The following is a 72,089-nucleotide window of genomic DNA, read 5'->3' as shown; positions in this document are numbered from 1 at the left end:
CTCAAATTGTGATGTAGTAGCCTAATCAGCACCTGAGAACTTTGTAGAAATGCAAATTCTTTTATTTTTTTTTTGAAGATTTTATTTATTCATGATAGACAGAGTGAGGCAAAGAAACAGGCAGAGGGAGAAGCAGGCTCCATGCTGGGAGCCCGATTCAGGACTCGATCCCAGGTCCCCAGGATCACACCCTGGACCAAAGGCAGGCGCTAAACCACTGAGCCACCCAGGGATCCCCAAAATGCAAATTCTTGAGCCTTATCACAGATCTAGTGAAGCAGAATCTCGGGGGGGGGGGGGGGGGGCAGCAATCTACTTATAATAAGCCCTGCTTGAAATTAACTGAGCACACGCTGAGGTGATGCAGGTGATTCCAATGGATGGTAAAGTTTAAGAACCACATAGCCAATGACCACTGAATCTGAAGAGCCAACTGCTCCCATCCCGATCTGATTACACAGTCCAGCAGCAGAATGTGTCCTACCAAATACCATACCAAAGTTCCTTTTAGTTAATATTAACAAGTAGACATCGTAGATTTGCCAACACTTGATTTACAGACACTGATTGTGACCAAAACAGGTACACATGATACCCAGAAGTATCCAGCTGATAGACCATCCTCTTTATGAGCTTATTCTTTGCTACACAAATCCCTTTCTAACCACGTTTTCTCTCAAGGGAAAAAACTAATAAGTTGATCTTTCCCTAATTACTTCTCTTACACATGGGCTTTATTTTAATATAACTAGGGGTTCCATTTACCTAGAGAGCTGACAGTGATGCGCTGAAATTAGTCTTTGTCGAGATCTCTGCTCTACCTCCATCAGCGTCCTTGGTTTTCCCTACTCTTAAAGTCCCAAGAAGGCAGAAACAAGGTACTTTCCATCTTCTGTATCTTACTGATTCTGTGATTTATTTGGGCACATCTGGCCAAAATTTCTCCCTGGTTATATTTTTATTTGCATTAACTCATCTTAATATTAAAATATTTCCACTTTTCATCCTCTTTCCTAAAGCTTTCTATCAAATCCAACTTTGACTTCTAATTTTCAAACTTTACCTGTTTTCATTTTTAGTAATTCTCTGTCAGCTAACACTAGTCTAATGCTCTCCTTTTATACAAAAGTTTCCCCTTTCCTTCAATAACCCCTACACACAATCCTGTATCCTGAACCAGTGCTAGAGGACACTGAGATGTTTTATGATTCGTGTTATCACCTACTTTTTGGTTGATAGGTTTCTTCTCTTGGAAATGTTGACATGATCAATTACATTCCAGCTGGACCCTGAAGCCCTTCCTATTTCTGGCCTTAAAAGTGTACTACCTTTTTTAAAAATATATTTTATTTATTTATTCATGAGAGACACAGAGAGAGAAAGGCAGAGAAAGACCCAGGCAGAGGGAGGAGAAGCAAGCTCCATGCAAGGAGTCTGATTTGGGACTTGATCCTGGGACTCCGGGATCACACCCTGAGCTGAAGACAGATCCTCAACCACTGAGCTTCCCAGGCATCCCAAAAGTGTACTATCTTTAAGATGCCATTGCTATTATCTAATCTCAACATTGGTGGTAACTTTTATTACTTGACTCTGTTTTCCAAGAGCTTCTCTGGTATATCTGTATCTCCTTTTCATTCTTATTTTTTCTCTTCACATTTAAAATAATATAAAAGTCTATGTTGATAATGTTGCTCATGTGGTTCTATATGTTCTAAAGTGTCTTCTGAATCATCAAGAAAAACTGCTGTTCTCTATGATTTTGGACTTGGTATATTTGAATATACTGTGATTTAAAAAACTGGCAGTCCAGCTCCTCTAAATAAGAAGACTATATCAAAAGGAATATTTAGTTAATGAAAGAAATCCATTCCTGAGCCATAAAAATGACTACTCTTGTGGTAATTATGATGTCATATAACACCAAAATTTGTTTATTAATTTTGTCAAATAGTATCATTTCTGGTATCTGTTATAAATAATCAAAACTTTATGAAACTAGGTAGTAACAAATGCATTTGGTAGCTTTTGAAAAACAGAGACTCTGCCCTGCTCTCTGCTTGCCCAGCAATAGCTCACAAGAGGAACTCAGTGGGAGGAAGGAAGAAGGAATCTCAGTCCTGCCAAGATAAACATTTGTTCATTTATTAAACAAGTATTCATTGATATTTTCTTAGTACTTAGAATTCCATCTCTCATAGTGTGGTCAAGAGCCAGTATCACCAGGAGGGAGAGAGAGAGATTAAGGACACTGGCTTAAAAAAATAAAATTAGTCATAGTCTTATGAATATTCTGTTTTTCCTAAAATGTATGACTAAGGAGTGGCCCCATGGTGACACAGATAAAAGAGGTGTCCTGGATTTCTTTGCAGGCACACATCTAGTGCACTAGAATCAGGGGACTATGAACCAGCCCAGAACACAGTCAAAATTCTGTTTCAAATAGGATATTTTGTTTAACCACTTCAGTAAGAGTTCTGGCTCAAAGTATGAAAAGATGAAGAAAGGAAAAATAATTCACTTAGATAATGGCCAAGAGGTCTGGGCCCCTCATCATAATTCAGATCAATGTCAAGAATCATGAAATCTCAGTTGGAAAGTTTCTCATGGAACTTTTATTCCAATTCTGCCTACAGCCCAGATCTCTTCTAACCCATCCCAGAGGAGTAGTCACCGGGCCTTTGCCTGAGCCCCCCAAACATTTTTTGACTGTTTTAAGTAACCCATCCATTCCAAGCACTTATTATTACTGTAGAGTTCCTCCCTGTAATGAGCTGACATTTGCCTTCCTGAAAGTTCCACCTGATGATTCCAACTGTTACTTATAGCCCACCCAAGTCAAATATCTCCTACACAGAGATATGTCATATTCCTCCTGGATTTTTCCTTTAAGCTAAACCAAACTTTATGGACATACCATCTCATGTTGATGTATAAAAATTCTTTTTTGAGTTAATTAAAACATCTGTCACCTCACATATTTACCTTTTGTGAGGGGGGAAACATTTAAATTCTTCATTCATAGCAAATTTTAATAATAGAAGTGTTATCAAGTATAGTCATATGTTATACATTAGATCCTCAGGCCTTACCCATAACTGAAAATTTGTATACTTTTACTAGCCTCTCCTAATCTGCCCCATCCTCCACCATGAAACCACTTTTCTATTTCTATAAGTTTGACTTTTTTTTTTAAGAATTTACATATAAATGATACCATAGAGTATTTGTCTTTCTCTGTCTAGCCCATTTTATACCATACACAAAAATCAACTCAGAGTGGGTTAAAATACTTGAATGTAAGACCTGAAACTATAAAACTCCTAGAAGAAACCATAGAGGTTAAGCTCCTTGAAAATGGTTTTGGAAATGATTTTTTGAATGTGACACCAAAGGCAAAATAAATAAGTGGGACTATATTAAATTAAAGGGCTTCTGCACAGTAAAGGAAACCACAAATAAAATGGAAAAGCAATTTAGGTAATAGGAGAAAATATTGACAAACCAAATATCTAATAATAGGTTAGTACTAAAAATATATAAGGAAATCATATAACTCAATAACAAAGAAACATATGACCCAATTAAAAAATGGACAAATGGATCAAATTGACGTTTTTCCAAAGAAGACAGGCCAACAGGTGTATAAAAAAGTGCTCGACATCACTAATTATCAGGGAAATACAAATCAAAACTAAAATGAAGTATCCCCTCACATCTGTGAGGATGGCTCTTACCAAAAAGACAAGTGATAACAAATTCTGGCAGGGATTTAGAGAAAAAAAAAAGACAACCCCTGTACATCACTGATAGGAATGTAAACTGGTACAGCCGTAGGCGTTTCTTTAGATATTAAAAATAGAACTACTATATAATCCAGCAAACCCACTTCTGGGTATATATTCAAAGTAAATGAAACCATTATCTCAAAGCGATATCTGAACTCCCCTGTTCATTACAGCATTATTCACAATAGTGAAGGTATGGAAACAACCTAAGTGTCAGTCAAAGGGTAAATGGATAAAGAAAATGTAATATAGATATATTACAATGTAATTTCTATTGTGTGTGATATGTGTGCATACGTGTGTGTGTGTATATATATATATCCTTATGTACATATACAGCCTTAAAAAATAAGGAAGTCCTGTCATTTGCAACATCACGAATGAACCTGGATGGTGTTATGCTAAGTGATACAAAATCGTTTTTAATGTGAGGTGCTCCAACTGGAACTCAATACCCATTTCATAATTTTAACCAGCTAACAGTACAGTGAGAGTATCACTTTCCTTCAATGCCACTCTATTTCCACTACTCTTTCGTTTCATGTGTATTATTTACCCTCCTGCACTATTACCATCCTGCATTATTTATCCCCTCCAAGTCTCAATTTCCACATTTATATGATATGATACTGACCTTCAAGGAACTGCGATGAGCATTAGCACATAATTCTAAGCAGGTAGAAAGTGCTCAGTAAAAGTCAGCTATTCCTATTAATCATTAAACATTTAGGGCAAAGAAAGGATGATTTTTCTCATTGCAGACAATCTAACATTGTCTCCAGCCTTTTAATAAACTCAATTTGAAGATGGAGAATGAAGTATCAGTAATGGTAATGAGAGAAGTTTGTCGAGTTAGAAGGTGAAGCCTTTGATGAGTATATTAGTTAGCTAATTATGCATAAGAAATTACTCCAAAATTAGCTTCTGAAAACAACAGACATTTATCAGAATTTTTGGGGTTAAGAAATCCAGGTGCAGCTTAGAGGATTTGCTACAAGCCCACTCACATAGTTGTTGGCAGGACTCAGTCCTTGCTCATTTTGGAGAGAGACATCACGTTATAGTCACATACCTGAGCCTCTCCCCAGGCATCTCACAACATGGTAGTTGGCTTTTCTCAGAGCAAGCGGACAGGATGGAAGCCACAGTCTTTTTGTAACCAAATCTCATAAAGATCACTTCCACTGTTTTCTACTTGTTAGAAATGAATCAATAAGTTTTGCTGGTACTCAATGCAAGGGTTGGAGGGACTTACCAAAAGCATGAATTGTAGAGACAAGGACCATCAGGGGCCATTGTAGAGGCCACCTACCACAGTGAGGTTATGCCATCTTGTTAAGAAGAGTTTGGGGGAGAGAAGTGTGTGGAAGCGAGCGCGCGCGCACACACACACACACACACACACTAGCTCCCTGTTCCTAGAGTCCCAGCTTTGGGTGTTGAGAAAGGTGGGAACCATCACTGATAAACTACTATAAAATGTCTGAGTGGGAAAGGATCTTAGACCTTATATAAGTCAGTTCCCTCCCTCTGGAAAACCAAAATCCAGAGGTGTGACGTGGCCTGAACCCAAGGCTGACTTCTGATCACTGCTTTCTCATTAGAGTTAACTTTCCATCTCTTCCTGGGCGAAGGTATTCGTTTTCACAGAAGTAGTAGCATTTGTTTTCTCTTCCCAAATTAGCAAATCCCATTTACCATTGAATTTCCAGGCCAGTGCCTATAAAAAAGGCAGATGTCTTTGGCTGTTTCCTGATCATCTTTAACCATCTTTGTTCTTACTTGGATGAGAAAGTGGAACAAGAATCTGCCATTACAGAGAAATCAGGAAAGTTTCATTCCCAGCAGTGTACATAAAGCACTATTTCCCTAAAATAGCACGGAAGAGTGTAAAATTAAGCTGGAACCAGAGCATCATTTTACAAGAACCCATGTTCACAGTAGCAACATATGAAAGTCTTGCAGTTTATAAAAGGGATATCTTCCTTCAGTCTGAACATCTTGATTCATGAAATAGTCCAATTTAATTTCGCCATCAACTATCCTTTAACCCAGGTGCATGGTTAACCGAGGGGTCAATTGATCAAAGAATAACTGACTGGCTAAAAAGTCACTCTTGGGTTTGGCTGATGGAAAATGAACTGTTGCCTTCTTTCCTCTGTGTGTTAAGCGCAATACAAATTATTCATGATACTGCTGGAAGGTACAGTGAGTTAATAAATCATAAGAATGGCTCAATGCTCGTTGCTCATATCCATGAAATCGGACTTGCTGCAGTTGATGGGGGGCTAGAGAGAATCAAGAGGCCTTAATACTGCGAGCAGAATCTTCCAGATCTATGGTGGTTTTTACTCTGACACCTGATGTTTCCTTTTCTACTATAACTCTGCCAGTGTGTTCTCTGTTGTAAAGAGAGAGATGGTTAAATCTAAAGCAAAATGGGCTTACTGTCAGCCAGTCAAGCACACACACACAATCCTAGAGAATGTTCAGCCAGTCCCATCGCTTCTCATCCAGTGAAAAATCCCTAACCATGACAAGTCCGTGGGTGACATTTCTAGACAGCTTGGTATGTCTTCAAGTGTCACCTCTTGGTACTGGATCTTGCCTTTCCTCCAGTGAGTTATGTGACTTCCAAGTCATTCTGTGTCTTCTCTGGTGCCCCTTAATGGATAGATGGGGAGGGGTCAATTCATATCCTCAGTGTAGAAAGGAGAATGTGAAGCCCTCAGATAAAGTATCTAAACGACAAGTAGCACTTTTCAGCTCTAATGACTAAGCCTCAGCCAGCACCTCTTCTGCAATGGATTTTGCTAAGAATATTTACCTCTTTTCACGCATTGTGTTGTATTCTAAGGGCTCACTTGTCTCCATGGTCTTGTAAGTGACAGTGTCCCTTTGGGGATAAACAGAAGGAATAAAAATCTCTCTGAGACTTAAGGCTGCTGAATCACTTACACTTTGATGAGCTTTGTTCAGCATGAGAGAGGTCAGGGAACTGGGCAGGGTCTAAGATCGAGGGGGAGAGAAAGGGGAAAAGGAATAGAAGCAGCTGTCTCCCAACCTCTAGTCTCAACATTCCTTCCCCAGCCATTGCCTCTACAAACAAAGAGGAAAATAAAGAAAATTAGAGTACTATCTTCCCAAAGGCTGAAATGGAATTAAAAATGACATCCTCATTAAGAAAAAAATTAATCTCAAGTTCTTCAAATAACCAGAACACTGCCTCCTCTCATTCCCAGTTTTAAGGGGAATGAGTACTAAGAAAAAGAGGAAATTATACTCACTGCAGAAAATTATCTGTGCATATCCAAGAGTAATAGGTAAATTCTGGGTGAAAAGAGAATTGTATGAGAAAAAAAGACGAGGACTCTGGGGAACAAGGACAGCTTTCTCCAAGAAAGCCTTTGAAGTGGTCTTCAAGGATAAATGAAAAATTATCTATTCAGAGTCTCTGGACATAAAGAATATGGACTAAACTAAGGACTTATTATAATTTTCCTTAAATTTTCCTTAACCACTTAAGGCCATTCCTAGCCAATTTGGTGAATTAAACTGATGAGGAAAATTTCTATTCTTCAAATGCTACATTACAATAACATTGAGGGACACCTGGGTGGCTCAACAACTGAGTGTCTGCCTTTGGCTCAGGGTGTGATCCCCGAGTCCTGGGATCGAGTCCCGCATCGGCTGCCTGCAAGGAGCCTGCTTCTCCCTCTACCTATGTCTCTGCCTCTCTCTGTGTGTCTCTCATAAATAAAGAAATAAAATCTTAAAAAAAAAAAAAAAAGAAAGAAAGAACAAACTAGAAGTTAGAGGTGTGAGAGTAAGCCTGATCCAGACAGCTCACTGAGTTACCAGATTAGGCCATAGTGTCTTCCGTGGGACTCTAGCACCCTGAGAGGGGGGATTCCAGCTCCAGTCTCTTTGTATGCTTGGATCTAGAACTAAGCTACCTGAACAAAACTGAGGCTCACGGCATGGGTGGCTGTTCAGGAATGTCAAATAGGAATATTCTGTCTACTGACTGAAAGACGGTAGAAGGAATCTTCCCATCCTTGGGAGCATGTGAATGGGAAAAGAGTCATCATCAGTGTTGGAAGCCAGGTTTGTTCCCTATGCAGGTGAAAGATCTCAATTCATATTACCTGTAAGGTGCAGGCATTCAAGGGCAGTAAATTAGCATGAAACAGTCTGGAGCTGGTGACATCTCATTGGGCCCCTGGTGGAACTTCACTATAGAGACAACTCAACAAAGGATACTTCCCAAACTCAAATCATACAGACCTTCATAGAGAAAAACCACTGCTGAAGTAAAGTTCATACTCAAGAGTTACATACCACAGGAAAAAAGAGGTATCAATGCAGCAAATGGGAGAATTTGGGATAAAGAATTCCCAATAAGGAAATTTTTTGTGAAAGACTCCTAAATAAAAATTTTCAAAATGTTTAAAGAGATAAATCAAGAAATAGAACAGAACCATAAGGCAGGAAAAGAACAGTTTGAAAAGTGCACTTTGAAATCAGGGCAAAGTTAAACAGGAAGGTTTAACCAGAGAAATAGAAGTACTAGGAGATAGTATATTTATTTTATTTATTTTAAGGAATTGGTGTTTGCAAATGTGGGGGCTGACTTAGTAAGTTCAAAGTCCATAGGAAAGGCAATAAGCATGGGAAGATGGAGCGCAGCCTGGAACCCATGGGTTTGGGATGAAGCCATTGCCCAAGTAAAATTTTCTCTTTATGTCTCTCCCTTCCTCATTCTTCCTCTTCCTCCTCCTCCTCCCTCCCTCCGTCCATCTCTCCACCTCCTCATGCAGTTCTTTATGTGTGTATAAAGAACCTCCTCTTGGGAAGAGGATGGAAATAATAACTTCACACTTAAATATATACTAAAATGTTAAAGCATATAAGTGAGTTTCCCTAAACCTCAGCTTCATTAGCATCATAGAAAATCTACCTCTTAAATCTCAAGAAAAAATAACAATATTGTAACAGTGGCTCCCTCTTTGGAGTGAGACTGGAAATCACATGAAGGAGATGTACATTTTCTCATACCTGGGGGAAAGCAGAAGTAAAGGCAACCACTAAAAGAATATGAAAAGTGTGCATAACTTTCAAAGCAGGAGAGAGGAAAAAAGAGAAAGAATGAAGAAAACTCAATGAAGAATGAATCAGCGTAGACCATTCATTGATTCATACATTTGCTCACTCAGCAGAGTTTTATTGAGTACCAGTTAGATGCCAGACACTGTCCCTGTTCACATTCACAGTGGAATATTCAGGAAGTGCCTGTCTTCCTAATACAGAAAAACTTAAAAATAATTACCTTCTAGTTTGTAAATGTCTCAGTCTCTCTTGTAATCTAGTAAATGTACAATATTTTCAATAGTTGACCTATTCTCTAAACCCATAGGCTATTCTGGCTCTCTCCTTCCCAAGACTCTCATTTGTTCCAGGATTTGGCTGCGTAAAATAAAAATGAGCCATAGGGACTCACGGTCAATAGCTACCATGAGGCAATGTATTTCTTCAACTCAAGCATAACTTCTCGAGCTTGTCTCTTCAGAATCACTGATTGCTTCTTCTTCTTTTAGTGGGAGGGTTTAAATTCCAAAATTTAAAACATGAGAAACTGATATTAAAACTTAGAAAATATTTGATTCAAGTACTTTTTCCCATTTCCTGAAAGGATATAATATGAAAGAATTATGGGATTTTGAAGCTGGAACAAACACAAGCGATTGCTTTCACTAACCTCATTTAGAGATGAGAAAGTGAGGCTCAGAGAGGTTTGCATAAGATTACAGAAGAGGCCAGCCTGGCTACCAAGTCTCTAGCTACTAATCCATGAAGAAAGCAAAGAAGCCTCACTTAAGGACCCCTCCCCCCCAAATCCACTCAGGTATCTACTACTTTCTACTCATTGTTATAGATGCTGAGCAAATAAATAAACGGTCCCTATTCTCTTGGCATCTATAGTGCTGATGAAAGATGTGTGCTGCGGTGTTTGCACAAAGTAATATGCTCGCTTGAGTTCTACATTTACTTTTATTATTTGCTTTAAGATTGCAAGTGAAGTGATTCATGGAGATCTCTAAACAGCTTCACTTGCTCAGGGTTTTTCAAAGACACCAAATGAAGTATGCTCTAAACTTAGAGGCTGAGCTTAGAGAGGGTCCAAATGATCCTACAGATAACCAGGAAAATGCTGGCCTAACCTGAGGAACAGCAAATACTTTTCCTTCCTTATGCTCCAGACCAACACTGCATGCTCTATTGAAAAGTATTTTGGAAGGGAAACCAAGACATACCAAGATATACAGGCTATGGGCTTTTTTTAACACCCAAAATATTGTTTTTCCTACCTGTGTACCTTAGCACTAGATTGTCAGAAGGGTGAAAAGAGATTATAAATGAGGAAGCAGAGGTTGGGTGGTTTTTTGTTTTGTTGGGAGAAGTCAATCCACCTCACCTCATTTCCCTTACCTGTAAATTGACGGTGTTGGACTAGAAAACAAAAATGCCCTCAGGAGCATGGCAGACTATAGAAATGAACATAAAGGGGGCAACCTTGGTGTTAAATAATAGAATTTGTTGGAGTTCATGGCCAAACTGGGGAATGCAAGCCGGTAAAAAGAACACAAGTCAAACAAAACAAAACAACACCCTGGGGCAGCCAAACTGTGGTCCACAGATGACACACTGTAACAAGTCATGAGAGGTACAGCCTTGAGCATGTATGAGCACAGGTATTCAAGTTGCAGATGGAGAGGACTCTTCCACCAGATACCTCACCACCCCCCACCCAGGACAATCAAGTAGCTCAAGTACAAAAGTTTGGAGAGGCAGTGGGAGTGGAGTGGGGGTGAGAGGTAGGGAAACAGTGCAGGGAAGAGCCCATGGTGGAGAGGAGAAGGATCTTGAGGATTGATGGCTTAAAGCAGACAACTGGTAATAGCTAATCCATTCAACCAACGCACAGCCAGAAGCCCATGCTTTCTCGGGAACAGAAGTACACTCTAGGGCAGCCTCTGTGGCTCAGGGGTTTAGCGCCGCCTGCAGCCTGGGGTGTGATCCTGGAGATCCGGGATCGAGTCTCACATCAGGCTTCCTGTATGGAGCCTGCTTCTCCCTCTGCCTGTGTCTCTGCCCCCCTCTCTCTGTCTCTATGAATAAATAAAATCTTAAAAAAAAAAAAAAAGGAAGAAGAAGAAGTACACTCTAAGGAGATCCTTGAGAGATACAGCACGCCCATGGATCCCCAGTCTTCTGACCTTACCCAATTTTCTTGCATCACCAGTTCTTCCACAGAGGGTTTCCTTCTCCTTTTGCAGAATGTTTCTGAAGATGGCATGCTGTCTACTCTTTTGCAAATGGACTTTGCCACTACTCCCATCAAGAGGTTGAGTCTTCAATTTCTCCTCCTTTTGAATCTGGGGTGACTCTGACTTTCTTTGACCAATTGAGCACAGCAGAAATGATGGTAGATGACTTCTAGGCTGAGGCCTAGAGGCCTCTTTAAGGCTTTGCAACTTGCATTTGCACCTTTTTCAAAGCCCAAAGGTGCCACCAAAAGAAGCCAGGGCTATCGTACTGGAAAGACAGGGGGAGGAGAGCTGACAGCTCCAGCTAATAGTCAGAACCTAGGCCCCCATGAGTGAATGGGGCCATCTTGGACATTCTGTCCTACCTAAACCTCCGCTGCATATAGCCACGTATTTGACCCCAGAGGGAGCAGAAGCCCAGCTGAGCCCCACCAACATAGCACTAGGGAACCAAAACAGGGACACAAAGTTATGGTCATTTGGATACCACAAGTGCTCTTAGGTCAAATCTTTGACTTTACAGCAGTCAAGCCCTGAGGGGACATCCCAAACTGGAACTTGTTTTCCAGAGAATCTGTCTTCAGTGGCTCCCGTGTGGTTCCTCCAATTTGGATGAGGTTTGCCTCAGAATTTGAGAGCTGTAAAACAGTACAAATATCATCAAGTTTGATTTCTTTGTTTAAAAGACTCTGAGACCAGAGAGGTTAACAAGCTGGCTCAGGGTCACACAGCTGTCGAGTGGCTAAGCTAGGACTTGAATTCAAGGTTCAGGGGTTTTAATCCAATCTACTGCTCTTTACAATAAAACATACTGTCCCAACTACTTCACAAAAAGATTTTTATCACATCAAAATTATAAATAAACTACCAGGCAAAATAATAGTCTCAGAAAGAATGGTTGTAAATATCTTGCAGTCTGATAGGCAAAATGTAGTGTACAATGGTATTGAAAGCACAGGCTTTGGGGTCAGAAGATCCAGGTCAAAGTCCTGAGTCTTCCACATATTTCCTGTGTGACCTTTCTGAGCCTATTTCTCATCTGTGAAGCAACCCAGGGCTGTATACACAGAAGTGCTTTACAACTGCTAAAAGCACTGTACAGATATTAATAGGAACTATTAATAGGAAAGCAGCCTGTACTTCTGACTTTACACTATTTCCTTAGACTCCCAAGAGAATTTTCTGAGAGTTGACTTTGGAGTTGAAATTTGCCTCCACTGTGAAAATCAGACTAGAAATTATTCAAAAGAAAGCATAAGCTTATCCCCCTTGCCTGGAAACCTTCTCCTAGACTCCCACAGGAAGTGATATGACTGCTGAGGGCTGACTTGGGGGTGAGAGTGGGAGGTAACAATCAAGGAGGCCTGAGTCCACTCCATACCAGCTCCATACCTCACCACTCCCCGACTTGCTCTTGAAGTAGTGTTGACCCCTAATCACCCTGAGTAATGGCATTAGACAAGAACCAAAGCATGATTCCAGGCTGTGGGGCACAGTTTCCAAGCCTTCAGCACGTGTGCTGCCTTCAGACCTTACAAGCACATAAGGAACACCTATCACTCCCTCAGGGCCATGAATATAAATAAAGACCTGTGTCCCAAAAGGGTGCCTAGGCCTGCCTTTGCCCCAGGCACTGGGAAACATCAAGTTTCCCCAGGAAAGAGTGCTTGATCTGCACCTTGACAATCACCCTTTCCACCGTAGGGTAACATTCCAATCTTGTTAGGGGTGGGGGATGAGACCTGCTAATTTATCCAAGGGAAAATACATGATGTCCACTTGCAAATCAATGCCCTGCCCCACCTCAGTCTATTTTCTACAGCCACTCTTATTTTTATTTCCCAACTGTGCACATTCTCTGTGCCCTGGCAACCTGACACGTTTTGTGTGAATTAAGATATTGCTTCACTTTGCTCACCCTGCTCGAGATTCAGCCCATGGAAAATATAAATTTGCAAATCAGGATCAGAAGCAGTGATGTACCATCGATGTTGTGTGCGTGTGAGAGAGGCGAAAGGGGTCTGGCGGCAGAAGGAGATGTGCCAGGAATACATGAGGCTGAAAACTTAGCTTGAGAATGCGTCACAGCCTGGAATCAAAAAGGGAGGCCTCAGGAGGGAGTGGGAGTGCCCCCCCCCCCCCCGAAATGCTGCAGGGGCAGGGATGCTTAATTTTAGGAAAGACAGGAGAAAGGACTCATTTGATAGAAAAGTGAGGTTAGTGTTAGAGAGCAGTGAAAGACAAGACAGGCCAGGCAAGGTTGGAGAAGACTGAGAGTGGTCAAGATGGCCAGGTGCAGTGTGGGTGATTTGTGTACCAGGCTTGTCGGTTTCCCTATCAATAGCCCCTTTCCTTCATCTTCCAACCTACATAATAACCAAATTGCCTAGTTTATAGTCTCATCAGAATGCAAGCTCTGCAGGGCATGGATTTTTTTGCATGTTTTTTTTAGTAATGTATCTCCAGCTCCTAGATCAGTAGGTGCCTAAGAAATATTTGTTGAATGAATGAATGGATTCAATAGCATATAACAGGTTGAAAGGGAAAAGAGAAGACAGTGTGTTTTTATTTCATTGATAGAGCTGTAACTTTGCTGTGGAAACAAACCGAAGGACAACAAAATACAATTTCCTCTAGTGGTAGCTGGGTTTGGAGTGCAAGAATGTCTTGGATGATGGATACAAATTGCTGTAAAAACTTGAAAGGCTTAAGAGGCACTATGATTTCCAGATCTTCACTTCTGCATCTCCCCCCAATAATTATGTAAAGTCAAATTCCTATGATAAATTTCTCATCCTATAATTCTCATAGGGAAAATTTATTGATACCAGAAGCAGTTCCAGGAGAACAGAAGGGTGAGGATGGGAATCTGGCATTGGTTCTCTGATTGGTTAGACTTAAGGCATTAATGGCCATGTTTCCACTGGTAAAAGGTACACAAGCAATATGGCACAAAGTGACAAACATGTTATTTAAAGTACTGTGTATAATCACCAGGAGTCGAGTCCCTATGGAAGGTAAAGGCTTTTGGATGACCAAGTAGTTGCTGATATAGAATATGTTAGTGGAAATATAGTATAAGGACTATGGGGTTGGTTGCTTCTAAGTGAGCTGGAGAACTTGGAGAAAAAAAACCTGAAGGCTTAGGGCTTTGCATTTCCAACCAAAGGTCTGCATAAGTTATCAGAAAGCCTCTATGACTGCTCTGAAAGAAACCATATCTCCATCCATAGCCACAGGGTGGCGATTTCTGAAAACCAAGCCTCAGGTCTAATTCTGCAGATAAGGTGACTTCCTACAAAATAAAGTATATGCAGTAAAGCAGAAGTGAATATACAGTGCCACCTCCTCACAGCAAGCATGCTTCTGTTTAGGAATAAAGGGGTGGAAGTGGGAGTAGCTCTTCTTACTATTAGATTTACTATATAGCCCAGTTGAGGAGTTTGGGCTCCTTATACTAATGCTGCAACCTTGAACTGGTTGTATAACATCCTGCCTGAGGGAGACATGATTCCACCAGTAAACACAGTGTTTCATTGAATTAGAAGCTGGGATTTCCCTCTAGTCAATTTGGGCTCTTTGTGATAATGAACCAACAGTCTCTTCTGAGAGGCTGATTTTTGTTGACTCTGTCAGCTGGTCTTCCTTACCACCTGGCTTCTAGTTGACTCCAACCAATGGGAGGCACTGGCCGAAGATTCACAGGGTAGGAGGAAGGAGAGATTGAAGTATTTATTCACCTGACTCCCTCACTGCTGGGTCATGGGTTGGCTGACCTCTGTATTCCTCTACCAAAGACCACAGTCCCATCAGATGGATCTCTTGTATAGCTATAAACCCCTCTGAGTTCTAGAATTTGACACTTCAAACCCAGGCTTCCTGCTGTTGTTAGATGCTTAGTGCTTAACCCTACCCCCACCTGTGTAAATAGTTTATTGAGTCACCTCAGGGAAATATGTGGGCCATCCTACCAGCTCCCTGACCAATGCCAGAGAGTTGTGATCTCAGTCTCATTCTGGTCACCTTTTTAAATTTTCTTATCAGCTTTTGTAATTATTAAGTTGATTGCCTTGGTCTTTTTTTTTTTTTTAAGATTAATTTATTTATTCCAGAGAGAGAGAGAAAGTGAAAGCATTTTGGGGGATCAGAGGGAGAGAGAAAGAGAGAGACAAGCAGACTCCCCATTGAGTGTAGAGTCCAACATGGTGCTCTCAGGACCCATGAGATCACTACCTGAGCTGAAACCAAGAGTTGGATGTTTAAATGACTGAGCCACTCAGATGCCCCTACCTTGGTCTTTCTAAGTACATAGTTTGTACCATCTCTGAATAATTCATTTGGATCATTAAAAGAAAAGTTTTTTAAAAAGTGGCAGAACAGTTGAGCCAATATTTTTCAGAATACAAAAAGCAAAAAACTATAAACAAACTTGAAAGATTAGAATTCATCAAAGTTTAAAAACTGTTGCTTTTCAGAAGAAGACTCTTAAGAAAATGTACTGGCAAGCCCACACCAGGAGAAAATATTTTAAAGGTGTATATTTGATAGAACAAAACAAAACAAAATAACACTTGTATTCAGAACACATAGAGAACACTTAGAACTCAAGAATAAGGAGACCAAAAAATCTTAATGGACAACAGTGAAGATTTTAAACATGCAAAAGATTTGAAAGATATTTCACTAAAGAAGATAGATGGATGTAAAGTAAGCAAATGGAAATCCAAATTAAAATTACAATGAGATAGCACTACACGCCCACTAGAATGTCTACAATTTAAATGGCTGAAAATACCAAATGTTGGCAAGGACGCAGAACAGCTAGAGCTCTCGTTTATTGTTGGTGGGAATGTAAAATAGTAAAACCACTTTGAAAGACCAGTTGGCAGTTTCTTAAAAAGTTAAATATATACTCAACATATGACTCAGCAATTCTACTTTTATACATTTACCCAAGAGAAATGAACTTAGGCCCAAAGACCTATACACAAATGTGCAGAGCAACTCTCATCATAATAGCCGATGATTGGAAACAACTCAAAACAATGCCATCAACAGGTAAATGGATAACTAAATTGTGGTATAATCATACAATGGAATATAACTTAATATCAGAAAGGAATAAATTGCACGTACATGCAACAACATGGATGAATCTCAAAATCATTATGCTCAGCTATAGAAGACAAAGACAAAAGAGTATGTACCGTATGATTCCATTTACACAAAATTCTAGAAATTACAGATCTAATCCACAGCCATAAAAGCAGACCAGCATTTGCCTGAGACTGGAGTGTGGGGAATGGAGAAGAGAATGACTAGGACTGGGCCCAAGAGAACTCTTGGGGGAATTAGAAATTTTCTGCATATTGATGGAGGTGGTAGCTACACATTTGTCTAAATTTGTTGAAATGCACATTTAAAATTTATGCATTTCATTGTTTGTCAACTATACTTCAATAAAGTTGATCAGAAAAAAAAAAAAACCCAGAATAAATTGTTGTGATTATAGGGTGCTCAGACACTCCTCTTCACAAATCATGTGTGGACTGCAATCGCAGTTGTTCAGCAGCAGCCTCTGGAACTGGATGACAGCCAGTAAACATGCTCCCAGATGCTATAACATCAGTCATAATGAAAGGATTGTATTTCAGCTCTTGTTTGGGGATGTGATATACTCCCTGACCTCAGATAGGTCACTACCACCTGCAGTGGAATACTGTATTCTACAGATAAAGGACTGGAGACTGATCTATTATTATCTTACTCTCTCCTGCAGTTTAACACCCATAATTTTTCTCCTTTTGTGACACAGAATTCAAGATTGTAGGAAAGCTATGCAGAATAAAAATTACAAATGAGGAAGTGAACCCAGATTTAAAGGTGGCCAGGTACCTCCAAGACAAGTAATTCCTAAGAGACAATCTTTACATTCCAGTAAAAATAACTGTGACTTGAGCTCTGTCTCTGACCAAGTTTCACCAACACATGGAAGAAAAAGCTTAGCAGTTCCCAAGACAAATCAAATGCAAGAACTCCCTACTTTTTCTTTGCTACACTCAGCAAACAAGCATCATCCTGAGTCAATAATTTGTCTTTGACTAAACAGGCTTTATTTTTTAGTTATTACCATTTTATCCTTTCAGGGGTGAAGTGATGAAGCAAGATCTCTAATAGACCATATAGTTTGTCATTAGTCCAAGAATTAGACACATCAACAACCTAGACAACATTATCTAAAGCTTTAAAAAAATAAAATAAAACTTACATGGAATCTGGCCTGTGGCCAAGGAAATGATATGAAATCGGCACAGCGTGAGGCCATGGGGAGGATGGCATTTAAGAGAAGAGGGTTGGCAGACAGGCTGATTAGATACATACACTGTGTAGACTTACTTCCCCAGAATTCAAAAACCTGAAAATTCAAAGAACGGAATTTTTTGCTGTATTATTTAAGAATATCCAACATTCATACTAAAAAGGCGAAGGTATTTCAAGAGTGTAAAGTGGTGCCTGAATCAAAGAAAAGCTTAGATTTGACATAAACATTGAATGTATTTATGTACTCTATTTGAGAAATAAAAACCCGATGTTTTATGATAATAACTCTCAATAAGCCAAGATATTCAATTTATTAATCTAGAAGCTCCTGATAAGCAAGAACTATGTCCTGTTTATATCATCCCAATACCCAGCACAGCGCCAAGTATGAAATGTGCACCCAATAAATGTTAACTGAAATAAATGAAAACATGAATACGGTTCAGTTTTTTACAAAAGGAAAAAAGCCATATATATGAATATATAATATAATATAATATTCATATGAACATGAAAAAAGGTGGCAAGATCCACACTGAACTGTTACCAAGAAATAGTTCACGGATTTGAGTCAATGGGGAGAATTTAACCCTTTCTGTACTACATGACACAGTGGTCAGAATCACAGACCCAGGAATCAGCCTAGGTTCAGAACCCAACTCTACTTCCCAAGTGTGTTGTTGAGCAAGTTCTTAGCCTCCGTGTGCCCCTTGACCTCAGCTGTGAATGGCAATCATAATAGTTCCAACCTTACAGGTTTAGGGTGAGGATTGAGATCATATATATAATGCACTTAAGGTGCTTGGCATTTAGCAAGTATCTGATTAACGTTAGCTAGTAAGTTGCATAGGCAAATTTTTTGAGAGATGGCATGCCTGCAAAGGTTTTTTTCATACTCTCACACTAAATTGTGCTTGTTTGATTTAGTTATAAAATTCAACGTGGGAAGCCTTATTCCCTCAGAATTTGAAGGCATTGCTTGGTTGTCTTTTAGAGTCTGACACCCTGTTTGGATGTTTGGTACCTTTCTGATTCTTATTTTTTCTCAAAACAAGTTTTCTTGAGGTGCCTACGTCACTCAGTTGGCTAAGCATCTGTCTTTGACATAGGTCATAATCCCAGGGTCCTGGGATCAAGCCCCACATGGAGCTCCCTGCTCAGTGGGAATCTGCTTCTCCCTCCCTCTGCTCCTCTCCCTTGCTCATGCTCTCTCTTAAATAAATAAATAAAAACCTTTTTAAAAATAAATAAAACTTGAGTTTTCTCTCTGGAAGCTTTAGGATCTTCTCTCAGTCCCATGTGTTCTGAAAGTCCACCATGACAACTCCATGCTTCCATTCACTGTGCTGAGCATTCAGTGGATGCTTTCGATTCTGGGAACTCACATCCCTCAGTTCTGGGAGATTTTCATAAATTATTTCTTTGATAACTTCTCTGCTCTCTCTCTCTCTTTTAATATTTTATTTATTTATTCATGAGAGAGAGAGAGAGAGGCAGAGACATAGACAGAGGGAGAAACAGGCTTCCCATGGGAAGCCAATGTAGGACTTGATCCCAGGACCCCAGGATCACACCTGAGCCAAAGGCAGATGCTCAATCACTGAGCCACCCAGGCACTGTCTCCCTTCCCTCTTTTTGAAATGTCTTTTGTTGGTTGGTCTTTCCCTCCACTTTTCTTCTCCCTGTGTGGTCTCTGGTTCCTCTACTTTATTTTTTGTTTGTTTTATTTTCTTTCATATTAAAGGCTTTCCTCAAATGTCTGGCAATCCTTCTCTGTCTGTTAAATTTAAAAGTGAGACACTAAGGGATTGATTGGATGTGTTTGTTGATTGCAGGCTGTCCTGGTTGATGACATGGCCAGGCCATGTCACTGGGGCCTCTCTGGTGTCAGTATCTTTAGGTCTTTTCTCTTAAGCTAGCCAGCATCCCCAGAGAGATACCTTCCATTTCCTACCTCAGAGTAGCTTGAGCTCTGGGGTTAGCAGGAGAAGAGAACCAAAGTCTCAGCATTCAGTATATAAACTTTTAATGAATCACTTTGTTTTGGATGCAGCACCAATCTATAACAGTTACTGGTGTCCCTAGGCTAGAAACTCATTGCTCCAGATGATAAATCTCTAGTCTTTTTGTGGGGTGGAGAGTATCAGGGAAGGGCAGCTAGGGTTTGAACTGTCTTTAAAACGCTTTCAAATTGTCCATCTCTTTAGCCCTGCTTTCATCATCCCTTCTTGATATACCTAAATGCCTCCAAATTTCTGGGCCATTGAGTTATTCAGAGATGTAAAAATTGAAATGCTCCTAGGATCTTTTTTGCTCTTGGCTTACAGTTTAGCTTTTTCAGGGATGTGCTAAACAAGTGATTCTTCTGTGGACTTTCCAACTTACAGTTTTCTCCTTTTCTTGTCTTGCATGGGGTTTTGCCTTTAAAAACATTATTTTATTTATATTTCAGAAAAGATTAGATATAAATGCATGTACACAATCCACTTTTTAGCCAGAAGTCACCTACAAAGTTATATTCAAAGGAGAAAATTTCAGTAGGATTCAATGATGGATTGTATATAAGAGGCGAAAAAAGAAATAAGTCAGACATAATTCCAAGATTTCTAGTCTGGGTGATCAGGAAAATACGATGTCATTTACAGAAACAGGGAAAACTGGAAAGGGAACAGATGGGGTAAGAATGGTAACAGATGGTTCTCTTGGGTTTAGACATATTGAAATTGAAGTGATGGGAAACATCCAAATGGATGTGTTATGCAGACGATTGGAAATGCAGTAATAGAATACGGGGAAGGGTAAAGGCTGGATATGTAGATTTAGGAGTAAACTCTATTTAAGTCTATTAAGGTAAGTGAAAGTAGGAAAATACTGGAGAAGTACTTAGAAAGAAAAAGAAGGCAAAGACCCAGGCTTGAAGAATACCAAAGAATGGAGAAAAGGAAAAAAAGAAGTTTTTACTGGGGGAAAAAAAAGACAGAGTCATGGTTAGAAATGGAAGATAATTGGGGCACCTGGGTGGCTCAGTGGTTGAGCGTCTGCATTTGGCTCGGGTCATGATCCCGGGGTCCTGGGATCAAGTCCCACATTGGGCTCCCCATGGGGAGCCTGCTTCTCCCTCTGTGTATGTCTTTGCCTCTCTCTGTCTCTCATGAATAAATAAAATCTTTTTAAAAAATGGAAGATAATCAGTGTTGTGTGATTTTGTGAAATCTAATAACAGTGTGTAGGTTTGGATAACCACCAGGCTAGGAAGTGGCTGAGCTCAGAGAGAACTTCAGGACAGAACAGGAAGCCAAAAAAGGGGGTCTTTTTAGGGTATTAATATCACAACTAGAGCTGAGGAATATGGACTCTAATGGAGACTGTGACACCCGGACCCAAGACTAAGGGAAAAGGCCGAGTGAGATCAGAATCCTACAAGTCAAGGAGAAAGCAGAGGCCAAGTGCTGGTGAGTCTACCCTGGCCAGAGTGCTGGGAAGGATAGAAGGGCAGTAATTGGTGGAGATTCCAACAGGTAGGTTTTGGAAGTCTCTGGGATGCAGGCGCAGGGTTCAGAGACCCAGGCATGGGGGAATTCTGGGCAAGTTGCTGAAACAGGGAATGAAATACACAAAAAAGCAAGAGCTCAGATAATGAATTACTCTGGTCAGAGGTGAGGCAGCTGCAAAATCAGCTTACGGTGAGTCGCAGGCTGCTAAAGTAGGATCTCCTAAGAGCATCCCTACTAGGAACATGCCTTAATCCTAGATTTGAGCTGGGCTGAGCTAAAAGGTGGCAGTTAAAATAAAGAAAACTAATCTGTTAAAATGCAACATTGTATAACCTAGCAAGTCCGTCATGGCATTTATTCTAGAAAAATACTGGTTATGTCCAAAGAAGCATATTCAAGGATGCCCATTGAAACGTTGTTTGTAACCAAAGAATTGAAAATAAACTTCAAGTCTATTAATAAGGGAATAATTATGTTCATCCATACTGAAATAATGCATAGCAATAAAAAATAATGAAGAAATTCTTAGTGATTGACATGAGAAGATCCCCAATACATAATGTTGAGTTGGGAGGATAAAAAAGTGGCATGATGTTATGAACTATATGAAACTGTTTATGTTCTTGAGAGGAAAGAGAAAGAGATCTGCTAAATGTAGAGGGTTCTGGCACAGTAGAACCTGGCAATCCTTGTAGATCATTACATTTTGACATATCTCATGCTGCCAGGATGCTGAGTCAGGAAGAACTAAGAAAAGACAGATGGCTCTGGATGGAAAGGAACCATCCCTAACCTTCAGGAGAGCCCCAGCAACTGAGCAGAAAAGTGAGAAGACTGAGGAGGTCAGTGGGCGTGGTCTCTACTCCTAACCTGGGCCTTACAAGTAATAGCAGAACACCAAAGCTGTCACAGATGGAAAGGCCCAGTGCAGAATTTTTAGACCAAGGGAGATCTGGGCATATGCTTGAAATGGGAAGGGAGAAAGCCCTTAGAAAGAGAACCTGTGGAGACACAGAGGTAGAAATCAGTGGGCTTGTAGAATGTTAAGCTTCTGAAGGAAACTGGGAGCCCACATTGTCCCCTTTATTTTACAATTGAGAAAACTGAAGCCTGGGAAGGTGTTGCGAGTGAAGCCCATGATTGAGAATCCAGACTGCATCTCTTAGTAGCATGGGAACTGCGTTGAGCCACTATTTCCTCATCTTTGAACTAGAAATAAAAGCTGCCTGCTTCAGAGAGTGGTGAGCCTTTATTTCTATTTCTCTAGTAATTATTATTACTATCATTCATTAACATTTATAAATATCCACCATGCCAGGCCCTCTTGTAGTGCTTCACACAGATGAACTTATTTAATTTTCATAATAACCCTGTAAAAACTATTATTATTCCCTTTTTATAACACAGAACTGAGGCATGGAGAAATAGTAAGTTACACAGCCAGAAAGTGATAGGAGCAGGGTTCAAAGCAGGCAGTTGGCTCCTGTGTCCAAGCTCTTAATTACTCGGTCTACTGCCTCTAAATTAGGTTGTGTGAAGTGCCTGCTACAATGCCTTGCATGTGGCAAGGGGTTAACAAATTATTGCTAGTTAGAGAAGGAGCTAGCCCTAGAACACAGGCTTCTTGGTGGCCAGGCCCACCCCTTTACACCACACTGCATTGGTCACTGTTCTGAGCTACCCCGGAGAAGAAGGAAAAATGAAAAAAACCGAACAGAAAACCAGCTACTCTTTCAGCAGAGGAAGTCAGAGCCCAAGTAAAACTCAGAATGAGAATTTCTGAAGCATGGGGGCCTTATGGCCCATCGGTCAAACCCCATTTCCAGCTCTTTTGCTCTACTGGAGGTGGGCTGAGTCAAGGATTGCTTAACACATGGGACCACGAGTCACCATTTGGTAGTCTTTCTGGTGACATGGAGATTTTTTTACTCAGTTTTATAGTCACAACACAATTGACTTTTAACTCTTCTGTTATGACACCTCATCATGGGCGTTCAGACACATGACACAGTAGCTCCACAGTGGCTTTCCAATAGGCTGGCCTATCTTCATTTAAAAGCCATGAGTGTACTGGAGCACTCCTTCCACCTTCTGGGTGAGAAGATCTCCACCTCCCCAAAATAGATGCCCTCATTAGCAATCTTGGTAAAGGGGCCAGAGATGGAAGCACAGAGCACAGCTCTGCAGTGGGGAGAGATGTAGCCCAGGCCAACCATGGAAAGGGAAGCTGTCCTTCAGCTTTTTGGGTAGGGGGCATGCCACGGTCCTCATGCCACATTTGCCCTCAACACACATTTTGGCTTTTGAAAAGCAGGCTCTAAAAAAAAAAAGAAAGAAAAAGAAAAGAAAAGAAAGAAAAGAAAAGAAAAGAAAAGAAAAGAAAAGAAAAGAAAAGAAAAGAAAAGAAAAGAAAAGCAAGCTCTGCATCCAAAGGTGTCTTCAAATGGAGGGACTTGAAATGCAAAGACATGAGTCTTCACAACATACATTACAATAAAGGCAACCACAGATCAACAGCTGCGAGATCCAAAATGGTCACCTCTTTGCGTCTAAAATAAAGCTCATTAGGAGTTTAATGAAAATGTAAGGACTTTTTTATGTTATTCCGAAGATCTAGCACTAATTAGAAACCCAGAGCATTTTTTCTATAGGCCTGGGGCAGAATGAGGGGTGGAGGGGGAGGATGGGGGAGAAGTGAAGAGTACAGGTAAGTCGTCCATTCTTTCAACACACACAAGCACCTGTTATGGGTTCCACACTGAATGTTTAGAGGGTGAGGGTGAGAGATAGCAGAGTATAATCACTACCCCAAAAAATGATAATTTTTAAAAAAGATTTTATGTATTTATTTGAGAGAGAGAGAGCACAAGAGAAAGCACAAGCAGGGGGAGAGGCAGAGGGAGAGGGAGAAGCAGACTCCCCACTGAGCAGGGAGCCCGATGCAGAGCTCAATCCCAGGACCCCTATGATCACGACCTGAGCCGAAGGCAGACTTAACCAACTGAGGCACCCAGGCCCCCCAGGAATGTTAATTTACTACACAATAAGAGACAGAGCTAGGATTCTAGGCTGGTCAGAGCACCTGAATTCATGTCTTAGTTAATATGCATCATATGACAGAGTGAGTGACTTGGTCTCTGTAAGCTTCCGTTTCCTCATTGGTAAAATGGAATAATGGCAGGACTGTAATCATAGTGTTGCTGTAAGAATTAAATGAGATAATGTATTTAAGAAATTTTACAGAATATCTAGTACATAGAGCTCATCGTATTTTAGTTTTTATTGTTGTAAATAACGAAAGGCAGATAAGAATCACATTAATCATGGTAATCATGAAGATAAAATTCATAAAGATAGAAGTGTTTTGGATAGGAATATACTTTGAGGGGTCTGACTACCTAGAAGATTAGAAGTTTCATAAAACATTTGACAAGAATGAAAGCTAGAAGTTCTCTCAAAATAAGGATTACTCTTCTCTTCAAAGGATCTAAACTCCAGCCCCACCTCTAAACTACCACAGGGCCTGACCCCACTGTCTGCGCTAGCTATTCCCTGCACCTGACTTTATGGCATTGTTTCCTTGGACCCTGACCCTCCAAGATTGCAAAAACAATCTTCTAAATCTTGATCTTTTCAACTCCAACTTCTCCGCTCCCCTGACCAAATGGTGACTTATGCCAGTTTTCTGCTATTCACACTATATCCTCATTTAGCCTTAAAATTTTTCTTTAAAATTTGTTTCTGGGGCACCTGGGTGGTTCAGTCAGTTGACTGTCTGCCTTCAGCTCAGGTCATAATCCCAGGGTCCTGGGATTGAGCCATCACATCAGGCTCCGTCCCGGCTCAGTGGGGAGTCTGCTTCTCTTTCTGCCCCTCCCTCCTCTTATGCATGCTCTCTCTTTCTCTCTCTCTCTCTCTCTCAAATAAATAAAATCTTTAAAAAACATAAAATTTGTTTCTTTCATGCAGACTTCTTTCCTGCCCTCCAGAAACAAGATAAGATCATAAATGTGACAAAAAAAATCTGGCACCTACTTTTCTCTTAGGGATATTTCCATGTATCTTTCGCTGACCTAGCAAGATGTGTGAGAGGGGGAGGATATTAAGGGTTTCTTCCAGGTGTGTTGGCCCTGCAGCCACATACTCCAAGCCCCTAAGCTTGCCCTGTAGAGCAAACACAACTATTAGCTGGATGTCACTTTTTTGGAATGGAGGGGCCCATGGACTTTTTCCCTGGACTCAGGTATTAAGGAAATGGAATGACAGTGTAGGAAGAGTGACAGGGACTGCCAGAGGAGTCTGCATCTGGGTCTCCAGGAGAGCCAGAGCAATAATTCAGCCCTGGGATCGCCCTGTAGAGTCCTGGCCCCCAAGACACACCTGGATGTTGTAGAGCAGCTCACAGGGCTAAGCAGAGTGTTAACGAAAACAGAGTGAGTGGGAATGTCATCAGATCACTTGGTGCTTTGGGGTCTATTCTAGGGCTCAACTAGATCTGATTGCATAGTAGACCCATTTGACATAATTGGAAGTGGAAGCTAGCAGTTTCTTTGCTTGTGTGAGACCTGCAGCAGCTGGCATAAGAGACAAAGCATCATCTGGAATGAATCTGGGAAAGTGCAGGAAAGGAGGAGCCGTTCCTACCACTTGGGCAGTGTCCTGGGCTCTGTGCTCACATCCCCTGTCCTGACCTCCTCGTGAGCAACCTCTGTGGCCCCAAGGGCCTGATTGTTATCTCCACAAGGAACGGAAAAGATAAGGCCATAAGCTTCTCTGAGGGCCAGGTCTAGGGAAATGCAAAGAGGACAGAGCCTGCCCCCTCTCCATTTATTCTTATTTTTAAAGTAGGCTCCATGCTCAGTGCAGGGCTGAACTCATCACCATGAGATCGAGACCTGAGCAGAGATCAAGAGTTGGATGCTGACCCGACTAAGCCACCCAGGCACCCCTCTATATTTTTAAAAGAAGGCCTGAGACTTCTTTGTCAGAACAAGCTCGGTCCTTTTGGTAGGTGTCAGATTTGTCATGGTCACATGAATTTGAAACTTTGAGGTTGAAATAGTTCCATTGCATTATGGTTAGGAGCACAGGCTTTGAGAGTATCACCCCGTGAGTTACTCATTGCTTTTGGGGTTGGGGGCAGTAGAGACAAAGCAGCTTTGCAGTGGATGGCTCAGTGGTCACCTCACAAACCCATGGGTCAATCTTAGGCATCCAGACTCCCCATGGATGCAGTCTGCCACATGCAGGACCAGCTAGAACCAGTGTTGCTCACTGATGAACGTCCATCTAACAAGCCTTTCCACCCAACTCCCAAATTACCAACAGAGGCTACAGAAACAAGTTAAATGACCTCAGGAGGAAACAATCGGAACCAGAATATGGGACATTCCGCAGTCTCTTCAACACATTAGTGGCATGTAAAGATGGGAGGGCAAGAAGAGAATGATGGGTTGCACTTCACAAGGCTGTCGAGGAGATTGAGAAAATGCATGGGCATCCAGGAGAGAGCACAAAGGTGGCCACGTGGGTAGCACATTGGAGATCTGGGTATGCGCCATGGTGTCCCCACAGGCCACCTGCAGTCTGATGGTGGCCAGCCTTCCTGCTTACCACTTCTCAACTCCTTTACATAACAATGCTGAACCCAGCCTGTCAGAAATATCATCTCCCCAGACAAAGCGTCTCATACACTGGGTCTTCCCGAGTTAAGCTAGAAAAGTGGCCAGAGGCCCACCCACACGGAGAATGTGGTAAGACAGGTTTAGCAGAGACTACTGGTGCCCTTCCAGGTCCCCCAGGTCTTTGCCATTTCGGGGCACCCTGCCAGCACTCATCACTAGGAATCTGGGGCTTTCTCTGACTGCTGGAGCCTGCTCTGTCCTCAAGAGTGTGGCCGCTGGAAGTGCCAGGAAATCAACATCTTTCTACCATCCCCGGGCCCTCCTCCACCAGCATCCTCCTTCCTCCACTGGGCTAGCTCTGAAGTGTGTGCTCTACATCACCTCCCAGGAACCTACGCAGGCTAAGCTCTGCTCACTCACAGTACAACTGAGGCAGGAGAGCTAGGCTCTTGTCTCATGGAGTCAAAGAATGAATCTTGCAGGCAAAGGAGAATGGGTGAAGCAATAAAAGTTTATTAAGTGAGGATATAGGGAAAGCTCTCAGAAGTGAGAGGGGTCCCGGCAGGGTGCCAGCATGGGCCCCCACTGACAGTCTTTTATTTAAAACTGACCAGGGAGCCTGTGGCCTTCTCATTTTTATAATGTCCTGGTTTGAGGAAGGACTGTTGATACCATCTTTCATGGCTTCCTTTCGGATCTGGTTATTCTTTGTTGGTCACAGGTGACTGTAATTAAAAAAAAAAAATCTTTTCCACTCATACCTAGGGCAGGGTGCTCTGGTTTGTTTCCTTATCCCTGGTTTTCCTTACATCTCAGCATCTTTGGGATTTTGTTTTGTGAGCCTGATTCCATGGCCCCCTATCTATCTTTCCCTACCTTTCCCTACCTAGAATGAGCTAGATAATATCCCCTTTATTAGCTGTAGTTACTTCTCTGAACTACTTTCCCCACCCAGCACCTGTGATTTCTAGGAGCACATCCTAAATGAACCAGTTGCACTGGAAGCTTCGTCTAACACCACATACAGGAGTTTGGCTTTTACCCTAAGGGCAGTGGGAAGCCCCTGAGACACTCACTAGACTGGAGCTATTTAGTAAGTGTTCGAGAGATCCAAGTTCTGCCCCGCTCTGCCTTTTCATCATCAGTGCTGGATTCTGAATCCAGGAGGAGTCTTTTTTTTTTTTTTTTTTTTTTTTTATTTATGATAGTGAGAGAGAGAGAGAGAGAGAGGCAGAGACACAGGCAGAGGGAGAAGCAGGCTCCATGCACCGGGAGCCCGACGTGGGATTCGATCCCGGGTCTCCAGGATCGCGCCCTGGGCCAAAGGCAGGCGCCAAACCGCTGCGCCACCCAGGGATCCCTCCAGGAGGAGTCTTAAGCGCTGTGGTTCATTCTTCTCAGACACTTTCCACATAGTGCCCGGCACGACGGGCTGCCTCCGGCTTCTCAACAGCAGCCTCCCCCCACTACTTCCCCGGGGCAACAGGCAAGGGAGCCGTGGAGGCACCCCCAGAGCCCCCGCTCACACAAGGACTGTGCATTGGCTGTGAACTGTCGCTACAGGATTTCTATACCTTTAGTTCTTAGTCAAGCCACTTCAGAGAACAAAGAGGAAGACCAGCCGAAGAGTGGTGGGCAGCAAGGCAAAGTTTATTGAGCAAGAGTACACAGCTCCGGGAGAGGGAGGGGACCCGAGAGGGCTGCCATTTGGAGTTGCTAAGTTTAGGGGTTTAATGAGCTCTTTTGCGGAACCATCTTAAGCAACCAGGGTGTGCTGAGTCATGCCAATCAGGGCTTGGACCATGTATTTCTACCTATTAGGTTGATGTTTACACAGTGATGGTCTTTTGCGGCTGACATCTGAGGGCTTATGTCTTCCTGCCCCCTGCCCATGATACTGACAAATGCTTTGTGGTTCACTGTTTTATTTTAGGACCTTTTGCAGAAGTCATTTCTGCAAAGACTACAAAACAGAATGCTAGTGCCATCCTGTCTAAGCTGCAAAACAGGATGTCAGTGCTGTTTTGTCTTGGCTGCCCCGATTCCATCTTTTCTTGTTGGGAACCCAGGCTCTGACTACCTAACTCTCTAACTCCTAACACTGTTACATAGAAATTAACTCCTGATTTCTGCTTGAAGATGTATGAACTATAAGTGTAAAATCCTGCAAAGGACATCATGCCAGTTGTAGCAAGAAACATCCAGAAGGGCCAAAGGTCTGAGGGAGTATCTGGCTGCCTGTGAGTCCAGTGCCAGGGACCTAATCTTCCACAGAAGGGTGGAAGCACTCTCTTCCACGGTTAGAGAGTACTGGAAGAGACCCATGGGAAAGTGCCCTGTGCTAATAAAGAGAATCCTAAGCCCCTGCCTCGCTTCAGCATGCTCGAGCGCGCCAACAAGACCCAGAACAAGCCATGAGCTCTAATATCAGGCAGCAGGCCAAATCGTGAGCAAGGCTTTGTGTACTATTCTTGGAACAACTTCAGAAAGAGTATGGGTCCAAATGGGTATTATGATGGAAGATTCTTGGGAAAATCTCACTAGAATCCTGACAACTTCTGGATAACATTTTTTTCCTTCTCATGAGAAGCAGATGGAATAAACAGGTTGAGCCTGTTGTTCTATTATTTTATTGTTCTAAGCAAGATACACCAAGATCTGTCTTTTACTAGGATACAAACTAAAAGGAAGCAAATTGAAGATTAGCAAATTCTTTGCCTATATCCATTTATTTAGCAATCATGCTGATTTGCCTTCTGTTTGTATTTTGAACGAAAGGAAAGGAAAAGAAAAAGGAAAGCAGAAACTTGCCCTACACAGTCCCAAAATGGTCATTGTGTTAAGATTGGATGTCATCATGGACATATAACCTCTGCCCTGAGGAAAGTCCTACATGAAGTCAGAGTGGCCAGGAGCTTAGCCGCAAGTCACAGAAAGCCGTCTCTCCTCACTGCACTTGCAAGTGCCCTGAGTCAGACCAGGTTTCCTGGGCCACCTGGACAAATGAAGACTGTGGGGCAGAGGACCAGAGCAGTGAGGCTGCTATCTCTGTATTTCTTGGCATCACATTGAATGATGAGGAAAAGTAATAAAAGATGGAATGAAGTGAAAGGAAAATCTTTGGGGAAGTTCTCTTTATTTGGTGTCCTCTAAATTTCATCTCAAAGCAATTAAAAATAAACAAAGTACAGACTTTCCCAGAACAGGGTGACATCCTAGATTTGTGCAGAACCCAGAACAGATGCATTTTACAACATAACACTGACAATGGAGGTTTCTGAACTCAGACACCAGCACTAGCCAGACTAGCATTTAGTTCAGGGACACCAGCCACTAGCTGATGCTTCACTCTGCATCACAGTGGCCCACCCTGAACATCTGGCTCACCGGGCACCTCTCTACCCTGTTTTTATGACTTCTTGAAGGCTAGAAACTCACATTTTCATTTCTGGGTCACTGACTTAAATTTCTGGGTGGGGGGAAAGACTCTAAAGTTTGTTTTTACTTGACATTAGTTAAGAGTAAGCCTTTTGCCTTCAGGGGAAGAAAATACATGTTCTGCAATTTAGGCCTATATCCCGAGGGACTGTTTAGACCAGAGACCACATATTAAAGGTTAAATTTCAGTGTAAGTTCTTGAGACAAACATCTATGGACAATAGTTATTATATACCTTGTTTTAGGAAAGGAAGGGAAGGAGGGAAGGAAGATAGAAGGAAGCTGTCCTAAAGATATCTTTAAAAGGATTATTATAACCAAAGGTTGACATTCTCCCAATGAGAGACAAAATATCCAAAACCTCCTTGACCTAAGTGAAATCCAGGGGAGCAATCCATTTTAAGACACTCACGTATGCACTGGCTGTCATCAAGGTAGCAGGTATGTGATGGTCTGGTTTTAGCATTTAATTCCATGCTGCACTTGCAGATTTGGGTAAAGATATAAATTTGATTCAACTGGTCTCATTTAACAGCTTATGTAAAAAAGCTTCAATTCACCTTTTTCCCATTTGTTTTGCTTCAGCACTTCGATTACCAAGTAGGTCTGATTGTACTGTCACCCTCACACTGGATGTATGGATAAATATAGTGGGAAATAATCACTGGGAGGGAAATTAAGGTTTGGGTCATACATCAGCTCTGCTTAGTTGGCATCCAAACACATAATTCACATTGCTGAACAGACTCCAGTGATTGCTTATCCATTACAGATCAATTGCAGAAAAGGCTGTAACATTATTAGAAGCATACTTTAGGAATCCTTTAAACATTTAGGATTTAAACCTCATGTACTAAATAGTCAATACATAGTAATTAACCCATGTGTGAAATTAAATTCAACCCTCAGGGATATTTATATACATGTTGTTTTCAATCCTACTGGAAGCCTTTCTAAACAAACTATATGCTAAAGGATCAAAAGGCAGTTTTAACCAACCCTGCTCCAAACCGCCACCATCCTATCCTAAGGAATATCACCTTACCATTCATCACCTGCTTAATATAAAACATCCAAATGTATATATCCATAGCTCATTAAGAAACTCATTCATCCAATATTAGGCTGTTAAAATTTTATAATGTACTACCCGTTAACATGTACAGTCATTGAGCATTTGAATAGTTTTCTACGTGTCTGTAGCTGCTCAGAACCTACTGCTACTGCAATCAGCATTCCTATTTGATCACATAGTATCCGGTGAGCTACCTGCAGAAAATCTGTCTTTCTCCCCCGCCCACCCCCCTACCCCCACCTCCCTCACCGCCCCCCCCCCATCTCTAAGAGTCATCAAGATAGAGGGCCAAGAGAATGGGGATGACGCTGTGAAGTCCAGCAAAACTAAGGCAAGAGTTTTCAAATCACAGTCTTATAAACAAAGGTAGGAAAGGTTTTCGCATGAGAAAAAATCGCTGGCGTCTTGCCAGCTCTAGAGTTTGTAAGGAAATGTAGAGGTCACCTCACCCACTCTCTGATACCAAACTCCTACATAAAGCTTTCTGTCATTCAAATGTAAAACTTTCTCCTGTTAGAGAGCAGGAGAATCCACATGTCTCCTATGAATGTGTATTGAGTTTCTGTAGAATTTAAATCCACTAGTCAAGATTCCCTAAGTTTTGCAAAAGGCCGCGTAGGTGTGAACCAAGAACAAAAGCAGAGATTTCTGGCTGCGAAAAAGCAGCTTTTTGGCTTTACCTCCTCCTTCCTTTGGATCTAAAGTCTGGAAGAAGAAGGTTAAGAGTAAGGCTAATAGGCGCTTGGCTCACTCAGGGTCTTGAAGAAACGAGTGTCTTGAAGGAAGGCGTTCAAAGAAAGGTCTGAACACTCTGAGCTTGAGCAAGGATATCGCTTGGGAGCTCCATGGTCCAGTTGCGTGTGGAGCTGCTCCAGGCTGGGGCGAGGGGGTGGGGCGGGGGGAGCGCTTCAAACCCTCACCTGCTTGGGGCAGCCCCGGGGGGGGGGGGGGGGGGTTGGGCTCAGCGGTTTAGCGCCGCCTTCAGCCCAGGTCCTGATCCTGGAGATCTGGGATGAGTCCCATGTCGGGCTCCCTACATGGGGCCTGCTTCTCCCTCTGCCTGTGTCTCTGTCGCGCTCTCCCTCTCTGTGTCTCTCATGAATAAATAAATAAAATCTAAAAAACAACAACAACAACAACAAAAAACAAACCTCACCTGCTAGAATACATGGCTGGCTGTTGAGTCCTGCTTCATCCCGTTGCCTCGGGGACCTCACCACCACCTCTCCCCTCTGTGTCCCCTTTCTCAGTCAAGTTTTCTCTGGGCTCTAGAAGCATTAGAAAAATTTAACTAATCCTTTCTCTGCCGTAAGAGATTGATAACTTACATTCTCATTTCATATTCATAAATTCTGTCTGTTACAAATACATTATGTCTTATCACCTTTACACCCAATGATGCATGCACATAACCATGCTTGAAACTGGGGAGGGCCATATAGGCATTATTGATAGTCTGGGGAGTCCAGGTTTTGGTGGGTGAGAACTTTTTAATGTTTTCCAACTCTTATGGTTAAGAAATTACATCTTACATGTAATTCTACAAGTGAGGTTAAATTCTCCTTTTCCTCTTTTAATGAAATTGAAATTATTTTTCATCATTATCCTTATAAAAATCCTTTCAGCACGTGAACACCTTTTAAGCACCACTGTCTTCCCAGTTGAATAGGTCCAACTAATGTATCCTTTCCTCATTATTTTTTAATACTTAGGTGTAAACTCCTTAGAAATATATCTATTTTAATGGATTCTGACCAATAGGTAATGAGAACTCTCATATTACATACAGACATGTAGCAGTGCTTTTTCAAGAGGAGGAAAATACTGGCTAATGTTTACAAGAGAGCTTAGTGTATGTCCAGTATTATTCTTAGAGCTATACATGGAATCAATTGATTCAATTCCTCAGGAAGTATTATATTATCCCCATTTTACAGATGAGGAAATCGAGGCATGGAATGGTCAAGTAATCTGTGCAAGTTATAAAGCTTGGAAGTGGCTACTGATAAAAAGAGAAACAAACACGGTGTAAATCCATGTCTTTGATAATTTCCTCAACAAGTAACCAACTTCTGCCGCAAAGGCTCAGATTCTCCACAGATGTAATCTCTTGAAATTAAATAATAAGAAAACTAAAATTGACAGCAGAATCCTTCTCACTGGTCCACACCCATAAAGTCCACAGTTCCAGCATAATATCTAGTTATCCAGTTGTTTACAATACTTCTGCCCTTAGAAATACTTAAACTGATTGTATCCAGAAGTAAATCTGACTAGATTTTAAGTATTTTAATCTTTATAAGTAGACTAGTCTCTAGTTGCCAGAGGTAATTTTGTTTGCAGATACTGTTAATATGTGATTCTTTCTTATGAGTCTCTCTGCCACAGAGAAAATTGTGTGCAAAACGCAAAGGGACTAAGTAGGAAAAAATTAAACTCATATCTTTTTAGATGAACTCTATTGGCTAGCGAGACTTTCTAAATCCACGTTAACCTCTTAGCAAATAAATTTTGCAAAAATAAAAAATATATATTTCTCTGAACTTCTCTATAGGGAAATGATTAAAAATGTAAGTAATATGTGATCATGAACAATTAACATTTGAAAGTGAGTTTTGTTTCTTAGTATGAAAAATAAAAAAATCACCCAAAATCCTATTCAAAACTTACTACTTAACATTTCAGCACCTTTTCTTCCAGTCTTATTTTTTGGCCTATTTTCAAAGCATTGTTAATAAGCTATCTTTGAAAACCTAAGGCTTATTTGAATCCTTTATTCTAGAAGTTTGTCCTCTGGGTATGTATTCAAAGAAAAAGAAAACACCAATTCAAAAAGCTATATATGCACCCCAATGTTTATTGCAGCATTATTTGCAATAGCCAAGATATGGAAGCAGCCCATGTGTCCATTGATAGATGAATGGGTAAAGAAGGTAAAGAAGGTATACATTATTAGAATACACACACACACACACACACACACACACACACACTGGCCTATTAGCCATAAAAAAAGAATAAGATCTTGCCATTTACAACATGCATAGAGCCAGAGTATATCATGCTAGGTGAAATAAGTCAAAGAAAGACAAATACCATATGATTTCACTTATTTGCAGAACCTAAAAAACAGAACAAATGAACAAAAAACAAAAACAGAATCATAAATACAGAGAACTGGTAGTTGCTGAAGAAGAGAGAGTTGCGGTAATGAGTGAAATAGTCAAAGGGGATTCAGAGGTACAAACTTCCAGATATAAATAAATTCAGTAAGGCACAGGGATGAAAAGCACAGCATAGGGAATATAGTCAATAACATTGTAGTAACATTGTATGATGACAGATGGTAACTATGCTTATCATGGTGAGGACAGTGTAATGGATAGAATCGTAGAATCGCAAAAAATAAAAAAATTTAAAAAAAAGAATCGTTGAATCGCTATGTTGTTCACCTGAATCTAATATTAAGTTATACCTTAACTACAGTTCAAAACAAAGAAGAAGAAAAAGTTTGGCCCCTTGTTGTTGTCTCCCTGCCTTCCTGTAATGTATTAATCCCCTTCAAAGGCAATTCAAGGTATTGAAAGAAAAATAAAATTATTTTAGCCACTCTGTTGTTACCTATCCTATATGGAAAATAAATTCTTCAATTAAAATTAAAGATTAACGAATGATGATTAGTGTGTATCCTCTCGTTTCTGAAGATGATATAGCTATTCTTCAATGGTAGCTCTCAAAGATGGTATTGAAGGGTACATGCAATAGAAAGTCAAGTTTAAGACGTTTGTAAACCTCTGCTCTCCATCCCTGTTAATGGCCTTCCCGGTGTTAGAGATTTGTTTAATGATCAACAGTGGTTTCTGTTCCTACCACCGAGTCTTTCAGAAACTAGCGTAACAAGTCAATGTTTAACCGGATTCTTTGGGTCTGAAGTGGCAGAGTAGGAGCTAAAGGGACGTCTCCATGGAAACCAGCCTCCCAGGAAGTGGCCAGAGGGTTTACTGTGTGGTGGAATAAAGCTAGAAAGATGCCATGAAGTGCTTTGTGAAGCTGGGATAAAATTCTGACCTACCTTAATTAGAATAAGCTAAATTCAAGGCCCCAAACCACTTCCCTCATGATTGTACTTTGAATATCTTTACCTTGAAATGGGCCTCAGCCACTCTAAGGCTCACCCTCGGGTGACCAGAGTAGCACCCTTGCAAAACAAAGAGGTAGAGACTCCCTCGGCCAGTCCCGTGGATTTTGCATTGAATCAGAATCTGGAAGAGAAGAGTTCCTATTTGTTCGCAAGACTGCAGGACCGGAATAAAGCTTTGGAAGGGCAGCTGCCACCTCTACGAGAGACCTGGTGTGGAAGATACGCTGCAGGTACGTGTAACACCTATCATGAGATTTGTGTATTTGGACCAATGGAAGCTATTAACAGATGTACTTGACTGTCCGTCTCCATAATCATATCAGAAAATTTCTAAATTGCTGACTGTAAGGGAACATCTTTCAAGCTGCAAGCGCATGTCTGTCAAGTAGTCTGGGTGCATTAGAATGAGTGTGTAAACTCTGCACCCAAGGGCTTTTTACCATTCCACACGAGAAGAAAAAAATCGTTTGGTTTCAGCTTATAGTGCTTTCAATGTTTACACCTAGCTTTGCCAGATGATTAAAATTATATAGATAAGATGTGATAAATTATGACAATCATATGTTTCAGTTAGATTCTAAATTTAAACCATTCTCTCCAGCACCACTTAGTGCATCAGGCTTTGTTATTTTGAAAGCAACACTTGAGGAGTGAATTCACCCTAATGTGAATTTGGAAACCACCCCAAACAGAATTGATTTATTGCAGTACAGATGAGAGGATGAGTCACCCCCTCCCCAACCCCACATTCTTCATGCAGAATATGAACTAAGTTCTGTCATCTGGAGAACTAAGAGAATTTTTCCCATTATGACTGGAAGCTCTGTGCCTGGAGTGGCTATCAATTATCCTGGAATATTTTATAAGACATGTAAAATTTTTTTGACAATCACAATGACAATTAAGCAGAGATTCTAACTTGGGAAGAGAAATATGAGTATATAATGTATACATATGTTTATCTATGTAGTATATCTATGTATTTTTTTCTTTATTTATATTCTGGATCAATAACACAAGTAAGTTCCCATTATTAGTCAACCTGACCAGAAAGCTTTATATTCTCTTTTGGTATATCTGGTAGATCGTACCCAGACTGATTCTCATAGCTATTCTCTGTAGAACTGACCAGCTTTGACTGGGTAAATGGCCTATTTTTATGTTCTCCAATTTCATAAACATGTGGGGGGGAATTTTCCTCTAGTTTCATTGAAGAGTTCCTTTTTTATCCAAACCCTCTATCCAGAGTTTTAAGATTCTGGTAACTGAATAGTGAAACTGATTCTAATGCATTAGAGTCCTACATGGAAAATATTCTTATTTTTGAAATGACAAAATCACATTACAAATAACAAAGGGATGCTGAGCATTCTGATCACTAATTTCAGGAGACCCATACTCTAAGCCCAGCTCCACCAAATGCCAAATTATATGAGTTTGGGCAAATTATTGCATCAGTTTCCTTCACCTATAAATCAAGGATAAAAATAACTGCCCTGACACAGCCAATGCTGTTTTGGATGAATCAAAGTAAATAATGAGGTGTTATCACTCAAATCATAATATTAAAATAAGGAGTTGTTAGGCTACTAAAAAAAATGTTGCCAGAAATACTTACATATTTTTAATACTTACGGTTTCTAATCAAAAATGTTTTTTGTTGTCATTACTGTTGTTTCTGTCTTGTTCAATGTGCCAGCATCTCTTGAAAGAAAATATAAACATGGTGAAGTTTTTAAGGTGGTCATTCAAATGCTGTAAGGATAGAAACACATAATTACACAGGGATTTTTCCATTTACAATGCAAAGTGAAACTATAGGTTAGTCCATGCAACAATCTAGAAATTAGAATGCTTCCAGATTACTAAGAGGAAAAGACAAAACTTCCTTCATGCAGCGTTGGTCATGGTAGTAGTCCTAGCGCCCCATGATCATGTTGTATGATAGGGCGACTTGTGGGAATTTCTTCTCTAGCTGGGGGGACTATTTAATTAGGTACATACAATGCTAAACATTGCTACTTCTATCACAAACTCATGCTCCATTTTTTAATCATCTCCTATCTATCCACCATCCAACTATATCATCTGAGAAGAGAATTTATTTTCATTTCTTAAGGATATATTATTTCTGATTTCCTAAATTTATTTTGAATAGATTTCATGAAATTTAAACAAACGGAAAAGTTTCTATTTTTCAGACCAAATTCTATGTTTTAACAATATTTGTAGTCAATACATTGTTGATTTTTCCAATTTTCCTCTAACTATCAAACTAGAGAAGAATTCAATAAATTAAATCCTAGGTCTAAACTAATGTTTTACCATTGGCATTCATGTAGGACCCCTGCCTTATGTGTTTCATCTCCATATTCAACATATAGGTTGCACATATATAACTAAAAAGGTACCAAATCATATTAGTGAAGTCTAACGATTAACCTAATTTAATAGTCAATTTTTTAATGGTTTGTTTTTATTTCTCTCTCAATCCTTCAAGTGCCCAGGGCCATGTATTTTGACATTCCACTGGAACACGGAGAAACAAGTATTATTAAAAGGCATCCACCCCGAAGACTTCAAGTAAGATGAATTTAAAAGGCTTCATAAGGAATTTCTTGGATTTCATGGTAACATCCCTTTTTAACTATAATCATAAAGGAGGGATATCGAAAATGACTAAGCTAGTAAAAACAGGAATGTTATTGAAGAGAATGCCGTCAGTTGCAAAGACCATGTTTCTTTAGGATTTCCTTTTGTAATGATTTCCCTTTTAAGACCACCCACCACCAAAAGAAGGAAACGTAATATCAAATACACAGGCATGATGGGATTCAAAGGACCTGTATTTTGCACTGATGAGTTAGATGACCATGGAGAAATCACTTGTAACAAACAATAATAACAATCATAACAGCTAGGACTATTTAATTAGCACCTACTTCAAGTCAGATACACTCTGTGCTGCATGTTGATCAATGTCAATCATTTCATCTTCATATACCTCTAGGAGAAAGGAGGCATTATCTTTGCTTAATACATGTGGTTTAGAGAATTAAGTAACTTGTCCAAGGACAGTGGAGGTCAGATATCAACCAGGTCTCCAAAGCTCATGTTCTTAATTATCAGCATAGTTGATCTCTACAGACCTGCTATCTCTAAACTTCTATTGTTCTAAATGTTAACTGGTTGCTAAAATTGAGGACATTGGATTCCAAGACAGAAAAGTAAGAGCTTTAAATGCATTTACCTTAATAAATATTTAATGAATTCTCTGTAGAGAACTATAAATTCCAAGAACTCTCATCCTAGAAGGAGAAAGAGATCTGAGTGGGTCCTTGAAAATGAGCATCAGCCAAGAGAAGGGTTTGTTTGGGCTCTCCTGTGAGCAGGATCTATTACTGACACTTGAAAAAAGAATTGGGAAAAAAAAAAAAAAAGAGAAAGGAATTGGAACCAAATCCCACCTGCTACACAATTCACCTAGACATCTGGACAAATCCCAGAGGTATTAGATCTCATTTGTTGGGGATTATTTCTGTTTCAGTTGTTTTTTATTTACCTGTCTTCTCCAGAAGCTCGCATTGAAGTGATTGCATCTTGCACATCTTTTCCCAAAATATTGGAAACCTTGAAATATTTTTATTTAAAGAAAAATAAAGTAAAATGATATCAAATTGATATATAATTTTAAAACTTTTGAGCAAACCTCTAGCTAAACTTATGTTTTGTTCCTACATCAAATGTACCTCCTCAAAGTAGTGTGCTTAATATGCGTTCCTGTGGAGCCAGTTAGCTGAATGACTCAAGTAGGAGATACTACTGTACCCAGTGAAAAGTATTTGTGTAGCAGTGTGTAGTTCAACTCTAAAGCAGCTAAAGTTAGGCTAGGATTCTCAAATCAGTTCAAGCTCAAAAGGAAAACTTCTATGTTTCAGAACCAAAGACTGTATCTCCACATCCTAACCAACCACCTTAAAAATCAAGACAAATGAATTATTTCAGTGCAAAGCCTATTGTCTTATTCGGTCTTATATCTTCAGTCACCAACACTTACTATGTACCCCCCCTAAAAAAAAAAAAAAGCTTATGAATGAATAGGTGAATGAATGATAATGAGTCCCATGCTCTCTGGTGGGAACAAAAATCAAAATGCATTCTCTCTGTTCCTGCAGACCTGTAGCATCCCTGTATTGTAAGTCCAACTGACTAGCTGCCAATGTCATGAATTATGAAGATCCAGGAGTGCTTGTTGAACCCAAGATCTGAGAGGCACTTGGGCTTCAGACAACAGCTTTGCCTTGGAACCTGAAAGGCACAAGTCTCTCTGTGTCTCCCCTTAGCTCTTCTCTGTGCATTTGCTTTATTCATCCTGCAAATCGACTTTCTTTGCTCCTCAAGACCACTTGGTGAAATATGGCCACCCTCAATTCCTCAATTTGTGTTCCAGTTAAACAGACAGATTGGCCTGGCTCTCTTGGCTCCAATTCGAAATTCCTGGGAGAAAAGATCTTATTGGCTCAGCTTTGCTTATGATTCCAGTTCTGTTCCAGTAAGCTATGACCAGAGGGTATGCTCATGCAGTAGAAATGTGGGCAGAGTAGCCCCCCTCGCCCGCCCCCGACAAATTCTGGAAGCAGCTCCCAGAGAAGAGGGAAATCACTGGGAACTTGGCAGACACTCCCAAAGATATCAACTATAATTATCTTCACAAATGAGCCTCAGCACATTTTCCACCACAAATGGGTTTTTGAGAGAATAATAAATGCTGGGTTCCCATGACATGCTAATTAATAGCCTAATCTCTGCCAAAGAAAATTCTAAAAGTATTTTTAATTATTAAACCAAATCTAATTGCATCCTAAATAATTTGAGTTGCACATTTGGCACTCTCCACTTCCTAAACATCTACTCCTCAAGTAAAGAGCAGGTCATGAACTAAAGTTCTCCAGCTCGGAGCTGCTGAATTCTGAGAGCCTCTGCCAGGGAACCCTGAATCCAGCGTGCTCATCTCTGGTTGAAAAGTTGACAATCACCACTGTCCTTCCTGGCCTGATTCACCTTCTCATCCAACCATCTCAGGTCCTGCCTAGGTGGAAATGGTTAACTACCCCCACCCCACCCCCAGGGTCCCATGTAATGTGGTTTCCTTGGGTGACTCCCTCCTTCATCTCCCAAGATTTGCTTAAATCTCACTGTCCTACAGGCTTATCATTATAATCGGGTGACAATTGCGGCTACCCTGGTGCTCCTGGTTCCCCTGATCCGCCACTATCTTTTCTTTTCCTCAAAGCACTGACTTCTAACACACCAAGCAATTTACTTCTATTAAGTTCATTGTGTATTTTCTTTTTTTTAAATTTTAATATTTTATTTATTTATTCATGAGAGACAGAGAGAGAGAAGCAGAGACATAGGCAGAGGGAGAAGAAACAGGATCCCTGCAAGGATCCCAATGCAGGACTGGATTCTGATTCCCGGGATCACGCCCGGAGCTAAAGGCAGACACTCAACCGCTGACCCACCCAGGTGTCCCTGTGTATTTTCTTCATCACCTCCCCACCAGTGTCAGGATATTATCTTTCACACGGGCATAGATTTTTGTCTGTTGTCTTTGCTAATGTATCTAAGTGTCTTGAACATAATAGGCGATCGATAAATAGGAGTTGAATAAATGTTGAATGAAGGAATGCAAAGGGGAAAAGAGGAGTATAAACACTGCTGGTGAGAGGTAAGGAGGGCAGTCCCGACCTGGACGGTTTCATTATGTTGTTTTCAGTTTTATAATTTGTCACAAATGTATTTCCTTTCCTTGTCTTTTCTAACTCTTTGCCCATTTTCTATTATCTATTTCTTTGTGATTTGTGAACGTGCTTTATATATCTTAGATCTAGCACTTTGTCAGGGATATGTGTTGCAAATATCTTCTTTTCATCAAAGTGAAAAGGTTCGCCTTTTCACTGTGTGTGTGTGTGTGTGTGTGTACATAAAGATTTCCACTTTAAATGTGGTCACATTTCTCAATCTTAGTCTTTATGTTTTGTATTTTTGTATTTTGTCTAAGAAATTTTTCTTCTCCCCAAGGTCTTCCAAATTCTTATTCCTTGTATTTGTTTTCTTGACTTTTGCATAGGCTAGAACTTCCCTCTGACGTTGAATACAAGCAGTGATGATGGGCATCCTTCTCTTATTTATGACATTGATAGGACTGGTTCAAAAACTAAGTACATTTGCAATAGGATTTTTTAAAAAAGATTTTATTTATTTATTCATGAGAGACACAGCAATAGGATTTTGATAGATGCTGATCAGAGTCCCAAGAAGAAACAGATGCTACATTCAAATTAGAATAATTCAAGGAAATTTTCTTTGTAGATAACTGTAGATAACTATTTACAGACGTTTGGATCAAGGGAACCATAGAGGATATTGCAATGACCACTAGTGGCAGCTGAGAGATAACCACCTCTGAGCGAAGGGACTTGGAGAATGAGAGAACCTGGAAGGAGAGTCAGGAGGAGGAAGGTGCTTTGAGAGAAACAGTGGGACACAGTCAGCCCAATATGACCTTCAGGTAGGAAGGCAGAGGAAGAAATATCCTCACCTCATTCTCTCTTCTCTCAGATCTCCTGCCAGGGTTGCTCAGTGGCTAAACCCAGTGGGAAGCCAGAGGGCAGGAGAAACTGATTAGTTCTCACAGGCAGAGAACAGGGTAGAGAAATGTGGCAAGTGGATCTGAAGAAACAAGTAGAAGATACCCAGTACAGTGCCATTTATTATTGACGTTCTTTTTATTCCTGGTATGCTAAGAGTTTTTCTTAGGGCCGAGTGTGAAATTTTATTGAATTTTTCCCCCTTCATCTATTAAAATAATCTTACAATCTTGTAACCAGTTGATAACAATATGTTACACTAATGGACCTTATGTTGAGCCCTGCTTGCATTCCCGGTATAAATCCTACTTGATCATGAGATACCCTATACGTATACAAATACATTGTTGGATTGCCCATGCTTAGGCTTTTCTTATCTATTTTCATAAGTGAAATTGTTCTTTAATTTCCAAAACTGTCTTTTTTTTTTCAGTTTTGCTTTTAGGGTTGTACTAATTTTGTAAAATTTGCTGGTTATCTTTCTCTTTCTTCTGTTCTCTAAAACATTTGATATAAAACAATTATTATCTGTCTCTTAAAAGTTTGATAAAACAGACCTGTGAAATCATCTTTAGCAACCTGGACTTTTGGGGGAATGACAAATTTTCCTACTAACTTAATTTCTTAGTTGTGTTAAGTATCTTATTTTTTCATGATTCAATTTTGCTAATTGATATTTTTTTCAGAAAAGTATCCATTTATTTAAGCTTTCAAGTTTATTGTTATTAAGCCTTAGCTTCTTCATATTCAACTTTTAAAAAAATTTAATTTATAGTTGACACCAATGTTACATTAGTTTTAGGTGTACAACTAGTGATTCACTATCTCTGTACTCTATGCTATGCTCCCCACACATGTAACTGTTGTCACTACACAACACTATTATAACACCATCGTCTATATTCCCTATGCTGTGCCCTTTATCCTTGTGACATTCATTCTATAACCAGAAGCCTATGTCTCCCACTCACCTTCACCCATTTTGCCCATCCCTCACTCTCCTTCCCTCTGACAACCACCAGTCTGTTCTCTGTCTTTATAGGTCTGATGATACTTTTTGTTTATTCACTTGTTTTGTTTTTAGATTCCACATCTGGAGAAAAAACATAAGGTATTTGTCTTTCTCAGTCTGATTTATTTCCTTTAACACTATACTCTCTGGGATCATCCATGTTGTAGCAAATGGCAAGATCTCAACCTTTTTTATGGCTTCTTAATATTTTTCGTATTCAACATTTTGATAATGTAAAATCTTCCAACTTACATTTTGATGCAGCTCTCTTGTACTGGGTAGAAAGGTAGAGAACAGCTCAATCCCTAATTTCAAGCTATAATCCTGGCTCTAGTTTACCCTGTTACATGGAGCATTTTTAGGTTCCCTTTAATCTCCAGAAATGGCCATCAGGAGCCCCAAACATCTTATGGGTCAGCTGCCTGTAAGTATGTATTTGTTTATTTTCTGGTCCATGGAGATATATATCTTGTATTAAAGCCCAATCACATCTTTTTGGCTTTATGTTTTATTTTTCATTGCTAGATGTTTGGGGCAAAGAAAGTTATTGAAATGTGAACTCATTGCAATGCCTTGACCAGAAATTCCTCCTTGGGCTCATGATTTCTTGCTTTGAGGCTGCCCTGGACACCTTTGCCTTCTGAGAACTTTAAAGGACATACATTCTTGAGTCATGATGCCAAATTTTGCAATTTCTTTGAGCTTCTTCTGCCCATCTTTCTCCTCCTGTTAGTACACAGAGGCAAACATCTCAGATTAGTGTGTCATGAAGCTCAGTGACTTCTGCTTGATTTAATCTCCATTTCTGAATTTCTCAGCTGACACTTCAACTGATTAGCCTGACCATTTGTTTCATTTGAGAAGCCAAATAACCAGAAACCTTTAGACAGAGAATACATTTTTTAAAACATGGGATAAAAAAAATTAAAGGTGTCATTCTATCATACCAATTCTCCAGTAATTCCTTCCCTGTGCTTTCTCTGAAGATGATGAAGTGAGGCAGCTTGCTTCCCAAGCAGGGAAAAGGAACATTTATATGAATCCAGAATTCTGGGGCAATTTCATTTGACTAGTTTGTTTAGAGAAGCCAATTTTTCAATAATCTTTTCTGCAGTGGTTCTCAGGCCAAGCGCAAATACTTAAGGGAGAGATCCTATTTGCAATGTTAGTTGCTGCCATCTAGTGCTCTTTGTAGATGAATAGCGGGATTCTTAGGTTCTTTTCAAAGTCCAGGAAGAAAGTAATTGCCTGGAGACGGTTCTTAAAGACACCTCCTCTTTAACCCTTATAAGAATTGTGGGTTTAAACACAATGAGGCTGAAAATAGAAGAATATATATTTGTATTTTCAAAGAAAAACCTGGCCCTAAGAATTTATGGATAGATTATTTTAAATAGCTGAAAATATTTAAATAACTGGAATCTCCAGATTCAATTTTTCCATAGTACCACAAACAAATCCTCTTTGGTCTACTCTGATGTAGTTCCTTTACTCACTTGAGGCAGTTTGGAAGCCAGTGGACCCCAACCTAGAAAATCATCAGAATCCTTGGAGATATATTCAAAAGAAACAACTGAGAAGCTGGACCTCACTGAAATTAAAACCTGCTCTGCAAAAAGACAATGTCAAGAGAATAAGAAGGCAAGTAGAGAAGATAAAAGATGGCAAGTAAGCATGTGAAAATGTTCAACATCATATGTGATTAGGGAAATCCAAATTGCAACAACATTGAGCTATCACCATACACATATTGGAACAGCTAAAATCCAAAACGCTGACAATACCAAATGTTGGCAAGGGTGTGGAGCATCAAGAACTCTTATATATGCTGCTGGTGGAATGGAAAAATGGTATAGCCACTTTGGAAGTCAGTTTGGTGCTTTCTTATAAAACTAAACATACTCTTACCATACAATTCAGCAATTGTGAGCCTTAGTATTTGCCCAAAGGAATTGAAAATTGATGTTTGCATAATTTGGATGTCCATAAACATCCATGTGCAGCTTTATTAATAATTTCCAAAATTTGGATGTAACCAAGATGTCCTTCAGTAGATGATGGATGAAGAAACTGTGGTACATCCATATAATGGAATATTATTCAGCATTAAAAAGAAATTAACTCCCAAGCTATGAAGATATATGGAGAAAACTTAAATGTGTATTGTTAAGTGAAAGAGGCCAATTTGCAAAGGCTATATACTGTATCATTCCAAGAATGTTAACTTTTCAGAAAAGGCAAAACAATAGAGACAGTAAAAACATCAGTGGTTGCCAGGGAATAAGCGGAGGAAGGGTGGACTACATCAGTGGATACATGTCCCAATACATTTGTCCAAATCCATAGAAAGTACAACACTAAGCATGAACCCTAGTTTAAGCCATGGACTTTCAGTGATAATGACATGTGAATATAGGTTTATCAATTGTAACAGATACACCATTCTGGTGAGGGATGTTGATAGTGGAGGAGGTTGTGCATATGTGAGGGCAGGGAGTATCAGGGAACTCTCCATACTTTTCAGTTTTGCTCTGAACCTAAATCTGCCCTAAAACTTAAAGTTTATTATTTATATACATAATACACATATTCATTCCCAGGACATACTCTGGACCTGTTGAATCACAACCCTCAGTGAATAGCCCAGGTTTTGTATGTCTGTGTCGGGGTGTGTGTGTGTGTGTGTGTGTGTGTGTGTGTGTGTTCAATTCCAGGATATTCTGATGATAAACCAAGTTTAGGAACAAGTAGAAGAGAAAGAAGCATGAGGTTTGGAACTGGATAGACTTGAGTTTGAATTCTAGAGCTGCCACTTTCCAGCTGTGCAACATTGGACAAGTTATTAACTTCTCGACAATGGGGAATCATCATAATTACCCACAGGGTTCATGGGAGGATTGAACCAGATGACATATTGTGACCCTGGAAGTGATAGACAGGGACAGCTGTAAAGGCTCATGGGCCTCATCAGCAGAAAGAATTAGATCCTGAATGAAGTCCAGGGAGTGGCATAAACACTTCTTTGTTCTCCCCTCATGCCCTGAATACCCCCCTTCGGTCATTGCTGATTCTTCTTCCCACTCGTGCCTGGATATCTCTTTCCCCTTGGTCTCCATTTCCCAATGGTTCTGATCTGATCAGCTACTACCTCTTATACCAGCAGGTCCCATTTTCCCAGCAGACAAGAGAGCCAGACAAACCTCTCTTACTAGTACTCATCACCTCTCATTACATTCTTGCACAGTTCTTATGTTAAAACCCCCACTTTCTCCACTTAGGGTGAGAATGGAACAGAGAGCTACTTCCTACCACAAGTGCAAATTGCCTGGCACATGTCTAAGCTGAAGATGAGTTCTTTCCCTTTGTCCTGCCTCCTTTGGCCTCGTTTTCTTCCTTGCCAGGTGAGCTTTGGGCTGTGCCAGCAAGAAGGAATGCAGGCTCTTCTCCCTAGAACAGCTCAGGCCGAGGCCCAGAGACCAGGAAATTATTCTATAGGGAAGTAGCAGCAGGCACAGGTCATGCTCCCCATGAGAGCTGGCTGTTCAGCATCCATTTCCCTGTCTCCCCCTCTGTCTTTTCACTCTGGTCACCTTGAAAGCCAAGCTAGCATCCAGTCTACCCCTTGCTAGTGCAACCAATCAGACTAAAATGAAAAACAAAATTTTTCAAAATAAATCATCATTTGCCTTTAGGAGAAGACTAAGGTGGGCATGGTGCTCAAACTGTTTGTTGCAGTGTGGCATCCTCTTCATTTTCCTCCTACTTCTCTAGCCAATCTCTTCTCTGTGTCCTTTGCCAGTTTGTCCCCTCACCAGCTTCTCAGTGTTGGAGCTCTTCAAGTCTTCAGGACTTGGCTCTGCTTTTCTTACTCTTGACCTTAGGGTCAAGATGGTCTTACCTGTGACTATGGTTTCAGTTATTCTCTACCCAGGGATGATCCCCAAATAATGCATCTCTAGCACAGACCTCTCCTGTGAGTTCCATGCCTGTACATCTTATTATCTACTCAACATCTACACTGGTATGCTTCAAAGGCACCTCAAACTCAATCTAAACCGAATTTATATCCTCCTGTTACATCCCATTCACACCTGGTCTTCCTTAGGTTTCCCATCTCAGTGAATGATAACACTATCCATCCCCTGAATTTGGATGCCATTTGGACCCTTCACTCTTCCTCACCAACTATAATAAATCTTATTTGGTCAGTTTTAAATATTTGTACAGGGCAGCCCTGGAGGCTCAGTGGTTTAGTGCCGCCTTTGGCCCAGGGTGTGATCCTGGAGGCCCGGGATCGAGTCCCGGGTCAGGCTCCCTGCATGGAGCCTGCTTCTCTCTCTGTCTGTGTCTCTGCCTCTGTGTGTGTGTGTGTGTGTGTGTGTGTCTCTCATGAATAAATAAAACCTAAAAAAAAAACCCAAAACTTATTTAAATAAATAAATATTTGTAGAGCCCATCGATTTCCCTCCAGGAGCCCCAAGCCCATCACCATTGTCTTCCTAACTGCCCATCCTGCATCTGTGATTATTCTTTTCTAGTTCTCACACTGTGGCCAGAATGATCATTTTTTTAAGGATTTTATTTATTTCAGAGAGAGAGAGCGCTAGAGAAACAGAGCAAGCATGAGCTGGGGGCAGAGGGCCAGGGAAAAGCAGACTCCCTGCTGAGAAGGAAGCCTGCTATGGGGCTGGATCCCAGACCCCCATGATCTGAGCTGAAGGCAGACATTCAACCAACTGAGCTACGCAGGTGCCCCAGAGTAATCACTTTTTAAAAAGTGAATGTAATCATGTCACTAGTTTGCTTGATTCATGTCAATGGCTGCCCATTGCTCTGAAGAAAACCAATGTCTTTAGAATGCTCCATCAGGCACTGCAAGACCTGGCCCTGCCTACTATCTCTCCAGCCTCATTTGAGCTATTCTTCCCCTCGCTCTGAACTGCAGTCAACTGACTTCCTGCAGTTCCCTCAATAAATCATGCTCTCTCCTACCTCGGGGTTATTGCCTACATTGTTCCCTCTACCCAGAATACCTTACTTAGTCCCATAGAATTTCCTAAGCATCCAACTTCTGCTGAAGATTACTTCCTCAGGAAAATTTCTTGGACAACCTCCTTACTCCTCCCCGCCTTACGTTAATTTTCTAGGGCTGCAGTAACAAAGTACAACAAAGTGTGGGGCTTAAACAACAGAAATGTATTATCTCACAGTTCTGGAAGTCCAAGGTCAAGGCATTTGCAAGGTTGACTCCTGATAGCCGAGAGGAAGAATCTGTTCCATGTGTCTCAACTTTCAGTGGTTTCCTGGCAATCTTTGTCACTCCTTGGCTCATAGAAGCATCACCCCAATCTCTGCCTTCATCTTCACATGGTGTTCTCCCTGTGTGCATGTGGGTGTTTGCACCTATATTTCTCTTTTTTAATTAAGGTGATCCTTAATCCAAGCATTGTGGGTTAAGGATCACCCTGCTCTAGTATGCCTACATCTGCAAAGACCCTCTTTCCAAATAAGGTCACATTCTGAGGTGTTGGGGGTAAAGACCTCAACATATAAGTTGGAGGAGGGGCACAATTCAACTCATAACACCCCCATTTCCAAGGTGGAATCCTCTGGTTATATATTGTCATAGACCTGCCCGATAGACTTTTTCTTCAAAGCACTGATCACAGTTTGTAATTATTCATGAATAATCACACAAGCAAAATGTATTTGTTCCCCTACAGATTGTAAGCTCCATAGGGAGCATGCTGGGTTTGTTGACCACTGCACCTTCATGCCAGGCATGTACTAATTGTTCAGGATGTACTCACTGACAACAAAAAAATCTGATGGCCCTCCAGGTCCCTGCCTGCATGGCAATGTGGAGAAACCCACCTTTGTCTCTTGCTCTACCACTTCCCAATGCTCCAACATCCAGAGCATTAAGTCATCCGAGGCAAGTAGGGCTGAGGCAGATCCACTGGTTCATCATTTGCTTCCCAATCTTAGTGACCCCTTGAAACTCCAACATGATCTCCCCCCATAAAGACAAGCCCCTACTAGGAAAAACAAAAACAAAACCAGAACAAAACAAAAAAACCAACCATGTCTAAGATTTGTAAGCCCACTGCACCTTCATTTTAAATGTGTCTCATGGGTGCCAGTGATTATTATGGAGGGAGCTTCTCTGGAGATCGTATATACAGGTCACTTTGCTAAGAACTGGAAGAGTTCAGCCTGGTGGTTAAGGACTGAATATAAGAAATTCCTGGTGCCCCCTTCATCTCGAATACTCTAAGACCCTTGTTGTCTGGTAACTTCAGTCTTGGTCCCTTGATGCAGACAGAAAAGGATTCTTAGCGTCTTGACTCTCTGACCAATATTTAGATCAATAAGTCACTGGTGACAGCACAATAGAACAATGAAGAACCCAGATAAGTTGAAAAGTCTGCACAGATATGACCGTAATCCTGTGGAAATCGCCTTCCCTCTGTGCTCTCAGGAATAAGTGCTGCTTTTGCTAAATGTTAAGATAGTTTAATGTCTGGCTTTTATGTTTCATCATCTCATGGCATGTGGAATGCTGAATGCTCTAAATGTTGGACTTCTAGAAGCTTGAACCCATTGACCTGCCACAAGTAATTACCTCTGAAATGCTCCTGAGCCAGCAAGAAGCCAGAACAACTCACAGAGCTAAGGTGAACTGTAGCACTAACTGGAAAGGGTGGTAATGGGGGGTGGGTTCTCCTTTCATGTACTCCTGGCACAAAGACCTCAGAGACAAATCAGACTATTAAGTCATTCAGAGTTAGAATTTTCCAAAGCTATCCATTCTCTCCTAGGCCTGCCTTAATCTGCCAAAGACTCTCATCTCTGAGGTAAATTCTGGGCCCTTCTCCACTTCCTGGTGAAACAGGGAGTTGCAGATAAGAAGAGAGGAATTTTACTTGGATATGGGCAATTCTAGAAGTGTTCAAATTTGTGAAAAATCTAGCATAGCTCGCTCCTTGTGTTCTTCCCCTCACGTTAAACCTTTCTCTTTATTCTCAGCTTTTAGGGGAAATCATCTCTACAAGGTGTCCCTAACTTATTTACCACAACTTCACCAAAAAGGAATCTTTGGAAAAGGTCCTCTGAAGAGCTCTGGCCTTTTATTAATTTGTCATATATTCTGCTTAGATAACACCCCTCCTATAGACATGAAAAACTGGGAGATAGTAGATTTTCAACACTTTCCACTCCCGGTTCATTCTGGAGCCAGCTAGGTGCTGCTGCACAGCTGGCTGATTGGGGAAAAGATGTCCAGGAGCTTTTAGACCACCAAGCCCGGGTTTATGATGCCAACAGCACTGTAGAGATCGTCCCTTCATGAGGCTCACAACAGTCAACACAGTTACAGTCCACAGGGTGGCCAAAGGATATCTCTGAGCACATCTGGCTGCCATATCCCTCCCCTTTGCTAGCCACAGCCAGGAACGAACAAGGCTGTATTTACCCCTGGTTGCTCTCAGTGACTGTCTGTACTGTCCCACTGGGGTTTATGATGCGCCAGGGGAGACCACCAAGTCACAAATAATCAACTTCCTGATATACCAGGGCTTATATTCCTGTATGTAGGACATTTATAAACAAACCCCATAGGGGTTCTGTCTATAGAAATGGGTTCCATTTAGCCATACAGTGGCTCCCCTCTGATTTCATAGCCAGGCACAGAAGAGGCAGAAGAGGCAGAAAGAAAGAGGCCAATCTTATCCAACCAGAACACATTTCTGGGGAGATGGTGATAAGCATCTATTGACAGGGTAGGCGATATTTCATCAAAATGAGATGTGGAAATGTATTTCCATTTAAAATTTTCAAAACTCTACAGGAACCTTAAAAGCTACATTATACGCACAGCAAAGCTCCATTCACTGAGAGCTACACAAAGGACTCGATGGGGGGCTATAATGATCCACCTTCAACATCACAAGAGTTCCCTATGGATTATAACTGATAGCTGATTAAGATCTCACTCTGCTGAAAAAAAATTGCAAGTTACGTATTGCAGAGTCAGTAACAAATTACCCCATTCTAACTAGTGTGTCATCTTTCACAGCAGGAACTGGAAAAGAAGATGCAAACTCCAGGGTACACTCCCGGGAAAAGACAATACTTACATAAGATGCGAATGCTGGAAATGAACCGTAACAGACAAGAGGTAAGTGTGAGAAGAGAGAAGAGTGCTGTATTTACCACGTTTACTCCACGTAATCACTACTCTCACACAGGAATGGTCTAGCATCCATCTCCAGGCTTTACTTAACATTTTAAATTTGGTCATTGGCACCGACACTTCAATTCCTGGAGCTGGGAAGGATCAGCAAGATCCCTTCTTCTAGCGACTCTCTTTGTTTTCAGTTTCAAGGATGGATCTGTGTCCCAAGTCTCTCTGTTATTTCTTTCTCTCCTTTTTTTTTTTCCTTCACAAATTGCTATGACATTCTGGCTTCAGTGGAAAAATGATGTTAGATCGTTTTTCTCGGTTTAGTAAGATAGAGAGGGGTGAGTCGGTCTTTATCTTGCTACCACGGTATCCCTCCATAATTCATGCCACAAGATTATCTCAGAAGAATCATCTCTTCTAATGAAAGCTTTTATAGTAATATCTCCTGTAATTGGCATATTCCAAATTCCTCACTCTAGTATTTAAACCTAGAATCACTGTCTTCTGTAATTCCAAATATATCGGTGGCCTCCCAACAATTGTTTCTACAAAGATCCTTCTCTTGAACCAAGCCATACCATTTGAGTATACTCGCCTCTCTCCTAACAAGCCTGTGCATAGAGAAAGTTTCTGTGCCTTATAATAGGAAAAAGAAAACTGTATTCTGGTTAGGGGACCAAAGTACAGATAAATACACCACTTGCAAAGTGGCTGATCTGTTGATCTATTCTGATGACAGGAGTTCAGGGGGAGAACACTAATCCATTGTGGCTGATCATTTTCAGGCCCAAGCAGAGTTGAAGAAAAGTCTTCATAGGGAGGCAAGAATTAATCAAAAACCAAGGAACCATAAAGCCAAGAAAATCCTTCAAAGCATCCCAAGAAACCCAAGAAATGATGACGGGGACCTTCCAATCTTGTTGCCAGATGAGACCTTGAACAGAAGAAGTCCAGGTCAGTTCCATACATTATTTTATGTAAATTATGTAAAAAAATTAAGTAAAAATATTTCAAGTATTTTTAAAACTTGAGCAAATAAACTTGAGGTAGAGAGTGTGGTGGTGGATGGACAGCAAGTAGCCTTGGGTTTCTGCTGATATTGTACTTCCTGGAAAGTAGGAATCACACTGTCCTGTAACTTTGGGTGGCTGGGAGGAAAAGACTTGTAGACTTTGTTCAAATCTTGTAGCAAGATGGCTCTCTTTAGAGGCTTCCTGTGAAGCGCAGGCATTCTTGCAATTCTTGCTCCAGCCCTAGGAAGAGAAAAAGCAAAAGAGCCTCATCTTGTGGTTAAAGAGAATGAAGCATGCAGACTTCTATTAAATAGCAAACCGATATCAGCCAGTTTGCTGCCATCGGCAGACACCCTCCTCCAGCCAGCTCTTTCCCCTGCAGCCCTCTCAGGTTCCTTCAGGAGAGCTAAAACTGAAGCCAGCATCACAGCCCACCCCAGGCTTGGTCTGCTGCATCTGCTGTCTCTGTGAGGGCCCTCCTCCTACCCCACTCTGGACCACCTTCCAGCCCTCCTCCTCCCCCTCCTTGCAGCTGGTTAGTCACAAAGTCCTGTTGATGTCACCTGCACTGAACCCTTACCTTCCTCACATCCTCTAATGCCCCCCCACAGGGCATAGTGTCACACTGGGCTACTGCCGGTTCCTCCCTCAAGTCTTGCCCTTCTTCCAGCAACCTTCTATCCACATGGTTCTCAGTACAGTCCCCAGGCACCCCAGAATGAGCATCACCTGAGGGATTGCTGGGCCCCAGCCAGAGTGATTGAATCAGAAAATGTAGGGGCAGAGGCCAGCAATCTGGGTTTAACTCCCCCTTAGGTGATTCTGATACCCATAAAGTTGAAGAACCACTGCTCTACTTGGTCATCAGTATTGGCCACAGACTGGCACCATCTGCATCACCTGGGAGTTTGTTAGAAAAGCAGAATTTCAGGCCACACTCTGGACCCACTGAATAAGGATATGCATTTTATCAAGATCCCAAGGTGATTCTCATGCATGACAGCTTTAGAAGCCCAGTGCTAATAGCCAAGTAATCTTATAAAATGCCAATCTGACCATATCATTCTCTTGCTTTAAAAAAAAAATCTTCAGTGAGCCTCCATCAGTCTGAGGACAAAATTTAAACTCTTTGCCCTGGGGGCACCTGGGTGGCTCAGTAGATTAAGCATCTCACTCAAATTTTTGCTCATGTCATGATCTCAGGGTCATGAGATGGAGCCCCAAGTAGGGCTCTACACTGGACATGGAGCCTGCTTTAGATATTCCCTCTCCCTCTGCCCCTCCTCCCTCTAAAAAGTAATAAATTAAAAAAATTAAATAAATAAACTCTTTACCTTGGTACTCTAAGCTGACTTTTGTGGCTATATCTGCTGCCATTTTGTGTCCAACTTCACCTCCAACCAGGCCAGACTGCTCAGTGATTTCCAACAGACATCGTGTTCATAGCCTCTGTACTGTGTGGTCTCACCAATTTTAGCCCCAGTAAGTTTGCCCTGTCCATGTTCCCTCAGGGCAAAGCACCCTTTGAATATATAATATTGTTCATGCACACAGCTTACTGTGCTGTTAGCTCACTCCCCACATCAGCAAAACTGACAACTGAGAGATCTACAGAAATGCTGGCCATGTCTCTGGAGATCCTGAGCTTCTCAGATGCAAAGTTGCCAGCTGAAAGAGACATTGCTCCTGCTCACAGGAATAGGATGCTTAATCAATAAGTTAATTAAATAAGAAAAGGCTGAATAATTGAAAATCTACTTGGGGAATCTATTTAACCTATACTCCCAGTGCCTGAATGAAATATGCTATGTAGGCACATAGATAAACAACTTTTACAATGTAAAAAATATTGCCAAAACAACCCAAAAAAAGGTGTCTCAGCTTAAGTTAGATACTAAGAGTCATTGCTTAAGAGCGAGCCAAGAAAAGCCAACATTGGTAAAATCTTTGGAAGATGGCCCAGATCTGGAGGGGCCCAGGAAGGATGGTGGAATGTGGAGAAGAGGGTTTCTCTGCATTTCCTGATGCTTTTTAAAGCTGCTTCATTTTGTTCTACTTAAAGTTTAAAGATTTATTTGTTTATTTTAGAGAGGGAGAGAGAGAGCTCATGAGTGGGGAGTACGGACAGAGGCAGAGAGAATCTGAAGCAGACTATGTTGAGCATGGAGCCAGACCTGGGGCTTGATCTCACAACCTGAGATCTGGGACCTGAGCCCAAACCAAGAGTTGGATGCTTAACTGACTGAACCACCAGGCACCCCTCAAGCTAAGGTTTATTGAGTGTGTACTATAAAGCAGGCACTGTTGTCCATGTGCAACATGCATTATTGCTCCTAATCCTCACACAGCCTATATGAAGGAGTTACTATTACCTCTTATGTGACAGAGCCAGAATTTGAAGTCAGGTCTTTCTGACTCCAAAGGTTCACTCCACCCATCAGCACCCCTCATATACCCTCATCAGGAATCCAGGGACTTGGAGATCTGTCCGAACAACCTTGGCCAAGTCTGCAAATAGAGGGGTGTGACTCTGAACCTTCTCTGTCATGAGCAGGCTGCTCCTCTGCCAAGCCTGCAGATTTTACCACCACAACAGGCATGTGCTTGAGCAGTGATGCCTTTTACTTATTTCCAGGTAGCATCCTTGCTTTCTCTCTCTGTCTACTGAAAGCAGTCCATTTTACGTTCTCCCAAAAGTGGAGCAAAGCCAAGATCATAGAATTACAGGAGCTTTCTGCTAGTCCAGTTCTGGTAATTAAGATTCTGCTGTACCCCCCTTCTGTTATTGAATGCTATAGTTGCCCATTCTTGTTCCTTTTTTGGGAAGGTGGGATGAGAGTTTTAGGTTTCTCTCTCTCTTTTTTTAAAGATTTTATTTATTTATTCATGAGAGAGAAAGAGAGAGAGAAAGAGAAGCAAGCTCCATGCAGGGAGCCTGATGTGGGATTTGATCCTGGGACCCAGGATCACGCCCTGGGCCAAAGGCAGGCGCTAAACCGCTGAGCCACTCAGGGATCCCCGGGTCTCTTTTAAGATAAATGTCGGTCTTTGTTTTCTGTTGCCTCTTTAAAATGAAATTTTACATATATTTTACATTTATATACTTTAAATACATGTTATATGTTTATGGAATGACTTACATATGACCTAAGATAAATGTATAATAATTACATTTAACTTACACAATAAATTACTTATAACTTATACGATGGCTCATAACTTACACAAAGTGAGCATTGTTCTTTGGATGTACAGTTTCTTTTTTTTCAAAAAATATTTATTTATTTATTCATGAGAGACATAGGCAGAGGGAGAAGTAGGCTCCTCGCAAGGAGTCCAATGTGGGACTCAATACTGGACCCTGGGATCATGCCCTGAGCCAAAGGCAGACGCTCAACTGCTGAGCCACCCAGACATCCCTTTGGGTGTACAGTTTCATGAGTTTAAACATGTTTAGGTGGCTCTGGCCTTTTCCAGAAGCCATGATAGGGTAGTGGGTAGCAAGAGCAGTGAACTTGAAATCAAAGTTCTTCATCTGAGCCCCAAGAACTACATTTCTAGATGTAAACTCCATGGTAACAGGGCCCTCTTTTTGTTTCTAGAACAGTGCCTGGTACACAGTAGCCTCTCAATGAACATTAGCCATATATTTGTCAGATAGTTTTATTCTATATAGAAAGACAATAGCTAAACTCCAGTTACTTAACCTCTCTGAGCCTCAGTCTCCACATCTGTAAAATAGGAATAAAGCCTTGTCTACCACGTAGAGTTTATGAAAAAATTAATCCAATGTGTGTAAAAGCACATATAAAATGTAAAATGCTGGGGCACCTGGGGGGTTCAGTCTATTAAGCATCTGGCTTCGGCTCAGGTCATGATCCCAGCATCCCACATCATCGGGCTTCCTGCTCAGCGAGAAGCCTGCTTCTCCCTCTCCCTCTGCCCCTTCCCCTGCTTGTTCTCTCACCATATCAAATAAATAAATCAATAAATCTTTTAAAAATAATTTAAAAAAATAAAATGTAAAGTGCCAAACTCATGCATGGGAATATAAGCAACTGAAGAAATATGGAACTGATGAATAGTAAAAATAACTATCTATCTCACGGGAGGTGTCACCTTAAAAACATTATTGTCACCTACACAATTCTGGTCTTATCAGGCCACCGCACCATTATCCACTTTATTTTTCTTTAAAGTATCCTGGGTTTTTTAGTGTGTTTTAAATTTAGCCTTTTCTGTGAAATTGGGGCTTTGATGTAATGGTGATACATTTTGCTAAAATATATATATTGTAAAACACATAACCATCAAAGATTTTTAATACTTTAGAGAATCTTTGTACTACCTAAAAATCACTCCATATTTTCCCCCCACTGGCCTCTGTTGCTTTACCTCTCTTCTCAAATTAATTTTGAAGTTGGACACACTCTCCTCTGCTCTGCTCACCCACAACCCATTTAAGTTTTTAAACATTGTGTTTTTCTTTTTTGTTTTTCCTTATGTCTAGCAACCCCAGAGAATCAAGCAGGGATTTATAAAAATGTAACAAGTAAAAAAGACATCTAGCTGAGGAGTCCTTAAACTTTAATGCTGTGTATACAAAACTATGTATATAATACTTCATGAATGATTTAAGAGATATTCAAGGATAAAATTGAACATGTGAATCTGGCCTCATGCACTAACTCTAGGCCTGCATTATCATAACATCAAGAGTGGTGTGGGACTTAAGCTATTATTAATATTGCATTAGATCCCACCATTAACAAACATTCTCTTCCTGTTTCAAAGCTCCTGCCTCTAGTCAGCAGAAAATTGCTGTTCCCAGTCTGAATGATGCCTCTAGTAGTTCTTGGCTCATTTGCACAGCAGAGATGATTATACCCTCTGGCCCCAATGAATGAAGTCTTTTCCCAGTCCCAGTTACCAGTCATTCTCACCTCCCAAAATTCTCTGATGGCTCACTTGCTCACTCATGTATTCATAGATGTGGCTTTGCAATAGAACAGATGACGAACAAGGAGAAGTCTGATAACTGTGAAACTGAGAGACCTCACAATCTGAGAGAATCAGGAGATTTCCTCAAGGAAGTGGTATTTAAGCTGAGACAGGAAGTAGCTGGACAAAGGGGATAGGAATCCATGTACGTGTGAAGACCAAAGTGCTGGAACATTCAGATATATCACAATATGTGCAAAAGCTCTTGAGTGGGAAGGGACCTGACAGATTCTAGACACTGGTTGGGAAAGAGATTCAGGTAGTGATCAGAGATGGCTCTGGACTGGGTGGTTCAGTGGTTGAGAGTCTCCCTTTGGATCAGGGCATGATTCTGGAGTCCCAGAATCGAGTACTGCATCAGGCTTCCTGTAGGGAGGCTGCTTCTCCCTCTGCCTATGTCTCTGCCTCTCTCTGTGTCTCTCACGAATAAATAAAATCTTAAAAAAAAAAAAAAAAAAAAAAAGAGAGATGGCTCTGGAGGTATAGGCAGGGCACAGAGCACACAGGGTCTTGCAAGTTGTATCAAATAAGGACTTTGAACTTGAGTTTAAGATCAATGGGAAGCCATTGAAAGGTCAGGGAAGCCACACAATCAGGTTTACATTTTTAAGCATTGCTCTGTCTACCCTAGAGAGGATATGGGAGGAGAATGCAAGAGGGCATGGGAAGACAAGTGATAAGGATATAGCAGAAAAGCAAGTGAAAGATGGTGCTTGGACCAAGAGAATAGGGTGACAGAAGAGAAAGAGCCAGATGTCAGATATTTAGGAGATAGAATTGGCAGAAGCTGGTGATGGATCAGATGTGGGTACATGAAGAAAGCAAGAAGGCCAGGAGGTTTCATGGGATTCTCTTGAAGAACTAGGCAGACAATGGGGCAAAGCTAGGGCCATTTGCTAAATTAGGGTAACTGGGAGAAAAAGCAGGTTTGGAAGAGAAAGAGAAGGTGAGTCTGACATGTTGCCAGGAGACAGAAATGGAGGCGTCCAATTGTACCCAAAAAAAGTGTGTGTAGCTCAGGAGAGAAATTGGGGCTGCATACATGAATTAACTGTCATTTTTGGTCACTACTATGTGTATAGATAATAACAATAACTATAATCAGATTCAAGGGGGGACAAGGTAACCCATCATGGAGGCACAAAGGAAAGTAATGAATCATAAGGCACCAATGTTCACATTGAAATGCTTGATTTTCTCATGTAACATATGCAATGTCAACTATCAAGGGCTTAAATAAAATATATCATAAGATTTGATAAACAGTTATCCTTGAGATAACATCCAAAAGTTATGGCTGGTTCAACCATTTGGTTGTGGGGACACTCTGGGTTTTGACCCAGGATAATTTTCCTAGCTCAGAAGTGGCCATTGCTTTTGTTTTCTTAAAAGCCAGACTTCCTTGAATAAAGTGCCTGTTCTGAAGTGCATTTTATTTTAAGTTTTATTTATTTATTTGAGGGGGAGAGAGAGAGAGAGAGAGAGAGAGAGAGAGAGAGAGAGAATCTCAAGCAGACTTCCCACTGAGCACGAAGCCTGATCAGGGCTTGATCCCATGACCTTGAGATCATGACCTAAACTGAAATCAAATTTTGGATGGTTAACTGACTGAACCACCCAGGTACCCCCTGAAGTGCATTTTAAAAGGGCATTGGGTAGAGCTTAAATAAAAAAACTATATATATACACATGTAAAATCCTATACTAAAAATAAATTAAATCTCTTCTAGAAGGTATAGAAAATAAAATAAAATGTATTAGCCTTTGAGCTCCCTAGTTCTATAGATCTGGGGTGCATTACAAGTATTTGTGTTTCTTTTTTTTTTTATTATTGGAGTTCAATTTGCCAACATATAGCATAACATCCATGTTCATCCAGTATTTGTGTTTCTAAAAAGCTTCATAGGTGATTCTAATATGAGGTGAGAGTGGATGTGAAGGTCAGGAAAAGTAATGTATCATGTGCCTAGCACTTGTAGTTGTTCAATAAATAGCACTAGGTAACACAACCTGTGCAATACTCTTGCCAAAAATGCTTAACCTTATTTTAATCACAAGGAAACTGACAAACCCAAATTTAGGGCCATTCTGCAAAACAATTGATCTGGATTCTCTAAAAATTTCAGTGTCAGGGAAAAAGAAGAAGACAATGAAGGAAAAAGAAAGAAGGGATCATGAATGAGAATGAGGGAGAGAGAGAAGAAGGAAGAAGGAAGGGAGGGAAAAAAGAGAATAAAGAAATAGATAGGGAAGGTTATGCAATACACAATCCTAGATTGGATCCTGGGTCTATAAAATAAAAGACAAACATGCAAACAAAAAGAAGCTATAGAAAGCATTATTTGGGACAACCATGAATATTAGAATGTGAACCATATATTAGAAAACAGTAATATATCAATGTTAAATGTCCTTAGTGTAATAATTGTATTATGGTTATGTAGGAAAAGCTCCCTTGCTGTTGGATTTGTGGTGATGTATTTGGGAGGATGTAACTGCAATTAATTCTCAAATAGCTCAGCTGAAAAGCATGCATGTATACATGCACGTATAAAATGAAAGCAATATTGTGACATAATGTTGTTAATGAGTTGGGATATATAGGTATGAATTGTATTATTCTTGTAACTTTCAGAAGATTAAAAAAATTTAAACAACAAAAAAGTTATTAATGTACAGAACTTTATATACACAAAGTTAATATATATTCTATATGCATATATATGAGTTTATATATAATATATATGTGTATATATATAATACATACACCTATAAACTCATGAGTTTTTATGTGTGTGTACATATATATATACATGTGTGTATATATATATACACACACATACACACATAAAAACTCATATATGTGTATATATATATATATATATATATATATATATATATATATACATTTCTAAAGAACACCAAGCAGATTATCCTGTATTCATAAACATCTAGGTACTTAATAAACAAATAAATCATTGTTAAGGGAAAAAATTAATTAAACTTTAAATTTTTGTAGGAAATTTACAGAATGAAGATTTTGGGGAATATCAAGCAATGAATGATTACTGTCCCCAGAAAATTGGCAAAATGGAAACATGGCTCCGTGAACAAGAGGCTCAGGGACAGCTTCTCTGGGACAGCTCCAGCTCTGACTCAGAGGAGTTGAAGAAAAGTGAGAAGAAACCACAAGCACTGGTGAGGACCAGGACAGAGAGAATTCCACTTTTTGATGAGTTTTTTGATTGAGAATAAAAATACTATTCACTAACATAGAAACTGAGTGCATTGAGAACTTCCTTTCTCCTTTCTCCCTTCCCCGCCCCCCAAAAATGAAAGAAAACTTCCTTTCCCATAAAAATTCTTCAGGTTAGTTGTATGAATTATTTGGAGGATATCAATTCATTGTCTTTTCATTTGGAGTCTTACAGTTAACAGTTTTGTCATCTATTATTAACTATGCTGCCTAATGGCCTCAAAACTTAGAGCATTTGATTGTCCCTCTTTACTGTGGTCTGTGAGGCTCAGCTGGGTGGTTCTTCTGCTGGTCTCTTGTCGGACTTTTTATGTAGTTGAAGTCAGATGGCAGCTAGACTGGAATCATCTGGAAGTTCAACCAGGATACTGAGGTAGCTGGACCTCACCTCTTCCCCATGTAGTCTCAGAGTCTCTTTACATGGTTTTTCCTAGTGGTCTCCATCAGAGTAGTGAATTTACTTTTATATCAGCCCAGGACTCCCCATAGCAAGTGTTCCAAGACAAGGAAGTGGACCTGCCAGTCCTCTTAAAGCCTCAAAATGGAAAGGGCGCCCCACCACCCTCACCAAATCCTATTGGTTAAAGCAAGTCACAGGCCAGGTCACTGCCCATGAAAGAGAGGTCCACACAGGGTACAAATTCCAAAGCATGGTCTTTTGGGGTTCATCTTTGACACTTGCCACCATACTATACTTTTAAAAAGCAAATTAGATCTTATAAAACAAATAGATAGGAGAGTAGATTTGATACAAATAAAAATGAGGTTTTAAAGAAAAGTCATAGTAATGCTACATTAGACATCAAGCTCACAGATGTCACTTCTTAGGAGTTAGCAGCTTGTTATAACAGAAGTGCAGCAAAGTTGTGAAATAATGTCAAGGGTGGAAGGTCATTGAGAAAGAAATTTCAAAAGTAAATAAAGATCTCATAGATTATGATGTAGATCTTAGGACTCTTTGACACTAAAAGGAATCTTAGAAATGTTCAGTCCAAAAATTACTCTATTAACAAAACTCAGATTTTTTTAGGGAATCTTGAGCTTTTTTTCTGTAAAACTAAGCTCCACTTTTAGTGTAATCTAAAAATACACTTAAGCCATTCAGAAGCTTCTAAGAATTTAAACTTTGAAACAAAGCAAAACAAAAACATTCTTTTAAATCCTTCTCTAGACAAATGTTGGTAAGGATGTAGAGAAAGGGGACCCCTCTTACACTGTTGGTGGGAATGCAAGCTGGTGCAGCCACTGTGGAAAACAGTGTGGAGGTTCCTCAAGAAATTAATAGAGCTGCCCAATGAACTACTAGATATTTACCCCAAAGATACATGTAGTCAAACGATGAGACACCTGCACCCGAATGTTCAGAGCAGCAATGTCCACAATAGCCAAACTGTGGAAGGAGCCACAATGTCCTTTGCTAGATGAATGGATAAAGAGGATGCAATATATATAATTATTATATTATTATATATATATTCACAATGAAATATAGTATTCAGCTATCAGAAAGGATGAATACCTACATTTACATCGATGTGGATGGAATTGGAGGGTATTATGCTGAGTGAAATAAGTCTGTCAGAGAAAGAGAATTATCATATGGTTTTACTCATATGTAGAATATAAGAAATAGTGAAAAGGACCATAAGGGAAAGAGGGGAAACTGAGTGGGGAAAAATTAAAGAGGAAGGCAAACCATGAGAGACTCCTAACTCTGGGAAACAAAGGGTTGCCGAAGAGGAGATGAGTGGGGGGATGGGGTAACTGGGTGGTGGGCATTAAGGAAACCACTTGATGGGATAAGCACTGGGTGTTATACTATATGTTGTCAAATTGAATTTAAATTAAAAATTTTAAATTAAATTAAAAAAATAAAGCCGTTTCTAGGAAACTTCTAGAAAAAATGTAGGGGAGCACCACCCAAATTTGACATTCGGTGCATTCAGATCAGTCACTAAGAAGCCTGTTGTATCAGGGGACAAATCTTCATGTTCTTGTGAGGACAAAAGGCAATTAGGTCATCCCTGGGCATTTCTGCTCCCACTTCTACTTTTCTGTGGTCAGTGAGAAGTGTACTTCCTGCAAAGGAATATACAAAAGTTGTTTGACCAGCCAGCCTTCTTGAAAAAGTAAGATCTCTGAGAGGAGAAACAAGTCCAACCTATTGATAATATTCTCACACATTATGGTTTATCTTGAAGGCTTAAAACGAATGCTGAAGATAGCAGAGCCTAAGCATATCTTCTTCATCACTTTGGGCTGTGACTTGTAATTGGGTGACACCCCTTCTATAAGCTCCCTGGACTGCGAGCTACATTGGGCATGGACCACATCTCCTCCCTGTGGCATCCCCACTTCCTGGCACGACATCTGGCCCAGAGTTTATTATTAAATGTTTGCTGAATTCATTAATTTCTGTGTTGAGTTAACTAGGCAATTAGAGAGGCACTTGTTTCTCTCCAGCTATGCAGTTGTTCATTATCATTTCCATCATTTCCCAAGACTCACAGATACACAGGTTGATTATACAGTTAAAAAAAAATTTCAAAAGCTTTTGGAAATTTATACGTCTAAATGGAGGGCATAAATTAAGTATCGCCTTGGGATATTGGAGCTAGATGCATATGCCAGTGAGGATGTCACAGCTCAAAATATTTTTCGAGCCTCTATCAGAGGAATGCCTTCTCTGAGTTTATTTGCCTGCTCCATGTGGAACTCCCCCTCATTTCATTATAAATTCAAGAATTTGAAATAATAATAATAAAGGTGATAGTAATAACTGCTCATGTGCATTGATTGCTTATTGTGGCAGGTGCTCCTCAAATGCTTTACATTGGTAGTCCTCACAACAACTTTGTGCATCAGTATTAACACCGTCCCCATTTTACAGATGAGGAAACCGAGGCACAGAGAGGTTAAGTAACTTTCCAGAGTCACCCTGCAGAACTGTCCTTTGGAGGAGTAGACTGTTGCTGACCAGAAGGGACCTGATGGGAGCCAGGAGCTCCTTCCTCCTCTCCTCAATTTTACCTTGAACTCACCAGCTGCATCATGTGGCATTCCACATTTTTTTCTATTATGTAGTGGATTTTTTGGTTTCTAGGGGGTTTTGTTGTTGTTTGATTTTGAGAGGGATAACACTACACTGAAAGGATGAGGGTTCTGTGGGATTAATTTTTAGCAAGGAAGGGTTTCCTAGGAGCCTGATAGCTTCACTGTGGGCACAGGGTAGGTTAAGAACACCTGAGAAATAGCTCAGAAGAGAAAGTTTCCAAGAATGGGGAGATGGGCACACAAGAACAGATGAAAGAGCCAAGACAAACTTACTTTCTTCACTGTTTGGCCAGGGATCAGGATCTTGAGCAACCCCACCAGATGCCCCACCCAGGGTGGCATTCAGTTGCACCCTGTGGCAGGGCTGGAGGCAGTACTTCTCAATACAGCCACAGATTAGAACACCTGACAAATAACCACTAAACTAACAGCCATTAGGATTAATGGGCCCACCTTCCCATTTACCTGGGCTAGGGTAGAACTCTGGCATTGGGTTGATATTTCCTTAAGTTCCCAAAGAGGTAAAAAGATCTGTACTCTGAAAACTATGAAACTTATTAAACAAATTGAAGAGGACATAAATGGACAAACAGGATGTCTGGGTGGCTCAGTCAGTTAAGCAGCTACCTTGGCTCAGGTCATGATCTCGGGGTCCTGGGATTGGGTACTGCATTGGGGTCCCCTCTAAGCAGGGTGTCTGCTTCTCCCTCTGCCCTTCCCCCTACTCATGCTCTCTCTCAAATAAATAAATAAATAAAATCAAGAAAGAAAGAAAGAAAGAAAGAAAGAAAGAAAGAAAGAAAGAAAGAAAGAAAGAGAAAGGAAGGAAGGAAGGAAGGAAGGAAGGAAGGAAGGAAGGAAGGAAAGAAAGAAGAAAGAAAAAGAAAGAAGAAAGAAAGAAAGAAAGAAAGAAAGAAAGAAAGAAAGAAAGAAAGAAAGAAAGAAAGAAAGAAAGAAAGAAGAAAGAAAGAAAGGAAGGAAGAAAGAAAGAAATGGAAAAACATTCCATGCTCATGGATTGGAAGACCAAACCCTGTGAAAATGTCTATACGATCCAAAGCAATCTATACATTCAATACAATCCTTATCAAAATACCACCTTTTTGAGTTCCCAGGTGAAGAAACTAAGGTGCAACTAAGGTTGAAAACTAGAGCTTCAGCAGTACAAACATTCTATTTTACCAGATATATCTTCTATCTTTAAAAGTGACAACTTCTGAGGTAATTTTTCAAAGGTAAGGACATGAAGCCTGGAGCTCCACAAGCAGTAAGAGAATGTTCATTTTGTTGGTGATTGTCTGAGAATACCAGTTCTTTTTTTTTTTTTTTTTTTTTTTTAGAATACCAGTTCTTTACTTAATCTTGAATTGGTTTGAGGGCTACGTAGGGCCATCAGTAAACACAGCTGTTGCTGGTGAAAACTATAAAATTCAGCCTGGAGGCAAAGTTGTCAATTTTATTCAACTGAAAATCTCCTGCTTTGTGTGTGTGTGTGGGGAGCTTATCTATGTCCTAATGCATGGTTTCTCTTGTGAAAATAATGTCCTTCTTGCTCTGAATTTTTATGAGAAAGAAGAATGTCTTTTTCTGGCATTCTTTTGGAAATGTTCTTTTTTTTTCCAAATTTTTTTTCAAGTAGGAGGCCATCTTTCCTCATCTGTCTATTGGATGATAATTCTGGGTTACTATGCTGGGGTTTAACTAAAGATGGCTCTTGCTGGCATCATCTATCAAATAATCGTGTAAACAAACAGATACAGTTTTCTGCTTGTTCAGAGCGTTTTAAAGACAAAACAAAACACCAGCTCTACAAGCCACTTCCTATCTTTCCAGGACAGCATACCTATCATCAAATCATAATTCATATCAAATATTTTCTGCCTTGAATGAATAACAAAAGCCTATTTCCACATATTCCTGCAAAATGTCACTAATTAAGAATACTGTAGGGAACTCTGAGAGAAGGTGACCTAAGGGATAGGTTAGAAAAGGTCAGACCATTAAAAATCTGAATTACATCTCATTTTTAAAGAAACATTATTTTATTCAAGTACAGAATAAGCAAAAACACATGTGAAAACTAAGATAATAATTAAGGTTTATTTTTAAAGGTTTATTTTTAAGTATATATTTATAGTAAGTCTGCAACTCATTCATCCATTCATCCATTTATTCAATTCATTTAATCATGCCCTCAACAAATAGGTTTTTGAGTATCTACTACATGCCAAGCACCATTCCAGATGCTGAAAATACAAGCCATAAACAGGACAAAGTTCTGATACCCATGGATTATGTTCCAGTGGGGAGCAGACAGACAGTGGAATACATGATACAATTTCAGGTCATATTAAGCATTTTGAAGAAAAATGAAGTTGGTAGGAGTGTGGCATGGATGGAGTGGATTGTGGCAAGCAGGTACTCAGAGAAGGATGCTCCAAGTAAAGAGAGGGTGTAAGCCATGGGAAGCCCTGGGGAAGAGCATGTACAAGGGCCCCAAGGTGAGAACAAGAATACTTAAGCACCAACAGGAAGGCCAAGATGGCAGAGGAGCAAAGGGGAGACTGGCAGGGATGATGTCAGTCATCCATTCTGACAGTCAGTCAGAAAGGTCATCAGAGCCCAGATGAAGGGAAGCCCAGAGGACCTCAATATGATGATGAGTCTAAGTGTAACAGAATGTCAAAGACAGAAGGGCCTGGTCCTCATCTAGACTGACATCTCCAATATGATCATGAGCAGAGGTACACAGACCCACTAAGGTCACATGGCCATAGCTGACTGACCCGGGGCTGACCCTTGACTCCACTGAGCCAGTCAGAGAGGACCTCTGTCTCTGTTGGTGGTAGGAAGCTCAGCAAGTAAGTTCAGGAACCATGGGCAGCAGTGTTCTGCCCTATGGGCCAGAGATACAGGAACGCTGACCTGCAACAAGGGACCTATCAAGGCCCCAGAGCACATCTGCTCCTCCTTTCCAGCTCTCCTGAGGCCCTGTTGTCTCCTGCTTTTCATCCTGAGACTGTATCCTTCTAGTAAATTCTACTTTCTGCTTGGGCCAGCTCCACTTGATTTTCTATTTCTTAAAACCGAAGAATCCAACCAATAGAAGCCTTACACCACCACCTCTTTGCCTTATGACGTCACACAAGAGGCTGTGGTATGCTAGAATTGGCTAGAGTGGCCAGTTCTAGCTCCCAAGAGGAATTGTGAGGATCCCTTTCCAAATCCAGGTAGAGATGCCCTGTTAGCCACAGAGGGAGTATTTATATCACAAAAAAATGGCAAATGTTACAAATCAGTGCTTTTTTTCAGAGAGCTGGATTTACCAGCACACCTGTCTAGAGATGAAGACCAACAGCTCTAGAGTAAGAGTTCACATCCCAGCTCTGCCACTTCTTACCGTAGGTCAGCTATTTAACCTTGTTAGCCACAGATTCCTCACTGTAAAATAGAAATAATGGTAGTGTCAGCGAAATAAGATAATATATATAAGGGGCTTGGAACAGCACCTGACACATAATAATAGCTCAATACATGTTAGTTAACCAGTGGTATTATTCCCATTGAAATTATAAACAAAATTAGAAATTTTTGTGGTTCTAAAAGTCTGGGCTGTTCACCAAGACATGAAACAGAAGCTAGAAATACATAACCGTGGGACCGTGAAAACAAATGTACCACAATTCACAGATGAGGTGATTATATGCCTACAATGCACAAAGAAATCAACTGTTAATTTAAAATTAACAATGGAATTAGATAAGTGTCTGGATAAAAGAGGTATATTTAAAATCAACAACCCTTAGGGGCAGCCTGGGTGGCTCAGCGGTTTAGCGCCGCCTTCAGCCCAGGGCCTGACCCTGGAGACCCGGGATCGAGTCCCGCGTTGGGCTCCCTGCATGGAGCCTGCTTCTCCCTCTGCCTGTGTCTCTGCCTCTCTCTCTCTCTCTCTCTCTCTGTGTGTGTGTGTGTCTCTCATGAATAAATAAATAAACAAATCTTTAAAAAAAATCATCAGCCTTTGTAAGTCATTTCTCAGAATTTATACAATGGAAATAAAAATACCAATGTGCCAAGACAAATATTCAAGGATAAATAGTGGGACTAATAAGGGAAATGTGTCAGAGACTACTCTCTTGGAATCTTCTTTCTCTGTAATTCTAGTTCTCAAGTTCTCATTTCCTTTTTTTTTTTTTTTCTAAGACTTTATTTATTTATTTGAGAGAGAGAGAACACAAAGGGAGAGGGAGAAACAGACTGCCCACTGAGCAGGGAGCCCCATTTGGGGTTCAATCCCAGGACCCTGCATGACATCCCCGCACTTTGGGAGGACAGGTCCAAGTGATTGAGAGTCTTACAGAACTATGTGGAGTTGGGATCCCCCAAGAAGGGATCCAAGGACACTGAATAAAAGCAGCAGATGTGGGCAGCCTGGGTGGCTCAGTGGTTCAGCACCACCTTCAGCACAGAGCCTGATCCTGGAGACCTGGGAGTCCCACGTCAGGCTCTCTGCATGGAGCCTGCTTCTCTCTCTGCCTGTGTCTCTACCAATCTCTGTGTGTGTGTGTGTGTGTGTGTGTGTGTGTCTCTCATGAATAAATGAATAAAATCTTTAAAAGAATTTTTTTAAAAAAGCAGCAGATGTCCCTGACAATCGGATGCTTAGGGACTGGCTCTCTCCCTAACATAACACACAGGCGTAAAGCAAAGCAATGGCACCATCCCATCCAAGTACAACACATCAGTGATGGAGAGGATTGTGAAAGTTCTGAAACAACCTTTTACCAGGAAATGATCCTCTAAGAGAATGGATAAAGAAATAATTTCTCTTCAGAATTCATCAGCACAAAGTCTAAGTGGAGATTCCAGAAATGAAAGATGTTAACGTTGAATCCAGGTTTTTCAGGAAAGAAACACAAGGTTATTTTACAATGTCCTATTTTTTTGTACGCCAGTGAACTTACTCAGATGTTCCTGTCATCCTTCAACATTCCCCAAAAATAATTCCCTCCAAAAATATAATCCAAGGCTTATCTTATTATGGAAAGTTGGGAACTGTCTCCATCAACTTCTGGCTCAGAGGACACTGGGAGGCTTCTTGAGGGCAAGTAGGACTTAGGATCAAGCAGGGCACTTCAAATCACAGACTCTAAATGAAGAGGAATTCAGACCTTTCTCCCACAGGGGCTGAAATAATCAAACACTCAGAGTTGATCTTCCAAAGAGACTTGAGTGGCTGACTGATTTTGATACATACTGATTTAGCTTACTTGGTAAATGTCTTAATAATTATTTGAAAGGAGACGTATCTTTCACTCGGTGTGTTTTATAACATAACAGACACACACACACAAACCAACCCCCTGCTCCCCCCGCCCCCAGTCCGGAAAAGAACCCTCAGTATTTCTCTAGAAGGAGATCTATACTTTACAGGCCTTCAATCTAAGGGTTGTAGAAGTTTGCCACCTACTGACCTTTTGCTGAAGTACCTTGTTCTCCTTGAAATACTGCAAACAGTCATAATTCAATGCCAGCAACATGCATGGAGGTCTGTAGTTTTTTACCACTATTTCCCAATAAAATGTGAAGAGGTGGTGGTTGGCTTTTTTTTTCACGTTCTTAAAATAAAATCCTATAGGGAAGAGAACCTAAAGCTCAAAGATTTTGCACAGATATTGACGTGTTCAGTGCTGATGTTCATTTGAAGGCCCTCTGCTGGCCATCCTCATTACATGTCTCCTTAGTTTAAGGAGAAAAAACAAAAAAAGGAAATTAAACACAAAAAGTTGATAACAGTGAGATCGTTTTCAGTCCTCTCACCCACTGCAGCATTTATTTCCCTGCTTGTTTTCTTCTCTAGGGTTTGAGTCCGCTGCCAAGCATTCCTTATTACCCAGAAATGGAAAACAGGTGAGCGGATCTGGCCCTGACCTTCAGTCTTGTACTGAGCTAGCTTCAGTTTTCCCATTACTCTTTGCAAAGCCTGTGTTATCTAGCTTACGGCTTCTTCCCTCATGCAGTGTTTCAGAGGTATTCCTAAATATAGGCTCTGTAGAACATCCCAAGTGCTTAAAATAATAGCTAATTACCAATAAGCTGGGAGCTCTTGGAGGCAGACACATAAAATCATCCCCAGGTATTACATGGTGATGCCCTACAGGCCAGGCTGTGGACATGTCAGGACAAGATGCATCACCCACCAAATTCTGAGGGCAGAGTCTGTCCTGCTGCTTTGTCTCCCTTCCCTGCTTCCATTTTTAATTTTTTCTGCCATCTTTATTCCCTCTTCAGAATCTATTGGGCTACTCTGCATCTCTTCCCTTTACCCTGCAGGCTGGGATCTTCCCTGGAAATATTGGAAAATGAAATATCATTTCATTTGTCTATAGGTGAGGGAAAGCTAAGCCAGAGAAATTTTTGAAATCCTTTGTGGCTGTCTGATTCTGTGGTGATCAATCAACCCACTGCCGATCTAACTTAAAATATGTATATATTGGGTTGCCTTGGCAGCTCGGTTAATTGAGCTTCCAAATCTTGGTTTTGGCTCAGGTCATGATCTCAAGGTCATGAGATTGAGACCCATGTTTGGCTCCTGCATGGCTCGGAGTCTGCTTGAGATTTTTTTGCCCTCTTCCTCTCCCTCCTCCTCTGCCCCTCCCCCAGCACATACATGCTCACATGTTCTTCTCTCAAATAAATAAATAAATAAACAAACAAAATATTTTTAAAAAAAATACTAATATAGACACAAATGAGTTGCAAGTTTTTTCAATAGATGAAAACTAGTTAATGAGGATTGACCTATAAGAACTAGGACTTGAAAGGGGCATAATTATAATGATAATAAAACTAATCATCAGCAAATCAACATAGGGGTCCAAAGACAAGGACTAGGGAGATCGGAGTAAATACAGACAAGACAAAATATTGCCAGAGCTGAAATCCTTGAATTGTAGGTGACAGTCTTCATCACAGTTTCTTAGTCTATTAGACTATTAGATAATCAAGATATTAACAGAAATTCTTGTTGACACACAGCTGCATCAAACTCTGAGCAGAAGCTCATGGTGTCTGGCCAGACATTTAAGGATCATCTAAGCCTTATAAATATACTTAAATATTCTAGAATAGAACTACTCCTCAATGAGTACCTACTATGTTGATTGTCTATGCTGCATAATAAACCACTTCAAAATTTAGTGGGTTCAAATAATTATTTATTGCTCAAATTTTGCAGTTAGGGTGGGCTTGGTAGAGCAGCTTATCTCTATACCATCTGACATACGTTGGGGCACTTCTAGTACTACAGGATTCATGTCCAAGATAGTTCACTCACATGGTTGGCAAATTATTGTTGGCTATCAGCTGGGAACTGTCAGCCCAGGACTTCAATTCTTTTCCCTCTTTTCCACCGGAGTCTCTTCACATGACTGCTTGGACTTCATTATGACATGGCAACTGCTTCCAAGAAAGAAATAGGAAGTATTAGTCCTCTTAAAGGCTGGACTTGAAACTGGCATAGAAACACTTTTGTGACATTCAGTTAGTTTAAAGGAGTCAGAGGCCTAACCCAGATTCAAGAGTATGGGGAATATATGTTTCATATGTATAAATTCAGCCTCTGAAATATTAAGTAACTCACTAATATAATGTGAATTTAGAGAAAATAGAAATAGGAATTGAGGGAAATTTTCTTTTTCCTTAACCACCCAAGATGACTTACAACTTCTGCTTCATGCAGAGTCCCTGGAAAAGAGAAACAAAGGGGGACAGGAAGAGAAGAAGATGAAAAGAACTGTAAGAATTGTCAAGAGATTTGTTTCCCCAAACATCACACTAAAACGCAAGCTCCGTGGGGATAAAGATTGCTGTCTGGTTTGCTCCCTAATATACCTCATCATACTAGCCTAGCATAGGTACTTCACAAATATTTGTTGAATGAATGAATGAATGAATAGGTGGTAGGAAAAGATCACTTCAAGTTTTGATGCAGCTAAACATAGTAGGTGGAGGATTTGGAACTGTATAAATATTTTATATAAGCAAAAATAAAATTAAATAAAAAATTAAAAAGCATTGTCTAATATTCAAAACAAATAAACCTAAGTATATCAAATTGGTGGTATAGCCACACAGAGAATAATAGTTTCAAGTAACTCTGAAACATGGCATTTTAACTCCATATCCTGAGTGGGATATAAAAGCCTAAAGGTAAAAGAACCATAAGGAAAATGAAGTGGATTGATTATCTTACTGATAGTAGTAATTGAAATTATCATGTGTTTGTTATAGACTAAAACTTGTAAATAATTATGAACGAAGATGCTCAACATAAAAGACAGATGAATTTAAAATCAAAGAAGTTCCGTAAAACTCTCTACTCTAAAATTTGTTTTTTTGTTTTGTTTTGTTTTGTTTTGTTTTGTTTTGTTTTCAATTCACGTCACTTTATGGACAGAAAAGGAGGGGAAGGGAGTGAGGCAGTGGGCGGCTGGGCCTCTCCCAGCCTCAGAGGTAATACTCTAAAATTTGAATTGGAAATTCCAATATGAATGCATGATTCTTTTTTCTTTTAAAAAATATATATTTCCCAGCTGTAGCCACTAAATAGACCTGAAAACAATAACAAATCAGTAGCTTTGAGCACCCCCTCCACCCAAATCATGTCCTCTAAAGACCATGTCCTAACAAAAGAAATCAGGACTG

At 40.5% G+C, this 72,089-nt stretch overlaps 1 protein-coding gene across 4 annotated transcripts; it reads left to right on the top strand.

The window, feature by feature from the left end:
* The first annotated feature begins 35,023 nt into the window (after positions 1 to 35,023).
* CCDC198 (coiled-coil domain containing 198) lies at positions 35,024 to 60,352 on the top strand. Of its 4 annotated transcripts, none has more exons than XM_038544808.1 (6): positions 35,024 to 35,439; positions 37,710 to 37,792; positions 49,465 to 49,551; positions 50,955 to 51,053; positions 51,845 to 52,013; positions 60,093 to 60,352. In XM_038544808.1, exons 1-6 carry the CDS (start codon positions 35,217 to 35,219, stop codon positions 60,320 to 60,322), a joined length of 891 nt encoding a protein of 296 aa, XP_038400736.1. In that variant the 5' UTR covers positions 35,024 to 35,216; the 3' UTR covers positions 60,323 to 60,352. The 4 variants fall into 4 exon arrangements, with proteins under 4 accessions (XP_038400736.1, XP_038400735.1, XP_038400738.1 ...); XM_038544807.1 differs by having other exon boundaries at positions 50,952 to 51,053; XM_038544810.1 differs by having other exon boundaries at positions 35,364 to 35,439; positions 37,710 to 37,839.
* Positions 60,353 to 72,089: the final 11,737 nt, after the last annotated feature.

This window comes from Canis lupus, chromosome 8 (genome assembly GCF_011100685.1).
Source record: "Canis lupus familiaris isolate Mischka breed German Shepherd chromosome 8, alternate assembly UU_Cfam_GSD_1.0, whole genome shotgun sequence".
In the NCBI taxonomy this organism is placed as follows: Eukaryota; Metazoa; Chordata; class Mammalia; order Carnivora; family Canidae; genus Canis; species Canis lupus.
Note: the sequence above shows the minus strand (reverse complement) of the source record. Positions and strands in the feature narration are given on the sequence as shown.

Excerpts from the sequence above, each read along its gene's own strand:
- CCDC198 (XM_038544807.1), top strand. The coding sequence starts at position 35,217 with ATGGGCCTCAGCCACTCTAAGGCTCACCCTCGGGTGACCAGAGTAGCA. Across the intron at positions 49,552-50,951 it reads GAACAACTCACAGAGCTAAG|CAGGAACTGGAAAAGAAGAT; the intron begins GTGAACTGTAGC and ends CATCTTTCACAG. Across the intron at positions 52,014-60,092 it reads CTTGAACAGAAGAAGTCCAG|GAAATTTACAGAATGAAGAT; the intron begins GTCAGTTCCATA and ends AAATTTTTGTAG.